General features: G+C 44.6%; 7 protein-coding genes across 7 annotated transcripts in view; 6 read left to right on the top strand and 1 right to left on the bottom strand.

The window, feature by feature from the left end:
• The window catches only part of gramd1bb (GRAM domain containing 1Bb), a gene marked incomplete at its 3' end in the record, with an annotated part of 89,031 nt that extends 83,059 nt beyond the window's left edge, over positions 1-5,972 (top strand). The window contains exons 11-19 of the mRNA XM_080006583.1: positions 600-792; positions 1,516-1,659; positions 2,072-2,190; positions 2,317-2,459; positions 2,561-2,664; positions 3,788-4,094; positions 4,886-4,993; positions 5,400-5,520; positions 5,883-5,972. Of these exons, the coding sequence (XP_079862709.1) occupies positions 600-792; positions 1,516-1,659; positions 2,072-2,190; positions 2,317-2,459; positions 2,561-2,664; positions 3,788-4,094; positions 4,886-4,993; positions 5,400-5,520; positions 5,883-5,972 (1,329 nt within the window). The remainder of the gene's footprint in view (positions 1-599; positions 793-1,515; positions 1,660-2,071; positions 2,191-2,316; positions 2,460-2,560; positions 2,665-3,787; positions 4,095-4,885; positions 4,994-5,399; positions 5,521-5,882) is intronic.
• Positions 5,973-16,093: 10,121 nt separating this feature from the next.
• Positions 16,094-17,345, top strand: LOC307234721 (N-acetyllactosaminide beta-1,3-N-acetylglucosaminyltransferase 3-like; the record flags this gene model as incomplete). The annotated part of the gene is made up of 3 exons (XM_080006582.1): positions 16,094-16,428; positions 16,557-16,744; positions 17,332-17,345. 3 exons carry the CDS (start codon positions 16,094-16,096, stop codon positions 17,343-17,345), a joined length of 537 nt encoding a protein of 178 aa, XP_079862708.1.
• Positions 17,346-22,905: 5,560 nt separating this feature from the next.
• On the top strand, positions 22,906-30,986 carry LOC307234720 (dapper homolog 3-like; the record flags this gene model as incomplete). The annotated part of the gene is made up of 4 exons (XM_080006581.1): positions 22,906-23,139; positions 28,507-28,639; positions 29,100-29,210; positions 29,533-30,986. 4 exons carry the CDS (start codon positions 22,906-22,908, stop codon positions 30,984-30,986), a joined length of 1,932 nt encoding a protein of 643 aa, XP_079862707.1.
• Positions 30,987-31,979: 993 nt separating this feature from the next.
• Positions 31,980-33,978, bottom strand: c5ar1 (complement C5a receptor 1). The gene is made up of 2 exons (XM_080006444.1): positions 33,948-33,978; positions 31,980-33,764 (listed from the first exon to the last, which is right to left on the bottom strand). Exon 2 carries the CDS (start codon positions 33,750-33,752, stop codon positions 32,685-32,687), a length of 1,068 nt encoding a protein of 355 aa, XP_079862570.1. The 5' UTR covers positions 33,753-33,764; positions 33,948-33,978; the 3' UTR covers positions 31,980-32,684.
• Positions 33,979-48,977: 14,999 nt separating this feature from the next.
• Positions 48,978-50,927, top strand: LOC307235126 (complement C1q and tumor necrosis factor-related protein 9A-like). The gene is made up of 3 exons (XM_080007115.1): positions 48,978-49,221; positions 49,346-49,402; positions 50,336-50,927. Exons 1-3 carry the CDS (start codon positions 49,185-49,187, stop codon positions 50,731-50,733), a joined length of 492 nt encoding a protein of 163 aa, XP_079863241.1. The 5' UTR covers positions 48,978-49,184; the 3' UTR covers positions 50,734-50,927.
• Positions 50,928-51,442: 515 nt separating this feature from the next.
• On the top strand, positions 51,443-54,161 carry polr2i (RNA polymerase II subunit I). The gene is made up of 6 exons (XM_080006276.1): positions 51,443-51,584; positions 51,889-51,943; positions 52,049-52,122; positions 52,451-52,525; positions 53,247-53,298; positions 53,803-54,161. The coding sequence occupies exons 1-6, from the start codon at positions 51,523-51,525 to the stop codon at positions 53,863-53,865; spliced, it is 381 nt and encodes a 126-aa protein (XP_079862402.1). The 5' UTR covers positions 51,443-51,522; the 3' UTR covers positions 53,866-54,161.
• A 9,420-nt stretch (positions 54,162-63,581) lies between these two features.
• snrpd2 (small nuclear ribonucleoprotein D2 polypeptide) lies at positions 63,582-65,545 on the top strand. The gene is made up of 3 exons (XM_080006443.1): positions 63,582-63,699; positions 64,815-64,994; positions 65,171-65,545. Coding segments are annotated over exons 1-3 (357 nt in total). The 5' UTR covers positions 63,582-63,697; the 3' UTR covers positions 65,346-65,545.
• The last annotated feature ends 4,806 nt before the right edge of the window (positions 65,546-70,351 follow it).

Raw genomic sequence — 70,351 nt, 5'->3', positions numbered from 1 at the left:
CATTGTTAATCCCGTGCTCCTCGCGTCCGTGCTCTGTGTGTTTATCTGACTGACCTGGTTTAGAAAGCACCCGTGCTTAATATCAGTGCTTCATATTAGGAGGTATTTGATGTGGAGCGGTTTGATGAAGGTCTTGGGCTCTTCCTCTCTGGCGGACTAAATATTTATGCAGAACAACCTCACTTGCATGTGGAAAAAATATGAATCGTATTGACATCAATCTGTGCCTTTCTGTAGACAAATCACACAGAGAGTTGTATGCATAACTCCGCGTTTGAGGGGTTTGGGACCTCAATTCTGTCTCTTAAAGTCAGTTTTCCTCTCACTTGATCCGTCAAAGAATGACGGATTAATTAATCAACAATTTTCCTGTCACACCAATCCAAATGAAATGTGCTTTGAAATGTGGTTTTTTTTTTTTCTTTAAGGCCTGGGTATAAGAGGGAAAACACATTACACCAAACTGGTTATTTTTAATGTGGACGTCTGGTGAAAGCGGGTTCCAATATGGGTCTCTTGTCATTTTTAGCTTTTACACATCCATGTTTGCTGCGAGAGGCCTGCTGCTGTAAGTGACACATTCTCTCCCCCTCGGCCAGTTCGACCTCCCGTCGGACGAATACGCAGACTGTCTGCCAGACGGGGAGCTGCTGGCGGTGCCGCTGGTGGTGGAGGAGAAGATCAGCGAGGTGAGCGGGCCGGGCGGCCCCGTGCCCTCTCCCTCGCTCGACTTCAACGACAACGAGGACATCCCCACGGAGCTCAGCGATTCCTCCGAGACGCACGACGAGGGTACGTCGCGCCGTGTTCGGGGGGGCTCCATTCCGCAATTTCAGCTTGTGAAGCTGTGAACCCCGTGCCTGCTTTTTAAGAGGATGATCATCTGTCCTTATCAGGAAGGAGGTTGTTTCATGTTCTCTGTGCGTGACTCAAAGAGCAATTTCAGTCACTGGCAAACTTTGAAAAATTCCCAATGGCCAAGGAGTGAGCGTCTGAATTCCGAAAAGTTTGAAAATAGGCGTGGTTTCACATTGTTACCTTGGACCTCCTCTCCATCTTTGCTGATATTTGCTTTTTATTTGCTTTTTAATACCCGACGTAGAGCCCCACTAAAGGACAACGCCCTGCATGCTCTGTGGTGATTGCAACCAGTAGATGGCGCTTCTGAGCCACACTTACCATTTGTAATGCCTATTGGATCATATTGTAAAGAAACGGTGTATGTGTGTGTGTATATATGTGTATATATATATATATATATATACACACACACACACACACAGAGTATACCCCTTTTCAGCTTAAAGTACAGGTTGTTGGTTGAAGTACCGCTTTAATAAAGCAGCCCGGCCCGATGAGGCTCTCTTCACACTCTTTAAACGGAATATCACATCCCTACATTTCCTGACAAAATCTGACTTATTCACCGAGTGGTGTACAAAGCACCCGTAGCCTTCATCAAAGCGGCCGTACTAGACGCCTCTGATCTACGATGTACCTGTGTGTGTGGAGCAGGCGAGGTGCAGGCCTTCCACGACGACCTGAACGGCCGACAGTACATCAACGAGGTCTACAAGTTCAGCGTGGACAAGCTGTACGACATCCTCTTCACGGAGTCGCAGTTCATGAGCGACTTCATGGAGCAGCGCCGGTTCTCAGGTCAGATCCTCAGGCTCTTCGGTTTGCGTGGTGGGTTTGTTTTTTTTTTTCTTTTTTAGATTAGATGGATCTGCAAAATTCAAAAGAGATTTATGCATACGTTACTCATCGACAACTAGTGCGGAATAATCAGATGAACTGGTGCAGAATAATCAGATTACACAACAAAAACACATTGGTAGATCATAATGTAGGTCAGCATGTGTTTAAGACAAAGGCTGTGAGGTGTCGTTGGGGAGGGATACGCTATTATTATGCTATTACAAGTGGTCGAAGACGTCATCTTTCAAACCGAAAACCAGAGTTACTGGCCTGAGGCTTGATTCGAGGCCCTGCTGAACGATCGTTGTTTGATTCTTCCATGATGAATACGGTATTTGATTATCACCGGTGGCGTTGATCTCCTTTGCAGACGTGGCGTATCACCCGTGGAAGAAGGAGGACGCCGGGAACCAGACCAGAGAGATCATGTACACCATCTCCCTGTCCAACCCCCTCGCCCCCAAGACCGCCACAGTCACGGAGACGCAGGTCAGCGTCAACACCCCCCCCCCCCCCCCCCCCCAAAAAAAAAGAAAAATAATCAGTGGAGAATTGAATCCCACGTGGGAAAAGGTTTTTTGATGAAACCCGGTCCTCCTCCCGTCTTTCCGCCAGACGCTGTACAAGGCCAGCCAGGAGAGCGAGTGTTACATCATCGACGCCGAGGTCATCACCCACGACGTGCCCTACCACGACTACTTCTACACCATCAACCGCTACATGCTCACCAGGGTGGCCAAGAACAAGTGCCGGCTGAGGTGAGAACCCCCCCCCCACGGGGGATGGAGGGGAGGCCACCTGTGTTCTGTCTGCATCCCATAATGCTCCATTGATCCATCCGTCCATCTGTCTCTCGTAGGCTCTCGACTGAGCTGCGCTACAGGAAGCAGCCGTGGGGTCTAGTGAAAGGTTTCATCGAGAAGAACTTTTGGAGCGGCTTGGACGAGAACTTCCGTCATCTGGGTGAGACCCGTTCTGCCAAACATAAAGCCGTGCATCGACAAAGCAAATCTGTCTAATGTGGGTCTTGGTGATATATCTATATTGTGATCTGAGGCTAGAAAGCACACAATGTTTAAGGCTGCATTCCATTAATGACTGAAGCAACTTTCTCAGCGTGGCAGACTGTTCTAGATGTTCTAATCAACTCCCCTGTCTGCTTGCTCCGCATTTCTAATGATTGTTTCTCAAATATTTATTGTGTGTAAATTCCTTTTGGAATCACCAACAGTCCCGAAAATATCGTCAAATTATCGATATCAAGACATTCATAGCAATCAAAAAAGACTGTGATACTTGATTCTGTCAATATTGGCCAGCCCAGCATAATTCTATTTAATTTTTCTTTGTACCAGTGAGAGGCCATCTTAAGTTTACCTCTATTTCAATACCCTCTATTTATTCATAATGAAAAAAACCCATAACCAAATATTGTTATGTAAAGTACTGCACTGATAATGTAAATGTCACTGGGGCGACGGTGGCGCAGGTAGAGCGGGTCGGAGTGTAATCAGAGGATTCCTGGTTCGATCCCCGGCTCCTGCTGGCAGCACATCAAAGTGTTCTAAATGGGATCATTTACAACTGCATTATTGTTTGTTTATTTTATTTATTTTTTAGTTTTTGGAGTTTTTTTTCCATGGTGAATGTTATCCGCACTCTTCCAAGTAAGGCTTAGAGATAGGGTAATAAACATTTTGGAATCAATCGTTCTCATCATCGTACACTGTTGGACATATTTTCATCTGTTCTTGCAGTTTTTACTATTTTCACTTTATGTTGGATCAACTTTTTTTTCAATTGTTTCAAATTGGTCAAATCTGTATTTCTTAGGTGTTTTCAACTCGAAATTGAGAGATTAAATATCACATATTCAATTGAGAAATGTAAAACTTAAAGAGGTTTAACAATTTAAAGATTTTTTTTTTTTTTTTTTTTTTTTTTTTTTAAGTTGACCCCATCATTCCATCCCTATGATTTTCTTCAGTGCGTCGCTGCGTTAAACCAAGTCATCTTTCCCCTGTGAAACCTCTCATATGGAAATAGTCTCTCTGATTGTGAACACGACATATCTGTGCCCCCTCAGAGATGGAGCTGTCCAAGGTGGAGGAGCTGCTTACGGAGTCGCACCGCCCGTCCCCCAAGGCCAAGGTGGTGAAGAACTCCACGGTGCGGCGGCGGAAGCGGCCGCTGCCGCACCTGCGCAGCCAGCACCTGGACGAGGCCCTCAGCCCCGTCACCACGCCGACGGACGACGAGGTGATCCAGCGCATCAAGCAGGTAGCCGGCTCCACCCAGACCAGACACCAGAGCCCTGAGCACCACCACCACCACCTGCCCAGCGGCCTGGCCCTGTACAGCGTCTCCAAACTGCTGCTCGTCATCAGCTTCGTGTGAGTCGCCGTGACGACCAAACACCACGACACACGACACGCACGCCCGGCAGGAGCAGCGTGTTGAGCCTGAACCACACCAATAAAATGGCTTCGTATGAACACACTTTATTCTGTAAATGAGCTTAAATCTACACACGCAACAGCCCCTTGTCTCCAGAAGTTATTAAACAGACTCAAATATAGAAAAACACACGCAACTATTTTAACCCTAGAAGGCGTGACTGGATGATTGTTTGATTGTTTTCTTGCTATGTGTTTCATCTAAAATTCCTTGAATTTCCTTAAGTGTGATGTTTCTGATTATTTGAACTCGTTGTTTCTCTCACTGTTTAATTAAATATTCATTCATTCAATATTTTTTGTTCAAAATTATACATGAAAACAAAACAATTTTTTTAAGCCAGGTTGTTTTTGACCGGCCATATTCCAGTAAAAACTCCAGTTGCCTGTGCATTCGAGGGTTAAATAGAATGTAATATAATTTGGTGATTTTACCATTTTTCTGTGTGGAATTCCTCTTAATTCCAGTTCAATGTTAGTAAATGTTTTGTTTGTTTTTGGGGTTTTTTTTTTATGTCTTTGTTTTATTTACGCCTCTCCTCTCTCTTCTTTCTTTCATTCATTGCCTTCTGTAGGATCTGTCTCAGGTACATGTCTTTGCTGCATGTTAGCGTTTCCGCGACAGAGGATCTGATCACTCATGTCAGGCATAAGGAATACTGAGTGGTTTCATAACAATATAAAAATAAGCACAATAAGAACAATAAGAACAATTTTTTTTTTTCCAGCTTGGTTCTGCTGGTGTTCCTCAACATGATGCTGTTCTACAAGCTGTGGATGCTGGAGTACTCCGCCCAGTCGCTCACCACCTGGCAGGGTCTGCGGCTCCACGAGAGGTAGCTCCCTCACCCGCAGTCGGGGCTTTTTTGAACGTCCCTCCTATGCTTCCAGAGCCACTTTTATTGTTTTTCCCGCAGCATTCACATTTCCACACACTGATATCGAGAGAACAGAATAAGCTTTTTGCACCACTGGGAATTTCTCTGGAACTTTGATCGGTGAACTGTTGTTTTTCTCTCTCCCCCCCCCCGCATCTACCCCGCTCTGCCACTTATACACGTTTTACACGTGCACACGCAACCCGAACCCACGTGGGTGTGCGGGTGGCAGGAAAACACTGGAGACTCGTCCCTTAAATGTTCAAGGCTTGAAACGTGTGTGTGTGTGTGTGTGTGTGTGTGTGTGTGTGTGTGTGTGTGTGTGTGTGTGTGTGTGTGTGCGTGCGTGTGTGTCCCCGTGCAGTAAGCTGCCTCAGACACAGATGGAGTGGGCTCAGCTCCTGGAGTCGCAGCAGCGTTACCATGACACGGAGATGCAGAAGTGGAGGGAGATCATCAAGTCGTCCGTGGTGCTGCTGGACCAGGTCAGGAAACCAAATGAATCCGCCTTGAAACTTGAAGCCTAAACAAAAAACAATTAGATAAACAGAACCAGGCATCAGAGATAGACTTTGGCATACCTTGTGCTAAAGCTCGTCGTATTTAAAGGACGTTCTGATCGTCTTCCCGTTAAAAAATTTCGGCAGCGGTTGAGAATATACCACATTGCACATTCCTCCTCGGTAGCCATTTTTATAATCATACACCCCGCTCAACACTTCCTCCTATCAAATGAGTGACGTTGCCCCCCCCCCCTTGAGGATCAGACTTGTGTACGGTTGTGCGAGCTCACGTTCCTGGGTTCCTGGCTCACCCCCCCCCCCCCCTCCCCGTCCTCTGCCTCCAGATGAAAGACTCCTTGCTGGACCTCCAGCGGGGCGTCGGCTTGAGGGACTACGGCTCCGAGGCCGAGGAGAAGAGGAGTCGCTACCACTGAAACGCCCACCCCAGGCCACCGGGACGCTCTGTGCAATACGGGACCTGCGACGACGCGGCCGACAGGGACCGCGGAGGAACCGGGAGGCGGGAGGAGCGAGGAGCGAGCGGAGACTCCCCCTCACCCCCCCACCCCACCCACCCCCCCAAACATCCTCCTCCAGGTCGAAGAGGACGCTGACGGGGGGGGGGGGGGGGGCACACTGAGGCATTGTGGGAAGGTGCACAGATCCCGAGAACGGTTTCCTTCTCCCTCCTCTTTCGTTTTGTGTGTCGCTCTGAACATTCTTCTGTAAGCCACGGCTACCAGGGAGAGAGGGAGGGAGGGAGGGGGAGGAGGGGGAGAGAGAGAGAGAGAGAGAGGGGAAAGCCGCCGCATGCGTTTGGTCACCCTAGCTCGCCCTCGGTCAGCGTTAGTGTGGTTGTCGTTCCTACCTGCGTGTCAAAAAGAAAAGAAAAAAGAAGAACAAAGAGCGATTGCTAAAGGGTGGGGATGGGGGTGGGGGTTTCTATTTCTACACTCTCTCGACTGTTCCGAACCAGTCTCGCCCCGAGAGGTCCTCGCTGCAGTGTCCCTTGTTTGTTTGTTTGTTTGTTTTTGTTTTTGTTTTTGTTGTCGTCAATACTCCGCTCAGACTGTGGGGCCGGGATCACTGATGAGCAGGGGGGAGGGGGGAGAGGGAGGGGGGTGGAAACTCATGGGCTCGTCGGCCCCTACTGCCTTGTTCTAGTCGGGGCCCCGGGGCGTCCGGTCGGGGCTGGTTCCCCGACGGAGCCGGGGCTTGCGGGGCCACACGTCTCTACCGACGACTTTCACTTTAGACTGAATGTAAGATGCTGTACACACCTGTTTGCTCAGTTCATCTTGTTTTTGTTGTTCTTGTTGTTCTTGTTGTTTATCCCCCCCCACAGCTGTAGACTGAATGGATCGCTCCAGAATCCTCAAGTCGTTTTAGTTTTTTGGGGTTTTTTTTATTTCACAATCATCGTCCAGGGGATTTTTTTCGGTCGATTCTGCTGCCATTGTGACCGAAATCCCGGGGGCTGACGCTCTGACGTTTTTTCTCCTCGTGCGCGGTCTTCATCACCTTCGTTTTGCACACGTACACATCAGACGGCGGAGGCAGGCGGGCGCGGCTTCAGTCAGACGATCGACCGCAGTCGGGAAGGGAAAGCGCCACGCCGCGTTTGCAATTCTCACTTTTGGAGGCGGTGATCCCCACCATTTATTTAAAGCTAAATTGAGAAATCCAATCGGATACCAAAAGAATATAATGCACATGTTGTGGCATTGTGATGAAATTATATGTTTTGTATTCATATGCCGCTTTAAATTAAACAAGGAAATAAAATAGGAAAACGCTGTCTTTCGAAATCGAGATTGTTTTGCATCCGTTACATTCACTGGTCGCGAATTAAGTAACAGTGCATTCAAAAGTGAAAACACGAAAACGCCGTCGGTTTGAGGTTGCGCTCTCGTCTCCCGACGTGAACTGACGTCGCCCAAACTGCCTCCGCGCCAGACCTCACTTCCAAGAGAAGAGAATGTACCGGGCTGGAGAGAAAAACACCCACATCAGCGTCGTTTTGAAGGGATACTGCAGCCAGACCCGTGTTCTTACATGTTTTATTACTAAACTGTGACTATATCTCAAAAACAAATGTTTTAAATTAGAAAGAATTCTATGACTATATTTGAAATATATGCATATATTTCATTATTTAATATATATATTTCAAAATATATAAACACGACATATATTTATTGTTAACTTATGTACATAGAAAAGTTATCAGAGCTCTAGACCAGTTAAAGAATTTCTAACATACTGTAGAGAGTTTGAGCTGCATGCAGGGTGTGTCTGGGACACATCCGCTGTGCACGTGTGACTGCATTTGTGTGAGTGTGTTTGTGTGTGTGTGTGTGTGTGTGTGTGTGTGTGTGAGTGTGTGTGCGTGTGCGTGTGCGTGTGCGTGCGTGTGTATTGTCATATGTAAAGTGTGACATTTTTACCATTCCACACTTTTTTCTCGATATTTTCCTTTCTGGCACCTGTAGCCAAACTGCCTTTTTTTGATGCCCGTGCGTTTTGGATGCAGCCTTGCGTTAAAGCCCCATCAGGGTACGGTTTACAATGGAAGAGTTTGGTTCCAAATTGCGACATTTACTATGAAGAGAACGTGTACCTTTACAACAGCAATAACCTCGTAAGCGACCCATTTAAAAACAGGGGGGGGGCGCAATTTGTAGTAGTTGAATACGCTGACTAAAAAAAAAAAAAAAAAAAAAAAGCAACAGATGAAAAGTCTTGAAATTTTGATTCATTTAACGTTAACATTGAGGTTTCCTTTTCAGGAAAATAATTACTAAAAAATAATATTATATGTACACAGTATATAGCATTTTGGAAATAAACTCTTCAATCAGCCCACTATGGGCAGCTCTGCCACATGAGTGGTTTGGTATTTCAACCCCCCAAAAAAGACACTTTTCACTTTGAGAGAAACACACAGGCGTATTTTAATGTTACACTTTCCCCATTTCAAACGTCTAGTCTTGGATGCGAAAGCATGAGAATGAACTCCACACGACTACGCGGGAACAAGTTTTTTTTACCTATTTATCGTGTCGTCGATGTTATAAACAATCTTGGTAGCGCACGGGGACCGGGGAAAGGGCCGCGGCCGAGGCAAAGCGCCATCGACCCCCGAAGACAAAATACCCTCCCGCTGCGTGAGGAGTGAGAAAGCGATGCACTTTATGGATCTTTCAGAGAGGAGGCGGAGCAGGGGGAGCGACGGCGTTCTCAAGCGTGCGCCACACACCAAATACGTATCCGCATCCCACGGCGGGGGGGTCCTCTCCCTCCCCTGGTGGCCGTCGGCTTCGCGTCCCCGAATTATGTCGAGGGAAGAGGGGGGAGCTTGTTTTGTTTCTTTCCAGTGCAGCGAGTAGCTTGCTCGGCTGGACATTGACAGTGTTCCACAGAGGAGTTCACAGCTCCCTTTTATATAGTGTTTGCAACGTGCGAAAAAAAAAAAAAAATAAACACACTCACTTATATGGAAAGAGATTTTACTGATCGTTTCCAGTTCCGATAAAAGAGGGGGGAGTGGGGGGGGAGACTTGACAGGCGTCCGGTCGTACTTCCGGGTCCATAGGCATGAACGGAGTTCCGGTTCGTTCGGTCTGAAGGGGAAGAGGGAGGGGACGGAGGGATCGTCTCCTTCTCAAACTTCACGACAATCATCACAATGTCTTTGAATTTCTTTTTTTACATTTATTAAAATGTGGTACTGTTACCCGACCCCCTCGACGATTTCTCCCTTTTTTTTTTTTAATCTCCTCGTTCCCGACACGTCAGGCCGTATTTCACCGCACGTCTCCCCTACGACCCACCGTATATCCTAAACTCCAGAGCGGCCGTCGTTTTTTGGGGAGCACATTTTTTTTGGGGGGGGGGGGGGGGGGGGGGGCAGGGGGAGCGGCAGAGCGTTTGAATCGAATGTGGGAACAGGTGTTTAGTGTCTTGTGCCTGCCACAGAGTGTTAATACTGAATGGATTCTTCTTGGAGCCCGTGGGAATGCATGCTTTGAGGATGGCACCCCCCCCCCCGCTGTGTCCGCGTGTCGATCGCAAATTGAAAAAAATCAAAAAAAAAAACACGACCGCGGCGGAACATCGCTGACTTTTTTCGGGAAAACTCGGCGGGGTGAACCCGAGTGTTTCAGAAATGTTTCTGTTTTATAGAAATTCCACCGGAGGGTTATTAATTCCCGAGGTGAGGTTCCATCCATATGATCGCGCATCATATGTGTGGACACGTGACTGAAAATGCTTTAAGAGTTTGTTTTCACGGTGTAAGAATTTGGTTTTTTTATTATTATTATTACTTTTGCTTGAGTTTTTATCATTTTTTGGGTGAGAAGCTAGAAACATTCCCAGCTATTTTCAGCGAGGTCACGTTGGTTGGTTGGTTCATTTCGGAGGTACATGCTGTCTGTAATTCCACTGGGTTTTCTTCTCAATTTCTAGGTTTATCCAAATGTTTGGGGTTGTTTTTTGGATTTTTATTTATTTTTTATTTTTTTCTCTTTGGCCAACTTGGTTGATTTCAATTTTTTTATTTTTTATTTTTTTTATTTTTTTTTTATATCCTGTTTGACCCTGACTTCATGTATTCATTCGTGACAGAAACTGAGCATTACATTCAACCTGTGACGTTTTTTCGCTGTGACTGCTACGATCAAAATGCAAACCGCGCAGGCCAATCAGAATAGTCTCAATAAGTGTTAATACAGGAAATGTGAATATTCTGTGACCTTAAGGAAAAAAAAAAAAAAACAATCTCCTCCACCTTTTCCTCCAGCGCTCTGTGTTCCTCATTGTAAATGGCACACTGGATAATCCTGTATGGAAAGTAGGATTTCTCACAATCCCGTATATGGAATGATTATCTCTGTTTTGTTTTGTTCTGAAATCTTACATCTCCTTGTTGGTACCACCACGCGTGGCGGCGTGATGGATGCACACCTGCAAATCCACGTCCAACTCCCCGGTCTTGATTTGCACCACTCTGGGACGCCGATGAAAGGCCTCATTTTAGACCCTAATCACACTTTTAATCTGGACTAACCGAAATGGCCTTTCTCAGTCACGATTTTAAAATAGTCTTGACTTTCCCTGGTCTTGGTTTAAAAAAAAAAAAGTCAAATTTCCGGGAGGCAGATTAGAGCTCATTTAGGTGACGGCTCAAACGAAAACCTGGACAGAGGCAGGTTTATTTTTTTGATTAATGGAAGCGGGACGATAGAGGAAATGGATTATCTGGACTAAAACCAGCACCAAGACCAGACAGAAGGAGCTGACACGGCCGTGACCTTAATCTCGGACTTCCTAGTCTGGAACTAAATCATCTTAAATGAAGCGACGTCTCAGGAAGGCATTTTATTTTATTTTTTTTTTTTCATTTCTAGATTGACTCAAGTGGGATTAGTTTGGCCCCCGTCCGCGACGCCGCCCCTCGGTCATTTTAGCAAGTAATCGCCTCCAACCCGAGTAGATCGTAGGATGGCGAGGATAACGCCACCATATTTGGCGCTCGGGCCACACGGCCCCTAACAACCTCGGTCAGACGGGAATCTCGCCTCCCTCCCAAATCGCCAGGACGGATCAAACTCATGGCAAACGCTCTCGGGGCGTCGTTGGGTTCAAACAGAATTCTACTGTGCGACTTTTTTTTTTGTTTGTTTTTTTATTTTTTTATTTTTTTTTTTAGAACCTGTTTTGATCTCTAGAGAGACTTTTAGTGACTTTATACATGATATGTATACTGTGAGTATATGTTGTGTATATATGCAGTGTACACACACACACACACACACACACACACACTGACAGAGGAATCCAGCCTGCGCTGTGCGTGGGCGCCTGACTCGCCGAGGACTTTGCCGACTAGAGACTAAAGAAACAAAGTGGCTTTTGCGATTCATGTGAAGTAGAGATGGGACGAATGAATAAAAACAAAAGCAAAAAAAAAAAAAAAAAGTACTGAAGAAACGTGTCTCTGCAGTTCCTGCGCCGCCGTTGTTCGCCGCGGGGCCGAGCGGCGGGTTTTCTCGGCGCGTCGGAAAGGGCGTTTCGCCGCCGTCGGCGCGGTCTTCCCGACCAGGTACCGTGACGTCAAGCGCGCTCCCGAAAACGCGCGCGGGACGTCTTCAATGACGCCTCCTCCGATCGGCTGACGTCGTCGTGGAGGAGGACGGGACCGCCCGCCGGGCGCTCAACGGGGCGCACGTCGGTAGGAGTTCCGAAGCAGAGGCGGGTGAGTGGGAGCCCTGAGCCCACGATCAAATATTCATCGGCTACTGCACTTTTCCAAAGTGAAAATATCAAGGGATGCTAAAATATTGACGACAATAAATGTTTGAGGCGTTGTTATTTGGGGACTCGTGGCATGCTCTATGTATATAAAGGAGGGGGAGGCGTGTGGACCTGAATGAGGGTGTTTCACGGTCCTGGACGGTGTCTCTGGTTTTATTGGGTTCCATCCACGGTGAACTCCAGGTGAGTGAAAGCCGTTTTTGACGCTTTCTTAAAGAGTTAAATCCATTTCTGCTGCGATTGGGATTTTATTCCGACCTATTTCGGTGTCGAAGTGCAGTTTAAAAGAGATGGCGGATGGTCGTGTTTTGTTCGATCTGATGAGGACCAATTCGAGCTCCTGCCCTTCCAGGGACACCGACTCCTGGTTCGTTTTTTTTTTTTTTGTTTTTTTGTTTTTGAGAACCGATCGTGCGCAGAACCGGTAGGGAAGAGAAACAGAAACAGCAGTTTATGGACAGTCCCTCACCTCCCAGGGGCGGAGCCATTTATACGGCGCGGACACGGCGGTTTTCCACACGCACACGCACAACACACGCACACATACACGCACACACACACACACACACACGCTGCTAATGACGCGCCCCTACGGTCCCACTGGATGAAAACCAGCGGCGGCCCACCCGCGTCAAGCCCTGGATGCTGAGAGCCGCCCCCTACACGTCCTGAAGGACTGAAAACTACGCAAGATTCCTTCATTCATTCGGGAAAAATTGTATTCAGCCGGTTTTCACGTCATAACGTGACTTCATAACGGACGTGCGTCCGCAACTCCCGAGGGAGAGCGGACGGTCTCTTCCCCAGTACGAGGTGCTGCTTCCCGGACAGCAACAGCGCGGAGAGTCGGTCCGATGGTTCGGTTCCATGGCGTATTAGGGACCGTCCACAAGTGACATGACTCAATTTTCAAAGTTCAGTAGCTTTTTTCCTTTTGTCTTGGGAGCACTCAGAGAAGGTCTATATAATCCTAGGATCTAGTCTTTGGCCTTTTGATTTCAAAATGAAGTTCCCATGCACACTGAAAAAGACAGTATAGGTTGAATAATAGGTGTTTCAAAGCTAAAGAGATAAAACTGTCACTTGTGTCCATTATGGACTCCCCCGTTCCCCTTTCCCCCTAGAGCCAGTAAGGAGCCCTAACATTCTTAACCGCTAACCGTTCCACTTTTCTATATTTTGCATCTCCAATTTCATGTCCAACTCCCAGATACGGGGGAAATAAACTAACAATAAATCTGCTGTTCGATTCGTAGATTATTGGTCAGTAAGTCAATGATTCTATTTTTTACACAGCTCTGTGGAATACTCGATTCTGATTGGTCTGTAGCAGCAATAAGCAGTCGATTATGTCGGAATAATGACCGGTCTGCTAATAATGGCCCTTGTCCCCTGTAGAATAGAATAGAATATCTCTTTATTGTCATTGTACAAGTAGCTACAAACAAATATGTTTAATCATATGCACTTGACCCATCCTATACCGAGAAGCAGTGGGCAGCTGCAGTGCCACACCCGGGAACCAACTCCAGATTTTTCTGCCGGTGCCTTGGTCAGGGGCACCGACAGGAGTATCAACCCCCAACACACCTGTCTTTTGATGGTGGGAGGAAACCCACACAAACACAGGGACGACATGCAAGTTCAGGCCTGGGACGGCTAGGATTCGAACGCAGGACCTTCTCGCTGTGCGGCAACAGCGCTGACAACTGAGCCACTCTGAGCTCAAGAGAATGCGGACATATCCAAAATAGGTCAGTCATATTTAGGGCAAAGGTATTTTTGTGCAGCGAATAGTTCACTATGTTGTGCAGTGGTAGCTATGTTGTTGTGGAACTTTTTTTCCTAGCAGAAGCTCATAAGCTAGGTATACTAGTTCATTTCAAAGAAATATTCACTCTCAATGTTAGCCTAGGGTCCTACAAGGCCGCAGGGCAGGCTGCAGCACTGCCCAACAACATCTGCCTGGTGCAGGCCTACCACGCCAGGCTCCTATGGGACCTGGAGGGGAAGGCCACCCCCGAGACTTACGTGGAACTGCGCAAAGCCACCTGTGGCTGAACCCGTCTCAGATATCTGAGAAGGAGAAGACCAGGCTCCTAGATGCTCCGGTCAAGGTGTCGGGCATATTTGGGCCCATTGTGGACTCCAATAACCCTCAAGTTAGAGCGGCAGCAGAAGGAGTCGCTGGCATTATTGAGCTTCATGCCCCGATGGACGCGGTCCCTGCACCACGAAAAAGAACAGAACCCCAGCTCATCACAGGAGCAGTCGGGATCCAAACGGTTGTCTGGATGTCGAGGGCCCAGGGCCAACCGGCTCCGGCCCAGGAGACGTCCCAGCCTCCCCCCACTGACAGGATGAGGGGCTGGAACAGGAATCCCTTCCACCGTCCCCAGCAGCTTCCACGGTTAGGGGCAGGAAGGTGCGCAGAACCTGAGCTGCCATGGAGTACGGATTTGTGCTGCTGGTCTGTCGGCTCGACTTCCAGTTTTGACACGAAAAAGACATTACACTGTATCAAAGCCATGGAGTTAATTTACAGGAAATACACACAGTCTTTATTTCCCGTCCCTCCAGCCAGTGTGTTTTCACAGTGTGTTTATCGGGGCCCCCTGTCCACTCAGAAATAGGAGCGTCATGGCCCGAAATGTAAATTTGAGCCCGAAGCCTCACATCAGGCCCACCACATGATGTCACCAAACACATGAACATGGGTGTGAGCCTCCCTGCCCAGATAATGTGGCGGGAGGCTCAATTTGTGGTTACTGGTGCCATTGCTACCAGTAACCACGGCATGCCTCTCCGCTTGTGTGGGCGTATGGAGACGCGCTTGCGCAGTTTCTCCCTGGCTCGACAGGCGATTTTAAAGGGCTATGCTCTGACAGCCATACATCTACGGGCAATGTTCCGTATTGGCATCATGTGGGAATGGCAGCCGGTGTCGATGTTCCGTAAAAGTCGTTCCCTAAATTTCACCACTCTCAAAGTTGTATCATTTCCGGCATATTTCCTGAACAGCTGTGAATGGAAGTGTGTGGGAATGGAAGCAGTAACATTGCCGTAAAGTAGGAGTGGAGTCCAATCCAAGTAACGCGCAAATAGTGGGTTTTTATCAATATCTATTTCATACAAATATATATTTATTTTATTTTTTTTGTGGAAAAAACTAAATACATTTTGAGTCTGATCCGAACCGTGGCGCTCGGCTGTAAAGACAGGAATCTGAAACACGTCCAGTCTCTACAAAGACTTTTTGATATTCTTACATTTTATTATTTTTCTTCTTAACGGGGAGAGGCAGAGAGTGTGGGACAGGTTGAAAATGATCCCCATGGTTTAATAACATTGGGCTCTTGCGTCCGGGGACGAGGGCTCTGTCCCCGCTCCATCAGCGGAGGGAAGAGTCCAGGGCGCAGGGAGACGGGGAGCAAAGCGCTGGTCCAATTCTATTCTGTTGCCTAGTCTCGTGTGATATAACACACCTTTGCGCGAGCATTACGTCATGTATCCGTAACAGTCGTCTACATGTGGAAACAGACTCCAGACGGAACTTTTCCGTGTAGGAGGCAATGTGGGAATGACTGCCTACTGACTTTTCCGGATATGAATTATCCAGCAATGTTATGCATTCCATGTGGGAAAGGGGCTACTGTGACGTAGGAAGGCGACGCAAATGTGACCAGCTTGTTGACACACATACAACAGACACCTCACAAAAACTGACTGGGTTGTCTTATTTCACAGTTTGGGTGACAGTAGGCCCATCAGAGACCCAAATGTGCTGATATATAATAATTTCATAATAGGTCCTCTTTAACCTTTGTGCCACTTAGACTTTAATAGTAACAGTCAGGAGGAAACTGTGGAGTGATTATCATTTACAGAATGGAACTTGTCTCATACGCAGCGGTGTGTGCAGTGTTAAGCTGTAAAGTGTTAACTCCATCCCAGCTCTCTGGAATGAGAATTGCTGATGTAAAAATTATGATTTTTTTATTTTTCATTGTTTTGTTGTTACAGAGTACAGTATAAATGATGGGAAGCAGGCATTGCCGTCAAATTCGGGAAGCGGAGTTCTTGCCGATGGCTGCTTGGTTCTTAATTGTCATTGAGGACAATTATCTTAAAGAGAACGACATTCCCAACAACGTGTTGCGAATAACAGGCGCTCACAAGAAGACAGCCACCAACAGCGCTTCGTTAGTTTTTCCCCCCCGGCCGCGCTGTAAACACAATGTGTCTGCTGCCAACGTCACAGGCTCCTCCTCTCTCCCCGATCACATTCAGCGCTTCCTGTCGGCACATCCAAATCCTGCTCCATCTTCCCAGCAGATGCGGTGGCGCTGATCGATCCGTCGACGTTTTTCTACCGCCGGTCATTAAGTCCTCCCCTGGGTGGTACGAGCGACGAGAGGTCCTACGGAATACTTGGGCCGAGGAGCGATTATGCAACGGTGTGTGGATTCGCAGGATCTTCATCTCTGGAACGGCGGGCACCATGTTTGAGAAGCAGCGGCTGAACAAGCTCCCGGAGCTGGAGAAACCGCAACTACAACGACGTCCTCTCTAACCCGACCTTGAAGCAGGTGCTCTTCCTGGAGTGGATGGAACTGAACTGTCCCCCGCGCACCGGTTCTGCTTGACGGTGATGACGACGTCGTTGCCAACGGGGACGACGTGGTAGAGTTCCTCCGGAGTCTGGACCACAACGGCAGCAAGCACCTCTTCACTGGACACCTGATCCTGGACAATGGGCCCATTCGAATACTGGGCAACAAGTTCTATGTTGCTGTTCAGGTGCGGGAGTCAGAGACCTACCACCCTTTCTGCGGTGGCGGTGGATTCCTGCTGTCCGATTCCTACCGGCTCAGATATACATTATGTGGCACCAGATACACGACATTAAAATAAAATGTGATGATGTGTAATTAAGAATGAACATGTTTTTTATTGACACAATCTAGAAGAGCCCATGGTAATTGATGAGGGGTTATCAAGTCAATTTTTAAGGTTCTCTGCAGATCTCTTTCATAGGACCAACAGATTATGTCTTCACCACCTCTGGTAGAAGAGCCTTTTGAGGGCTTTGTGATCATAGTGTCCTATGAGGCTTAATAACCCTTAAAATAAAGCACTACGTCAAGTTCCTTATCACAGCGGTTCCTATATAACAATGGCTTTTAAAATCCAGATGTGTTATGAATATAATCTGTAAATCAATATAAATAGATCTTTATTAACAATCCTAAATTGACTTTATTATTATAGGTTCTTATTGACAGTGCCACGAAATATTAGCACTGTGTTTATAGTTATTTATAGCTACATTTCTGCGTCCATATAAACGTGCACTTGGTTGAGTGTCACCCTTTGGCTGTCGCTGGTACTTTGCATCCTGCACTAAACTGGGGTACAAAATTAAAACTGGCTTCTCTCAATTCATTTAATGTGTATCTCTTCGCTCTGCCACAGGACAAGCTACCTGATGATGATGAAGGGGAATAGGACTGACCATAGTATGTGTGTGTGTGTGTGTGTGTGTGTGTGTGTGTGTGTGCAGTGTTAGTGTGGAGGTGTGCGTGTGCAATATCCACAGCAATAATCTTGAGGCTTCTTGCAATAATCGTCCACGGTGACCTCTCTGTAATTCAGAAAGTAAAGATTGAACTTTGATGTTGAGGCTTGTCTTTGTGCATGCTATTGTGGTCGGTAACAGTAAAAATAGATGGACGGACAAGTACTTTATTGATCCCTGCAGGGAAATTGTGTAATGCAGCAGCTCACATTTTTCCGCCTTGTTGCTGGCGGGATCTTTCCACTCCTCTGGTTGGACGACTAACTGGGACCACAACAACATGCTCATTAAGTGACTCCTTCAGTTCATCCAGACAGGTCAGATGCCACTTTCACTTGTTCACTGAATCCTACAGGGGGGGGGGTCCTACACATATTGTTTTAGTTCCGATTTTTATTTATTATTTGATTAGATTCAACTAATTGTCATTGCACAGAGTACAAGTGGTAAGGCAAGGCAATGAATTTCTCTGCATTTTTCCCATCCTAGTAACTGATGTATCTAGGAGCAGTGGGCTGCCATACAGTGGTGCAAGGGGAGCAGTTAGGGTGTGCAGTGTGAGGGGACACTTCAGCACGCTACCGGGAGGAGCCGGGGATCAAACCGTCGATCTTCCGATTACTATACGACCCGCTCCACCTCCTGAGCCCCTGAGCCACTGTCCCCCCATTTTCCACAAACTGTCTGGAACATGACAGCGGCCATACCCGTGGTTGAGGTCATTTTGGAACCGGGACGTCTTGTGGTTCAAGTGATCCACATCGATCTACATTTGGAGCAGGAATTTATGAAAAACTTGCAATTTTTTTTTTTTTTATTAACAAAAAGGACAATATACAAACATTCAGGTAAAATCCGATTGTTTGTATATCTGATCAGCACATAGAGATCAGATTTAAATGACACTAATACATATGATGCACATAAGGTGAAAATAGTGAGACAATTAAATCAAATAAGAAATGCAAAAAGCAGGGGTACACATACATATATATACACAGACAAAGATATTCAGTCAGAGATTTCAGGGGGAAAAGGTTTCATGTTGTTTCAACAGTGTATTACTTTTTTGTTGTTTTTGTTTTAGTGTTCAGTTGAGTGATTTAAGGAGAGAATTCAGTTCTAGGGGAAAAAGTGGGATCTTAGGTAGTAATTTAGAACATTTCTGTTTCTGAATAAAAAACTGTGCACCTAGAATAATGAAATTAATTAATTAATTAATTAAGAACGCCATGATCTGGATTATCATAATAACAAATATATTTAAGATTAAAAGAGTAGACAGAGTTTGCAGCATCAAAAAAGCGAGGCTCTAGATCTGGCCAAATTTTTTGGAATATTTCACAATCAAAAAAATAAGTGAGAAATTGTTTCTATATTATGTTTAAAAACGGTACAACATATATCAATGTGTATAAACTTAGCAATAAGGTCTTAGTTAACAGGGTATATTTTATGTAATATTTTGAAATGGACTTCCTTAGCCTTGTTTGAAATACAGTACTTATAAAGTAAGAGCCACGCCCTTCTCCAGTTCATTGAAAGGTTTGACAAATATGCTTAGTGTTACACTTTATATCTGTTAGTTCAATTCCATCAATCATCAGTAAAGGCTGTGTTATATTATTCCCACCATAACTTAAGTGGATTTTCACAAGTTGAATCAATTAATTTGCAACACCACAAGTTAAGGAATTTAATTCTCTGAAAAGAATTGGAAATCTGTCCTGAGATAAAGCGTTCATAGGACAGAATATTACCAAATTCATCTAAACGCTGGAAAATATGGTTTATATCTCTTTGGACCCATTTAGGAAAGACGAGGGATTTGTTTCTGATAAGTTTGTCGCAGTTGTTCCAGGGGAAAGTTTTGTACGGTGACAAATTGTGGACCAAAGACATGAGCTTCCAAACTAGAAGGGCTTGCTGATGGAATTTTGACAACCTGACTGGCAATCTGTTTGGCAAAAAATTACATGTCGAAAAGAAAAGAAAGACCCCCAATTTTTTTTGAAAATGTGATTTGGAATGAAATACAAATTTAAGTAAAAATTTTAAATTGTTTTCTTTAAGCTAGTTAACCCTACAGGTATAAGATACTATCATTGAAATCCAGGACTTCAAGACCTCCTCCTGCTTTACTATTGGAAAGTACAAATGTCTTAAGCTTATGTGATTTATTCTTCCAAATAAAATGTAGAACAACTGTGTTTACTTCAGTGGCTGTTGAATCATTTACAAATAAAGATAAAGATGGATATGCAAAATGAGATAGGCCCTCCTCTTGAGAGGAGAACTCTACCTAGGATAGACAAATCCCTTAAAACCAAATGATAAAAATAGTCTTGGTCTCTTTTAAGTCCGGTTGAGGAATTGAGATGCTGTCTAGCTACAAGAGTTGAAGTCTTACATATTCCCAAATACTTAACGGAATCTTTAACGGGATATTTTCAATTGCAGAATCATCACAATTGTGCAGAGACAAAATTTCACACTTGGACATATTCAATCTCAGACGTGAAACATTGGAGAATTGGTTAATCAAATTAATTGTTTCTTATCTTTTAGAAAAAGCGTTATATCATCTGCCATTTGGTAAATGTTTAACTCTCCACCAAAAATATGAATGGACTATAATTACTTGACTAAAACAAATAGAAAAGGAGAAATAGGGCAGCCATGAAAGGTATTAAAATTAATTATGACCAAGCTATCGATAACTGTGTAAAACATACTAGCAATGTCAAGAAAGTTATTACCAAAACCAAATGCCTTGAGGGACTGTGATAGAGGTTTGTGCCCGATTGTGTCAAAGGCCTTATAAAAGTCCAAAAACAAAATAAATGCCTCAGAATTAACTGCATCTGCATAATAACAACAAATCTAAGATGAGTCTTATATTACAACTAATAGGTCTTCATAAATCCTGTTTGGGTTATGCTATGATATGATCAAGCCCTTTTTTTAATCTGTTTGCATATACTAAGGCCAAGATTTTATAATCTATTGTTAAAGAGTGATAGGACGCAAATGATCTATTAATAAAGGGTCTTTATCTGTTTTGGAAATGAGAGATACAATGCCTGGTTTCATTGTAGCTGCCATCTCTCCCAGACTGATGCATTCTTTGTACGTACAGATTCATCGATTTTGAATAAGTTCCCAAAAGTGTATATAAAATCCAACAAATAAACCATCGTTTCCTGTAGATTTGCCTTTCTTCATTGAAAAAAATGTATCCTAAATTGTATTAGCTGACAAGTCAAAGTCACACAGAGATATAAATTCTCCATCAATTCAAGAGACATTAGTAGGATTTCTTTTCTTCCAGGAAAATTCCACCATCTTTTGAATTGAATTTGGATTCATATAATTTTCCATAAAATGCAGTTGACAAAATTAGAAATTACTTTTGAATCTTTAGAAGGAGCTCTGTCAATATTAAGGGCAGTTAATGATCGCCTTTTAAAAAGTGTTTTCTCAAGTGGCTTCCTCTAGACATGATAAACCCTCCTTTTGCCCTGTCTAAATAAATGGGGCATAAAAGCGGTTAACTTCTTTCACAAATTGAAAGGTAGTGGAAGGTCGAGTCTTCCATTACGCCAAGTGAATTATTTTGTTCTAGGGTTAAAGAAACGCCACGCATCAGTCAAAGAAAGGGAGCTGAGTAACTCCATTGTGTTTGCATGAATTTTGTATCTGAATCACAAGAATGTGTTTCCCAAAGTAAAATGAAATCAGCCTCAGTTCTCCTGCGAAACAAAAAGCAGAACCACTTTCCTCTTAGTAATATCCCTTATACCCTGACATTGAAAGACTTGACATTAAGAGAATTAAGTAAAAAGTAGAGTAAGTAAAGTAAAATACACAGGGGAAAAAAAATCCAGAAAGGAGGTTTCTCTGTAAACCAAATGAACACTAAACTCTTTAAATGTGCTGAAAGAGTTCCACCAAGATAGAGGTGGTGATTAACGACCTTGTGCACTGGCGTAGCACATAGTTACCATAATATTAACAACCATTTGAACTGGCATCACCCATAGCAACCCTAATATTAACAAATATTTCAACTGCACAACACATAGTATCCCTAATATTACAATTATCTGAACTGGCATACCACATAGTAACCTTAATATGAACAACCATCTGAACTGGCATAACACATAGTAACCTTTATATGAACAACTATCTGAACTGGCATAACACATAGTAACCTTTATATGAACAACTATCTGAACTGGCATAACACATAGTAACCTTTATATTAACCATTACTGTATTTGAATTGGCATAACACAGAGTAACCTAAATATGAACAAGTATTTGAACTGGAATCGCACATAGTAACCTTAATATTAACAACTATTTGAACTGGCTTACCAGCACCATGATGAAACAACGAAAGAGGAATTAATTCCAAAATGTCCACGAAGAAACTGCACATGATGAAATGTAGGTATCGAAAAAAATATTCTGCTGTGTTTCTTTCTAAAAAATAAAAGATTTAAAAAGGATGCGGTAGATGGACTGGAGCCCGCATGCGTAGCCTTTCCAAACAGAACCAATATAAATAGTGTGTTTATATGTTTATATGAATGCTTGATTGGCAATATATTTATATATCGTCTGGGATTTGATCATAATATCATGATATAGTTAAATGTTAAATGTCTTTAAGTCAGCATTGGAGAGGAGAAATGTCATTTTATCAACTTCATAGACTAGTTCTAATGAATGCTTCAACCTGGATAATATCTAAAAAAATATATATTCAAAACATCTATCGCTTCCACATGACTGACGCTTGCTTCTCAACTCTGTGTCGTGCGTGAAGACCCAACTCTTCAAACTCCCCCTGGACCCTCCTGCCATGACCTGTCCACCCGGTCGGGATCTCTTTCCCCTTTACTTTCTCATTGACTTCCTGCCACAAATACAATTCAAACGAAAACTCTCCTCGACGAGTGCTGCTCGTCCGCTGGAGGAGGGTCGAGCCGTGACCCTGACATCGCGGTGGATTCGGGACTGTGACCGAACGCACTTCCGCCGTCATTCGCTTCGGAAACGAAGCGTCCGGTCAGTGACGTCCCCAAAAACGTGGAGCTCCGGCTGCGGCACGTCCCGCTCCCCTCGCGGAGGGCGGAGCTCCGCGGGTTTGACAGCTGATGTGCGGCGCACGGTCCGCGCTGCCGCAGGTCTGCCGCGCAGCAGCAGCAGCAGCAGCAGCGGCAGCAGCGGCAGCAGCGGCAGCAGCAGCAGCAGCAGCAGCAGCAGGAGGGCGGAGTGGGACCGCGGCACGGCCCCTCGCACACCCCACGCACAAAAGACAGAGAGGGAAAAAAAACAACAACAAAAAACAACAACAACAACAACAACAACAACCCCACCGCGGGCTCGCCGGGATGCCGAACACGAGATAGGAGCGATCGCCGGTTTCTCCCGCGGATATTCGCGACGGTGTGCGCGCCATGCACCGCGCGTTCTCCTTCCCAGTGACCGTGGAGCGCGGCCGCACCAAGGAGCGCCTGCAGGCGAGCGTGGCCGGGCTGTGCGAGCTGGAGCTCCGCAAGCAGAGGCAGGAGTGCCTGGTCATCGGGGCCCTGGCCCTGGCGGGCCCCGCGGCGCCCCACGACCCGCCCAGGACCGACGTGGAGTGTTTCAGCAACTGGGGGCAGGAGAACTTGACGTTGAGGCGTCAGCTGGTAATATCGTTTAAGAATCCAACTGTTTCTCTAAAGTTGCGTTCCGCCACGGTCTGTAGAGGACTCGCCCGTGCGTGGAAATAGCAGGCCACAGCTCGGCCGTTAGACCGCCCTTTGTGTGAATGTGACCCCTTAGATGCTCGAAGTGACTCGGGGTGATGAATAGGTGTCTATCTGAAAGGGTGTGATGCTTCAGATTGATGCTCGTGGGCTAACTACACCAGGGGGTGGAGCACCCGCACTTTGAGGCATAACTGCCTCCTTAATGGCCCATTGTTCCCTGATCATGGACTTATACACATTTTACTACTCCCATTGGTGTCCTCGTAAATAAAATGAATTCATTGAATTGAAAAGCTCTGTTCCTTTTGGGGTTATCTTAAAAATAAAATAAAATAAAAAATGTAATGCCACCACAATTACTCCAAACTCTACTGATAACGGGCTGTTGTCATAAAGAGTTCTGCCTGCCTGGCGCCTAAAGTTTGCTGTAAAGTGAATACAGCAAGTTGGTGCTTTCTATTCGTGAGTAGCACACGGACCCACCGGTAATCACATGATTACATCAGTGGAAGAGAATGTAATTACAATTTACTAATGAAATCTCTGTGATGCCCCGAAGAGAGATTCCTTTGAGATTGCCTAAAAACTTTTACACATGGCTGACTGCCAGAATAATGTCACTTCCCTTTCCATATGACTATTATTATTATTATCATCATCATCATCATCATCATCATCATCATCATCATCATCCTCATCATCCTCATCATCTCGTTCTATCTAATTGATTCCTAAATGCGTCGTGTTTGCAGCGCCCTATTGTCCGGCAGAGTTGTTTTGGCACGGTGCGCTGTGGGCCCGTCTCAATATTGCCACGGTGGGAGAGTCCGTATGAAAGAGGGTGAGAAAGAAATTAAATCGGCCGCCCTCCCCTCTCCCTTTCCCCCTTCTCCTCCCTCCCTCCCCCGCGCTCTGCTGGGAGCCTAACAAAAGACGCATATGGAGCGGAATACTAATGACCCTCCGCCGCGGGCCCCCGGGTGATGATGCTCCGCGGCGGGGACCTGGAAGCCTCGCCGCCCGCGAGGAGCTGTCAGCCACTTCAGAGCGGCTCTGACAGTCACAAAAGAGCTCTCTCCAAATACACTTTGACACGTCTGAGGGTTTTCCCGTCACGTCGGCCACGTGCTCCCGTGCGCCCTGCTTTCGATCGGTGACGCCTCTTCAAAGCACGTGAATCGATACCTGGGGGTTGGGGTCAAAGGTTGTTGTGAGGAGATTTGTCTGAGGTGGTTCTAATCGCGGGGTCAACGTATGCACCCCAGCCAAATCCCCGATGTCATCTCTGTGTACTTTATTGTAAAACGGCCCCCCGCCCCCCGGTCTATATGGCGTGTGGTGTCGGAGGTGTTGACGGCCATGGGATGCCAGACAGCAGCTGGGGAACCAGCCGGGCGAGACGGCGTGGGCAAGCTTTTAAAAACACTCACCGTGGGTTGATGGGGTCGTGCTTAACCAGCTGAATGTTATGTAACGTATAGATTCGTGCACCGGCGGGCGGAAGATGTGTGTGTGTGTGTGTGTGTGTGTGTGTGTGTGTGTGCGTGCGTGTGTGTGCGCGCACGCGCGCGTCTGTCTTCATAGCCCCGAGCGTTTGTTCCGCTCCACCTCTCCATTGATTGGTCGGCGGTGTCACGGTGCGTGGCCAGGTGACGATGACGATGTCTTTGTGTGCGTGTTCTCGCATTCACACGGCGGCAGGACATTAGTGAGGGTGGAGCAGGGGGATGGAGGGATGGACGGTCGCCTCCCAGCCGCGCCTCTTTAACTCGTACTCAATGTTTATTTCAGACCAGCATGCTCACTCACGTCCAACGGGTAGTGCGCTGAGGGTGTTTTTGGGACAGCTGTTTGAGACCCGCCAATGCTAATGAACACCATTCACCGCTGTCCACATGAGAGCACGCGCTTTCAGAACCTCTAGATGCCGACGTTCTAGAAACGTACACGTTTGTGGCTTAGTCAAGCGATGCAGTTGGGGGAAGGGTGTGTGTGTCTGCGTGTGTCTGTGTGTGTCTTGGCCTGCCTGTGTGTACGTGTGGCAGTTTCCGGCCTCCCACAGCCCCCGCTCTTCGGGGGCCAGTCACAACACTGCTTTAATTATAGAGGGACCAGCGGTGGGTCTGCCTCGTGACTGGTCTCTCCCATTGCCTCCCATCGTCCACGCTCCACCACTCCGCAGAGCCTGCTGCCTGCCCCCCCCCCCCCCCCCCCAAAAAAAAAGATAAAACCCAAAACCCGCAAAACCCTCTGATTGCCTTGTTCATATTTGTGCATATTGACACTCAACGTGCATGACACTCATGCATGCTCGTTTTTTGTCAAAAGAAGCCAACAAAAAGGTTGTATATTGCGTTCAATTAAGGAGCTATGGATAAGTTGCACCACCTTTGGCCCCTAATCCTGTTTTTTGGGCCTGAAATTGCATCCGTCTTATTTCATAACAAATTTGCGGATTCCCGACACGGCTGGGTTTTTTAGGGAGGGTTAAAAGCCGGTGTGGTTCCCCATGTTTTGTGCTCTGGAGAGAAGCTTTTTCGGCGAAGGTGCTGCTGGCTCCCTAACCCCTCCAGCCCTCGTCCCCCATCCCCCACATGGATGGAGGAGGAGCAGCAGGAGGAAGAGGAGGAGGAGGAGGAGGATGCAGCAGCAAAGCAATAATGATACAGTGCGGGCCGAGTCTCGGGGAATCACGGGGAGACCGTTAATAATAGAGCGGAATCAAAGACCCCGACTGCAGTAGAAGGTTCCCAACCAGCGAGCCGCTCCACGGCCATTACAGCACGCCAGGCTGCTTTGTCCGTCCACAAATGCTTTATTCAATCTGTGGCGTCATCTTTTCATAACCAGCGTTGTAGTGGCTACACTGTGTGTTTTTGTTGTGGGGGGATTGTGTGTGTGTGTGTGTGTGTGTGTGTGTGTGTGTGTGTCTGTGTGTGTCTGTGTCTGTGTGTGTCTGTGTCTGTGTCTGTGTCTGTGTCTGTGTCTGTGTGTGTGTGTGTGTGTGTGTGTCTGTGTGTGTCTGTGTGTCTGTGTGTGTGTCTGTGTCTGTGTCTGTGTCTGTGTCTGTCTGTGTGTGTGTCTGTGTGTGTGTGTGTGTGTGTGTGTCTGTGTGTGTGTGTGTGTGTGTGTGTGGGTGTGTGGGTGTGCGTGTGTGTGTGGTTGTTGGAAAAGGTTTCCCCAGAGGATGCCAGCACAGCAATCAATTTGCGTGAAGCTCCTTCATTGACAAATTGATTTCCAATAGCCTCCCCTTCCCCCAGAAGCTTTTTACTTTAGCTCACATTAGTGCGGCTCGGACAAAGCTTCGCACTCCGCCGCAATCCTGCATTTAATTTGTTAAGTAAGGCAATAATAAACACCCGTTTCCCGGACAAAAGAAAGAGGGTTTTTTTTTTCAAGGGGGTCGTATCAGCAGTGCAGGTTAGCTCCTCTCTCCAAGAGCCACGACACCAACGCCGTCGCCGCTTTTTATTTTTCGAGGCGGCCGTTGAGACAAAGGAATCGCAGCCCGGCGCTGCAGGGACCTTAAGCCTCACCCGAAGGGAAAGCGGAAAGAAAACAAAACGACAAGCTTGATCTTCGTCGGGTTTCTTTCCCCCCCTATTTGTTCACGCTCCTTTTTTTTCATTGTTTTATTTCACACAAACTTTACTACAATCCATCATGAGGGCCGGGGGCACGGGGCAGCCACCACCCGTGGGGAGGGTTCACAACTTTCTGAACGAATGAAGCACTTAACTACTCTACTCTAATTTAAGCGCTTAATTTAAGCACACAATGTATAGAAGCTCAAACGCATCATATTCTGTCTTTTTTTTTTCATTTCTTTTTAAATCAGACCGACCCACCTCGTAGAGAGGGATATATTTGGTACGGTCACCGTAGTGCGTCTCAATGTGAAACCCGAGCGATCAAACACCTTCTACCAACACAATACTGCAATGCTTCTTCTACCATGACGGTGTATCCTCTTTGGTCATTTGTCTTAGAGAATGTATTGTCTATTAAGCACGTTAATGCACATGAGTATAATAATAATGATAATAATGACAATGATAATGACGATAATGATGATAATAATGATAATAATGACAATGATAATGACAATAATAATAATAATAATAATAATAATAATAATAATAATATAATAATAATAATAATAATAATAATAATAATAATAGAAAAACAGCAATAAAAAGTTGCTAATAAAATGCAATTCATGCAGTTGCACGTGCAGCGCTTGTGTGCTGCAGATTAATTGCCACCGTCGCCTGGCAGCCTCTCCATCATGGAGGGCGCATAATGCAGAAGATGTCGCCCTGTTCCAGGGACATACTCCATCTTCTGTTAATGAAGTGCCCTAATGAGCCGCGAACGTCCACTGCTTCCAGTCCCACGAAATCAAACCGTTAGTTTGTGTGTGTGTGTGTGTGTGTGTGTGTGTGTGTGTGTGTGTGTGTGTGTGCAGATGAGCCTGCGTGTCAGAGTGTGCTGATGTAAGTGCATTTGCCAGATGACCTCCGCAAGAGACAGGCGGAAATTGTTTGGCTGACTGAACTAGCGTGTCCAATTCCAGTCTTACTTATCGGTGTATGACAAGTGTGTGTGTGTGTGTGTGTGTGTGTGTGTGTGTGTGTGTGTGTGTGTGTGTGTGAAAAACAAAAACAATTGATGTTACCTACTCCCTATTTTCGGATGTATCTCTATGTATCCAAGCATATTCACCAATCTGTCTTGACGGTGTGCGTGTGTCCACTTTGTAGGCACAGAACTTAATTAGTTATAGCAGGTGCAAACATCTGTATGTGCCTGCGGCATGTGTGTGTGTGTGTGTGTTTGTGTGTGTGTGTGTGTGTGTGTGTGTGTGTGCGTGCGTGTGTTGTGCATGCGTGTGTTTATTTGTGTAAACCTTCCGTGTGTTCATCCACAGTAAGGAACATCAGCACACACTTCCCGGTTCAGTGAATTATTCATGTTTCAGCTGTGCCCTGGCTGCTCAGATGGAGGGTGTGTGCACGTTGATGTGGTGATGTGGTGTGATGGTGGTCTGATCATGCCCCCCACACACACAGATGCACACAAATTGAATTAAATTTTTATTTACTTTCTTGAAAGTCAAGTGCAAGAGGAGTGTTGATGATGTTTAATGCCTTCTTGCCTCATCTTCTGCCTTTGAGAGAGCAAAAAAATCTGTATGTGCCTGTGGCGGGTGTGTGTGTGTGTGGGGGGGTCCGTGCGTTTGTGCATGCGTGTGTGTTATCATTGCCAGAAAAAATCATGTCTGTGTTTCTTTTGCCCCAGAGTGCCCTCCAGAGTTCCCCGTGGGGGTTGATGCAGGCCTTGGAGCAGCAGCTTGGAGAGCTGAGGATAGACCCTGGCAGTGACAGCTACGATGGGGCCCAAGGGGACACGGGAGACAGTCGGCCCAGTTCAGGTAGTCCTTAAGCCCTGAGGTTCATCCCTGCATTACATCGCGGCTCAGATATGTATGTATATGATATGTAATTTGGGGCTTGCGAGATGTGCAGTTTGTAATTCACTTACTTTAAGTAAAGCCACGGAGCCAGTTTTGTGCATGGAAGCCTTCGGTTTTCCTTTACATATAATGTAACCCAGACTTTCCCTTTTGTTGCTTTCAAAATAAGCTTGTAATGAGTTTGGCATTTGATTTGTTTTCGCTCGTAATTTCTCGTGCTCCGGTTGCTTGTGTTTGTGGTTTGAGGTCTGTTTGTGTACTGTGGGGAAACACTCAAAATGAGTTTCCATGACATGTGCCTATTTTTAGAGAATCAGAGAGAGCAGTGACATGTAAAATGCCGGTGAGTTCATCTCTCTCTCCCCTCTCTCTCTCTCTCTCCCTCTCTCTCTCTCTCTCTCTCTTTTGCTGTCCCTAGGATTCTATGAGTCAAGTGAGGGCCATTCTCCAAAAGAAAGGTCTTGTTCTACTGAGCCCATGGAGGCTGTCTCTTCCTGGACCTACACCAATGACAGGCAAAAGTCTGTGGGTAAGTAAAGCTAGCAGATCTAGAAGGAAATAGGAATAACAGTACATGACAGATAGACAGACAGGCAGACAGACAGACAGACAGACAGACAGACAGACACACAGACAGATAGATAGATAGATAGATAGATAGATAGATAGATAGATAGATAGATAGATAGATAGATAGATAGATAGATAGATAGATAGATAGATAGATAGATAGATAGATAGATAGATAGATAGATAGATAGATATTACTGCTGCACCTTGATTAACTACCTGTTTCATTTAATCAGCAGAGCCTCTGACATCAAGCACTGACCACCTCCTGGACTTTCCAGCCCCACGCTCCACTCTTCCCCGCTCCTTCTCCGCTCCCTACCCGCCTCTGGAGGGCATCGTCGAGGAGGCCACAGCGGAGGACTCCTGGCAGTGGGAGCCTAACGGCGGAAGCCAAGCTTGGTATCAGGAGGCCGTGGAGCCTCAGGTCTCAGAGGAAGATTACCAGAGGGCCCTGAGGGTCGAGGGTTACATCCTAGGTCTCATCCAGCGCCATACCCTCTCACCGCGGCCCTGTCAGCCCCGCACCAGCCTGAACCCCGACCTCCCATACTGCGGTGCTCCGGGACTGGGCGGTCTGCACAAGAGAACTCCCTCTCATACCCCAGAGCACCGCCTGCCCGACCCCCACGCTAACCTTTCACCAAACCCTCAGAACCAGGGCTGGGGTTGTGACCTTGTGGAGGAGGAGGCGTGCGGAGGAGAGGCCCCCTTACTGGATGAGGAAAGCTATCTGGTGTTGCCCTGCCCCCACTCCAGGCCACCCTCCCTAGCTGGGGGGCCACCGCCAGCACCACTGCCCTCCTTGAACTTTAGCCATGATGCCGGGCCTTTTCTTCTTTGTTGTGAGCCCCAATCCCCGCGACACTCTCCGCTCCCCAACTCCGCCATTCCACCCACCCAAAACCTAGTCAGTGCTCAGTATATCCCCGGACAGGGCTGCCATGCCCCTCTGCGCTCGCCAAGAGACTACACCCCAGAGCAGCCCAAGGCTAGCCGCGTCATCACATCGCCCGACCAGACGAACTCCAAGTCCAGAGGGTTGAAGAAGAACCACGATGAGCGGCAGGGCTCAAAGAAGTCGACCAGCAAGACCAGTCGATCTCAGTCAGAGAACAGTCTCCTGAGTCAGCGAGTGCTCCCGGAACGCCGATACAGCACCACAGAGAGGCCCCAAGGCAAGAGGAGCCAGGCCCACCACCAGGGCCCGGGCTTTGGGCTGCAGGTGGGCGACGGCGGCAACAACGGACGACGCTGGTGCTCCAACCTGGAGCTCAGCCAGGACGAGGGGGAGATGCAGGCGGCTCAAGGACACAGGCGGCCTCCGAGGAGAGCCCGCACCGGGCACGCCTGCCCCCACAGTCACGCTCGCGGTCACCTCCACCAGCAGCATCCGCACCATCACGGCCAGGCAGAGAGAGCTCCTCTGTGCCGGGGGGAGGAGGGCTACACCGGGGCTGCCGCGGGGGAGTCCGAGTCCAGCATGAGCGAGGTGTACTCGCCGGCCTCCAGCTCCCTGTCCAGCGACTCGGATGAGAGCGGGGGCCTGGTGTGGCCCCAGCAGCTGCCTCCCCGCCTCGCTCCGTCCTCCTCCTCCTCCTCCTCCCCGCCGCAGGCCTCCGGCAACGCCTCCGCCCAGCCCAAGGCCTTCGTCAAGATCAAAGCCTCCCATGCGCTCAAGAAGAAGATCCTGAGATTCCGCTCGGGTTCCCTCAAGGTCATGACCACAGTGTGAGGACACGCTCTGAAGCCATTTTGCATCCATAACTTTTATTGCAAGGTTGTGTTTTTGCAAAGTCAGATGAACAGTGAGGAGACCGCCGTTGATCAGTCTGATGACCTGCAATTACCATTTCCAGTTGCTGTACTCGATCTACCTCTGCTTATTTTCTCAGTGACTTTTCTTTCACAGATGCAACTATGAGCTACTCTATCTTCAGGGCTTCTGTCTACTGGCTACTGTTGAATGGATTCCCCGTGTTCCGACCATCCAGTGATGAACAACTGTTTCCGGTATTACATCACTGCCACGATCAGTCTCAATATTTTCAAGGAAATGGGTACAGTCCTCTAGCGACTGTAACTAGCAGGTCACACAGCATCTGTATCTCTTTGTGTGCGCACCAATCCTGCTCCATGTTCGTTTCCCAATCAACGGCTGCCTCGAGGCGCGCCACCCACCACCTTGTTCCTCCGCTACAGTAGCTGCTGTTTTGCAACTGTGATTGTGGTTTCCCATAAGCTCAATAAATGTTCTTCAGGGCTGGCCCAAGTCAGAGACCGGAGGATGGGTCAAAAATCGGACATGCATGAAATACTGAAACACAGACATGACAGCATACAACATGTACATATATAAACCTTTATCCTGTGGCCTTCTTTGGAATGAATGTAGCTTGTAAAAATAAAGACCATTGCGCTCTGATTTTCTTGGTGTCTTTGTGTGCGTGTGTGTGTGTGTGCGCGCGTGCGCAGCCTAAATTGTTTACATGTTGTCAAAAAGGGATCTTTAGTTCCCCCTTGTGGTGCAAGCGTGGAGCAGGTAGAAGGAAAGTGGTGGCTTCATAGCTTCGCTTTGAGTGAAGATTGTGTAATAACGATATATTTGTGTGTGTGTGTGTGTGTGTTCCTTCGAAGTGAATTAAAATGAGGAACTTAGAACTTTATTGCACAAGTTCAACTCCATCCCACATTATTGCTATTATCAAAATCGTGTTTTATTATTTAGTCACACACATCACTTGACACAGTAGAAGCATTACTTATTAAATCAACATTAACATTAATTAAACATAAACAGACATTGGTGCTGATTTTGGCCACCTGACGTATGGTTTTCCTCTGTACAGTATTAATTTAAAAAAGACACCGCAAGATAGAATGTACAACAAGTACAAGAAGTTCTCTGTGCTGTTTCTTTTTTTGTTCATCCTTCAAAAGTAGCTGTTGCAAGGGGGAAATTACATTAACGCACAGTAAAATGGAAAATAGTCCTATCATATTGTGAGTTATGTCAATTTTGACATTAAACACTAAATGGAAGTCTAAACTAACAAGTCTAAAGATTCTATTGCACAAGACCGGACAGCTCATAGCAAGTTGTTTCCTATTAGACAACAGTTCCTGATCGGTTGTGCAATACTTATACAGATACAGATCACCAAAATACATGCACGAGATGAAAACATTTTTTTTTTTCTTTGAACGAACATGATGAAAGCATTTGCACACTTGCGGTGACTGGCTATGAATCAGAATCGTGTTTTTAACAGAGTAACTCAAACTTTGTCAGCTGGTTTATCATGTAGGCCTATTCTCGGTGCCAATCTCTGAGATCGCCAGTGAGATCGACCACCGCCCTTCTGCCATGCTCCTCCACTCTTACTCTTCTGAGGCAATCCGTGCGGCACCTCACCCCGGCTCTGTATCAGTATTATCTAAACCCCGTCGTCTCCACTCCGTTGGTGGTGGTGGTCCTGCTGGCGTTGACCGTGGTCACCGCCTGGGACTGAGGTTCTTCGGTGATGAAGTGGAGGATGCTGCGCAGGGAGCTTTTCATGCTCTGCTTGAAGCCGCGCCCCAGGCACACGTAGAGCAGCGGGTTGAGGCAGCTGTTGAAGTACGCCAGGCAGAGGGCTAGGACGTCCGCCAGGTAAATTCTGGGCTTGTGCGTGGATTCCCGGGGGGTCAGGATTCCGATGATTTTTATAATGTGCAGCGGCAGCCAGCACAAGAAGAAGCTCATCGCCACGGTGACGATCACCCTGAGCGTGCGTTTGGCGCGGGCTCCGCCGGACGCCCCGCTGGACGACCCGCCGGCGGCCCTCTTGTAGACCACCCAGTGGCTCAGCACAATCGCCATGAAGGGGAGGATGAACCCGGCCAGGAAGCGGAACATGGTGACCACCCAGGCGGTGCGCTCGCTGAACTCTCTCACGCACTCCCTCTTCTCACCCGACTTGATCAGCTTGGTGTAGACGAACTGGGGGATGCTGCCCAGCAGCGCCGTGCACCACACGCCGAGGCACACCCAGGACGCCGAGCGAGGCCGCCTGTGGTTCTGGCACCAAACGGGCCAGCTCACCAGTGCCCAGCGGTCCAGACTGATCACGACCAACTGCAGGATGCTGCAGTACATCACAAGGTAGAACAGGCCCTCGACCAGCGTGCAGGCCAGATGCCCAAAGGGCCAGTGGTCGTCATAGGCCAGCGGAACCATCAGCAGCGGCAGCGAGAGGCAGCACAGCAGGTCGGCCAGGGAGAGGTTGAGAAACCAGGTGGAGGTGACGGAGCGAGGCATGCGGAAGCCCGTCACCCACACCACCAGAGCGTTCCCGGGGACGCCCAGCAGGAACACCAGGGCGTAGCACATCAGGGCCACTACTTGGATGGGCTGAATCGGTACAGGGCCATCGTATATCTCGGGAAAGGTATAATTACTGTCGATTGGGATAGTGAAGTTAAAATCGTCCAAAGAGAAATAGTTTAAAATGTCCTCCATGGTTGGTGTAAACTGTTGAATTGTAAAATAATTCCATTAATACAGAGTCATCACGTCAGAAAAGTATCAATTGTATCTAAAATAACATTTTCTAATTACTTGTAGAACTGCTATTCTGATGAAAACATTTTTTCCCCAAATTGGAATAATGAATGATATAGTCAGTAACAGCTTTAAAAAAAATTTTTTACTTACAGCTGACAGTTGGGTTGGCTTAGTGCTGTACAAGAAGAAACAAGACAACTGTTCTGCCTTCCAGCAAGTTATATTCGACACAGACCCCGACGCACAAATTTCAGACCCACCCACAGGCACACACACACACACACACAAACACACACACACAAACACACACACAACACACACACACACACACACACACACACACACACACACACACACACACAAGCACACGCAATTTCCTTTTTCCATCATTGTCAGCACCCAACAAAAATTGCTGATGGTGGTAGATACAGTAAATCCTAACGATCTTCCTACTCAAATAATTTAAACACAATTTCCAACCACCTATAGTCTCTGAGCATAATGTTAAGTGTCTTAAAATGATGAAATTGACAGCACTTGCTTAGCAAATGCTCAGCCTTTTGGGAGATGAAGGGTTAAATTACAGAAACAAGAAGACGTTGACTAATCGACTGGTGAAAATACTTTATTTTCAATTCTAAACCGTTTTCTTTCAATATACACATCAACACTTTTCAACACATTTCTAAGTTTGTGCAAAAACCCGAATTTTGAAAGAGAAAAAAGCTGATATAATTGGTAAGTCATATGAACACATACACGGCTTAGTGAAATATGAAAGGTATGTGATATATGTGATATATATATATATATATATATACAAACATATATATATATACATATATACAGTATATATATATGTGTGTGTGTATGTGTGTGTGTGTGTGTGTCTATATATATATATATATATATATATATATGTATATATATATATTTGTGTTTGTGTCAGGTAATGCAAAACAACCCCCTTATTACCACAATTGACCCAACAGAACACTCCTATATTTCAACTGTATACATTCATTCAAGTTCGCATTTTCATCGTTCAGACCCTTCGCTCCTTAACTTCTGTGACGACACAAAGCTATTGCAATTGCAACATTGCTATTCCAAGATGAGGGTCATCGCTACTGTAGGCAACATCGCTGAACCCTTGAATTAACCCTTGACATTAGATGACATCACGCGAGCAAAATCCTGCCTAAAAAGTTACATTTTGCAATGTGTGTGTCTGTGTGTGTGTATGTGTGTGTAGTGTGCGTGCGTGTGCATGCGTGCCTGTAGTGTGCGTGCATGTGCATGTGTGTGTGTGTATGTGTGTGTGTCAATGCATGCGTGAATGGTGTGTGTGTGTGTGTGTGTGTGTGTGTGCGTGTGTGTGTGTGTGTGCGTGTGTATGTGTCCATGCATGTGTGAATGGTGTGTGTGTGTGTGTGTGTGTGTGTGTGTGTGTGTGTTAATGCATGCGTGAATGGTGTGTGTGTGTGTGTGTGTGTGTGTGTGTGTGTGTGTGTGCGTGTGTATGTGTCCATGCATGTGTGAATGGTGTGTGTGTGTGTGTGTGTGTGTGTGTGTGTGTGTGTGTGTGTGTGTGTGTGTGTGTGTGTGTGTGTGTGTACCCTCATTATTTCGAACAGGGGTGTGTGCCACTCTGATTGCAAATTGGCAATGAGTCAGTTGAGTTGAATAAGTTGAGTTGAGTAAATTGAGTTGAGTCAGTTGAGTTGAGTCGGTTTAGTCAGTTGAGTCGGTTTAGTCGGTTGAGTCAGTTGAGTTGAGTTGAGTCAGTTGAATCGGTTTAGTCAGTTGAGTCAGTTGAGCTGAGTCAGTTGAGCTGAGTCAGTTGAGCTGAGTCAGTTAAGATGAGTCGGTTTAGTCGGTTTAGTCGGTTTTGTCAGTTGAATTGAGTCAGTTGAGTCGGTTTAGTCAGTTGAGTCAGTTGAGCTGAGTCAGTTGAGTCAGTTGAGCTGAGTCAGTTGAGCTGAGTCAGTTGAGGGCTGGCGCGCTGCTGGGCGGAAGGGTTGGGGTGTCATCTCTAAACGCGTCCGACTGGAGGTCTGGGGAAGAATAAAGGATACAAAAATAAGAAATGACGCATCACCAAAGTCTCCCTTCGCACCTTGTCCGTAACCGCATCTTGTCTTGTTTTACTTTTGCTAATGTCCTGCTTAAAGCTAACTTTAAGCTATAGCAAACATTAGCAAACATGGCAGTGTGACGACTGACCAGCTGATGGAGAGCTTGTTTGCTCAGCTGGATATTTACCATTTGCCATGAATAAGAGTTTAAAACCCCCTCTATATAGTGCTGGGAATTTTAACATAAATACACACAATTAACTCACATAAAAATACATTTATTAATAGAGAATATGGTGACATCCAACGTTAATCAGATTCAGATCAGAATCAGAATTATCTTTATTGCCAAGTGAGTTTACACGTACAAAGAATTTGTCTTGGTGTCGGCTGCATACATGAAGCATAAATGTAAGGTAGAGCAACAGGAAAACAATATTTAGAGTGAGGCTGTTTTTGTTTTTTAAATAAAGCTGTACAGTTTGCGCAGGAATGTGCAAATGTTCAGTATAGAGTGTAACAGCATGTGCAATGTTCACGGATAATAGTCCAGAAGAATGAGGCATGTGCGTTAATGTATTGCACTGACATACCCAGTCAATTTAAGGCGTACAATAACAACAACAATAATAATAATGCAGATAACGTTAATACGTAACATAACGCGATTATTTTATATACATGACTTATACTGTAGAGCTCAACAGTGACCGTTTCCGGAGGTGAATTCCCCATTCTGTCACTCCATTGGTGTTTCAGAATATCCTTATATAAAGAGTTTTAAACCTGGAACCAAGCCAACCAACTACCTGATGAATCGTGACCATAAAACATTTGATTTATAGTGACAATAAACACAACAGAAATTGGGAAAAACTGAAAAAAAAAGCCAAAGGTACAAGTGTGTGTAGATAATTATTGAAGAACAACTCACCCCATAAACCATTGCGAACGACACCTTTCAAATGACCATGGTAACAGCGAGCTCCACCGATCAGAGACGTCGCTGTTAGACTTCAGGATCACTGACGGTCTAGTGCTACTCCACGACATTGCGAATAAAACATGTTTCCCTTAAAACAAGGTTGATATCATTCAGACTTGTGCCTTCTACAGGAGCATATACTATCGTTACACAATCTCGTAGCGCGTGGTAAGTTTACCTCCGGTGGTGACGACATTATGGCTAATAACCAAAGCCTCAATTCAGAACATGAATGAGTTATCACTTATGTAAACTCACTGTTGAGCTGAAAGCAGAATTTCAATAAAAAAAAAAAAAATTGACTGACATAACTTCCGGTCGTAGTGTCGGAACAAGCGGCGGCCATCTTGGTGAGATGCCTTAACGGCTCTCCTATGCATCGCAATCTGTTTGAATGGGAGGGCGGCTAGACGTATTCTGCAGAGCTGAGTTTACGTTTGAAAAAATATTACTGCCGGTCCACGTGTCCTGGAAGATTTCATTATCCCAGACAAATATTATCTGTATTTATTCAGCTTAAAACAATTGATAGGCAGGCTGTATAGAGAATGACATCATCAAGGCATGTAGATGTATAATATTTTTTTATTGAAAATTTAAAATAAATAAATATTTTGCATATTACTACTAGAAAATCAGATGATCATGTTCATGACCAATAAGGAACAAGTGCAGACACTTTGATTAGCATTTCACTTCAATACATTTTTATTAAAATCAAAAACCAAATAAATATAGCAAGTAGGTCTAAGTAAATAATCAAGTTTGTGGTGTTTCCTCTACATATTTTACATAATGAATATTTACCGTCTGCATTGGGCCTGGACTTATAAATATTTTTTAAATATTATTTTTAAAAAAATGCCAAACTATGGATGTATGTTATCAATGTTCATCATCTCTCTGCTTCTCCTCAGAGATCTGGATACTGCTGTGTGTGTGTGTGTGTGTGTGTGTGTGTGTGTGTGTGTGTGTGTGTGTGTATGTGTATGTGTGTGTGTGTGTGTGTGTGTGTGTGCGTGTGTGTGTGTGTGTGTGTGTGTGCGTGTGTGTGTGTGTGTGTGTGTGTGTTTACAAGCGCAACCTGTCCACGAGGGAGGGGGACTTTTGTTGCCACTGCTTTCTTGAGCATCCTTCCAGCTTGTGGGGGACACCGCACAGGGCTTTTTTCGTTTCTTTCAATTAGGAAATGTTGGAAAATAAAATAAAATTAATTCTTCTACAATACAAAACACTGTTTTTATCGGTTTTGTTTGGAGAAACACACAGCCGATTGCACGGTGCTGCCTACAGTCTATCTACCGTATACCTATTTTATATAAAGAAACACACAATTACAGCATACAGCATAATTATGTATAATAATAATTATTATAATTATGCATAATTATACTTCCGTCTGCAGTTTTGTCAGGGAAGATTTGTGCTGGTCTGTGCAGCCAAAAGAGCAGTTCCAATGCTTCGGGGGTCCAGCGGCGTTTGTAGTGTGTGTTAGTGTGTGGGCCCATTAGGGGCCCAGGTGTATGTGCAGAAGCACTGAAAAACAGTTTTTCATATTAGGTCCCCTTTAAAGAGCCGGGGGCCTCAACTTACCGATGAGGGATGCGGTCGGCTGGTGGTTGAGGATGACAGAGGTCTCCTCCTCTTCCTCCTCCTCGTCCTCACCGCCCTCATCCTCATCCTCCTCCTCGTCCCCCCAGTCAGCGATGTTGGCCGGGGGGATGCACTGCTCTAGGAACAGGTCCTCCTCGTCCTCCTCTGGGTCCATGCTCTCCGGCGGCCAGCGCAGCTCGCCGCTCTCCACCTCGCTCACCTCTGTGGGCTCCACCACGATGGAGGGCAGCCGCTCCTTCTCGTGGTCGCTGGCGACACAGTGCAGGGAGCTCTCGGGTCCCAGCACCACCCCCACGGGATCCGGGAAAATCTGAAAAGTGGGCGGAAAGAGGCGAAGGGGCACAGTCCAAGGAAATGCAGTTAAAATTGTAGTAATAATAATAATAATAATAATAATAATAAAAATAATAATAATAATAATAATAATAATAATAAAACTCCTGCAAAACAAATGATCAATGTGAATTCAGCACTTGGTTGAATAAGATTAGAGATTGAAGAGATATGAGATTTTTTTTAAATCCAACGTCACACTGAAACAATGGAAGACATCTACCTGGAATGGCAGCCTGTTGTCCTTCCTCTCCATCTCTTCCAGATTTGGATCTTGAACACCCACCTCATCCATCCCACTGTGGATGAAAAAGAATGATAAAAGTTTAAAAAAAAACAAAAAAACGTAGTGATGCAGTCTGACATGAGACCAGTTGGACCACACTTCAAATAACCTCAATTACAACTGCTTCAAAACGAAGGTACAGTATCTTGGAAAACTTGATCAATAACTCAAATCAGACACACACCAAACAAAAAGATGATTTTGGTGTGAATAACTGTTTTCTAAAAGTGAGTATGTCTGTCTGTCTGTCTGTCTTGTACAACAGATAAAGCTGGTTTCCACAGATTGAAACCCACAGCTACGCATTAATTTGTGTGATCTGGTTTTCTCTGAAATATGCTCCCGTCATGTTTGGTTCCAGTCCTGTTTGCTCATCAGAGGCTGAATTAGTGCCATTGCATGCCAACAGACGGTCCGGCCAGAAACCCAAAACGCTGCGCCCCATTGGCTGACTGACTTCAGGAATTACGTCACTGCTCATGCTGTGCGTGTGTGCGTGTGATGGCCTCAGATTAGAGTAGAATTCAAGTACGTTTTGGTCAAAATGAATTACGGCCTCTTTTAGGTTTTTTGTTTTTCATTTTGTATTCTATGAGGTTGCAGGCTGGTAGCATGAAGAAGGCTTTTCGACTCCACTTCCTCCTGCAGCGCGCTGGGGGTATTTTTGGAGTTGCAGCTGCGGAATTTAATGCTTTCTCTTGTCTCTAAGCCTCAGAATCCTGTGGCCAAACCCTGACTTCCCCAAAGCGCTACCCCCGAAGGTCCTTTTTCTATAGAAAATGTATACTGTTTCCTTTAAAATGTCTGTCTGTCTTTCTCTATCTCTCTCTCTCTGTCTAAAACCCTGACATCCCAATGTTGGAATGGAGAATTGTTTTAAAGTTCTGCTGGCGAGGCAATGGCCTCTTTGCACAACCTCAATCTGCTCACGGTCCCCAGAGAAGCCGTTCAGCAGGATTAAGAATGGCTGAGGATCTGTCATCCCCACCACTCCTTTTCCTCTGCTCTCGCCATCTATCACTACCCACCCAACTTTCAAACCAATCATGGTTTGCTGTCACTCCGAGACCTGGTGCAATTGCCCTTGAGTTCAAAGAAGAGATCATATCTTAATTTGCAAAAAAAGTGTTTTCCAGCACTATTTCTAATCATTGAAATAGTGTCAGCAGAACCTTGAAGGTGTTGGCCAACATGAAACCTCCCACATGTCATCTTTGGCCTTCAAGGTTTCAAGGTTCTACATGGGACCACAACACTCTTCCTCTCCAGCTTGTATGTAGAGATAAGATAATGTGCTGTAGAGAGATGACGAGGTTCCCTTTTCTCTACACAACTTTTTATTTTAAGGTCCATGAGTTTTTGAGTTCTCAGTTCCAGCTCAACTACTCACAGACATTTTTTTCCTGTGCCTCGGTAACAAAGAGACTGTCAGAGACTGCCAGCTACGCATGTCTTCTATCTTGCCATAATCTGCTCATTATCTTTTGAACACATCATGTGTTGTATGAAACTAGGAGCGTCGGCAGTATAACGGCACCCAGATGTCTTTGGGCACACCTTCTGTTCGCCCGATATGTATTTCTGCCAATGCCACATCTCTCGGTAATTCTCCGGTGTTCAAACAGGGTCAACTTCGACAAAGTTCCCAGCTGTTATTACATTTACTTAAAGCTCTAAGAAGTCGTACTCTGAATAATTTCTCTCCGCACTCATCCATCTCAGCCAACGAACCAATAAGCCCTGGAGGAGGCTTAATTTGTGTGTCTAACAATCCTCACACCCTGTATTAAGATAAAAAAAAATAGACTGCTCCTGGCTGCCCCCTGGAGGAAGGACAGGATGGGTCAAAAGCAGAAGAACTCATTTCACGGGCCACCATTCGAAGCATGTGTGTGTGTGTGTGTGTGTGTTTGTCGCCGTCACTGCATGATTGCATGTGTTGTGGTGTGTGTGCCGAATAAAGATTCTTCTTCTTCAAAGAGAAGCGTTTTGAAAGTTTTATTAAGATTTGTTAAGAAAATGTTTTAAATTAATTTTGGACATAGAGACGAAAATATTTACGCTATTTTTTAGTTCAAGTGCTAGTTTGTTTCCCAGAATGTATTTTAAAGATGACCTATTATGCTCCTTTTCACTTCTCTGAGATTCCCAAAACATGTTTTTATCTTTTACTTGTTTTTTGCTGAAAATACCACTCAGATTATGCATTGGAGCCATTCTAACATGTGTCACAATCCACCGTGTCTGAAAACAGGCTGTTTCAGTGGGTGGAGCCACTCTCCCGAGGCCCCTAGTTTTGTGAGCCAAAGGGGTTTGAGCTTTACTCCGGGCTCCTTTTTATTTACTCTGTTAACTTTCACTGATTTCACTTAGTCGCAGGGCTCTTTGGATGACTGAAACTAATCTAAGACACCTGTGATAATTAGTTTGCCAGGTGAGCCCAATTAAAGGAAAACTACTTAAGAAGGACGTTCCACATTATTAAGCAGGCCACAGGTTTCAAGCAATATGGGAAAGAAAAAGGATCTCTCTGCTGCAGAAAGTGTCAAATAGTGCAATGCCTTGGGCAAGGTATGAAAACATTAGATATTTCATGAAAACTTAAGCGTGATCATCGTACTGTGAAGACATTTGTGGCTGATTCAGAGCACTGACGGGTTGGTGCAGATAAAGGCAAAATGAGGAAGCTTTCTGCCAGACAAATTCATGGGATTAAGAGAGCAGCTGCTAAAATGCCATTACAAAGCAGCAAACAGGTATTTGGAGCTGCTGGTGCCTCTGGAGTCCTGCGAACCTCAAGGTGTAGGATCCTCCAGAGGCTTGCAGTTGTGCATAAACCTACTATTGGGTCCCTAAGCAATGCCCACAAGCAGAAACGGTTGCAATGGGCCCAGAAAAACATGAAGACTCATTCTCAAACAGATTTGTTTACTGATGAGTGCCGTGCAACCCTGGATGGTGCAGATGGATGGAGTAGTGGATGGTTGGTGGACGGCCACCATGTCCCAACAAGGCTGCGACGTCAGCAAGGAGGTGGCGGAGTCTTGTTTCGGGCCGGAATCATGGGGAGAGAGCTGGTCGGCCCCTTTAGGGTCCTTGAAGGTGTGAAAATGACCTCGGCAAAGTATATTGAGTTTCTGACTGACCACTTTCTTCCATGGTACATGTTATAGGAATTTTATATGTCTATGTTTTGCTCTAATTTTCACATGAACTTTTTACAAGGTATGTGTACTTTGCTTTTCTTATAAACTTCATGTCTTAAAAAAGACATGAACTAGTCACTTTCTGTGCTATAATGTGAAGCGGAGAAAGGCAACATGTCTTGACCATCAGATAAGGGAACTTCAACAGATTATTTGTCTCTACGAAGTGCACCATCAGCGAAACTGTCTCATCAGCAGGACCCATGCAGAGGCGTCGCGACATCTGCTGACCGACATCTCAACGACTCGTCAGCTTCGCCACTCCTAGAAAAACTCTAACTGTATAAAAACTCAGATGTCAGTGAGAATTGAGCACTTCTTCTGTGGCACTCTGTTGTGTTGTTACACTGACACTGCTCCTCTTGTACAAGATTAAATACTTTATTAACCTAAAGTGTTTGCCTCCAATTTCCTCTGTAACGATTAGTCCGTCCACCAACAAAGTTTATAACAATTTAACTTTTACAGTACAAAAAGAAGAACTGTGCCTTTCGCAGCAATATCATCTTCATGCATGACAATGCACCATCTCATGCCGCAAAAAATACCTCTGTGTCATTGGCTGCTATGAGCATAAAAGGAGAGAAACTCATGGTGCGGCCCCCATCCTCCCCTGACCTCAACCCTATAGAGAAACTTTGGAGCATCCTCAAGCAAAAGATCTATGAGGGTGGGAGGCAGTTTGCATCAAAACAGCAGCTCTGGGAGGCTGTTCTGACATCCTGCAAAGAAATTCACCCAGAAACTCTCCAAAAACTCACAAGTTCAATGGATGCAAGAATTGTGAAGGTGATATCAAAGAAGGGTCCTATGGTAACATGTAACTTGGCCTGTTAAGGTGTTATTGATTGAAATAGCTTTTGATTTCAGTAAATATGCAAATTCAACAAATGACCATTTTCAGTTCTTTACAACCTAAAAAATGTTTTGAAACTCTGTTGTGCATAATAATTTGGAACAGTGCATTTTGAGTTTTTTATTTTTGAAAAAAATACTGTTATCATTGGGAGGTTTGTTCAATAACATTACAATTATACCCTAACGGTTGATGACTTGAAAATTATACTGACTGTCATTTGACAGTTATTTGCATCGACTATTTAGGAAAATCAGAGAAAAATATAATTTGCATAATAATTTGGAACGCAGTGTATGACAGGAAGAGGCCATGTGCCAAATTGTTGTTCCAGTTTTCCTGGACTTAATTCATTCTGTTTTTTCGATACCTGTTGTCGTCTGATGTTTTTATGTTTATGTTTTTCAATGTATATGTTGTTGTTTGGTTCTGCATTTATTTGTCTCACCCGTGGTGATTCTCCCGCTCTTGTAGCAGTGATTAGTTGTTTACAGCCCAAAACATGGTAAGATGGTTCTCCAAAGAGAGGGGTTGGTGGTGGTTCTGCGTAACAAAAAAACTGTGCTCTTGTCATCCTACAGGTCGTCCACAGGACAGAGTTATTGCAGACGTTCTTGATGATTAATGAATAAAGAGTTGCATTGCAGGTTGAGAACTTGAACTCCACTTGCAGACTAACTCTGTCCTAGATGCAATGGAACAAATACTCTGTGTTGTATGTCCAGCATGCTGGCAGCACAGGTTAAATAAATGTAAAAAAAATTCTAATTCTTATGTGTCTTTATGTTAGGTAGTACTGAGACACAAATCAGAATGTCTCGTTTCAGGTCATGTTACATCCAGAAAGAGTTTATATATATATATATATATATATATATATATATATATATATAATTGTCTGGAGAGCCACGCCCACATGCAGTAGGCTGCTAAGTGAACATTGCATTTCCGTTTGAGGTCACAAGAGGCAACTGTCACAAGTGTGAGTTAAACACATGGAACTGGACCTTTGCTTTCTAGAAAAATACACATGTTGACTTCAATTGAATTTGATTTGATTGAAAACATTTGTACGTGTAGTCCACAAGATGTCCGGCTCAGCATTGTCATCCAAAATAAGGAATTAAGAAACACAAAGCCAGTTTTTACGACCACGATGAAACGAGGACATCCTGTTCTCATCTGAATTGAGATCGGCTTTGGCTGGGGGAGCCTTTCAATTCAATTTTTTTGACCCACTTACGAATGTGTGCAATCCGACAATTTCTGTTTACAACATCTGACACTATTCAATTTCCCAATGAGCGGCCCCGCGGACAACCGCATCGAGCTAAGCTGTTTGTGTGCCACCTGTGACGGAAAGTTTCAGCTGGTATTATGATGATCTGGTTAAGCCCGCTGGTAATCTCCCTCATACCATCTCCTCCCCAACACCTGCACACTTCCCCCCGAGCCGCGATCAACCTCCGTTCCTACCAGACACTACAAAACGCCATTTTTCCCCTGTCTTAAAAGGAACCTTAATTAAACAACGAGACAATAAGCGGATACACAAAGGTTGAACACCTGGCTTCACGGCAATGATGCGATATAGAGTTATAGAGCTATACTATATTAGGTCAAAGATAACAAACTAGATAATATACTCTAGCAAACCTTATATAGCAGGGGGCTCAAACTCAGTGCCACTGGCCAGCTTGTCTTCTCCTAGAGCGGCAAGGTTGAACATAAAAAAATGAAAAAAATATATATATATCTTTTTTTTACGCCACAAATTAGTGAATTTACAAATAAGAGGTGTGGTAAAAATAGTTAAATACAAATATCTATTCCATTTTATTGTGTTTTCTGTTCTAAAAACATTGAATAGAATTGCTAAGCATTGTGGTTTTACATTTCATTTGTGAGCCAGATTTAGCGATATATTATAAACATGCAGCGGGTTAGGGTCATGGTTACGCCTCCGGCCCAGGGGCCGGATGTGTCCAGATTGGTGATGCCTCTGTCTGCCACCAACAAAGTGTCCCATACAATGTGGAGTCAGTTTCCTGACAGTACATAGTTCCTATCGAAATAACTCAGTTAATGCATCAACGGCATCATGTTTCCCTATTTTCAGTTATGTCAAATCAAGTTTCCCTCTTCAGTGGCTATTTATACCTTTAGAAACTTAAATAATTCACTAGTGAACCCCTAGAGACCCTTGGTTGAAAATGTAGCATTGTTGAAAACATGATATTTTAGGCTATCATACATCCAGGTTGAGCAAAAAACAAACAAGCACAGATCCCTTTTCGATGCCATTAATATGAGAAGTGATGTTGTGCACAAAGTAACCAGGCGGTGATATTTGCAGCCTCATCTGGCATGCAGCGGAGGACCTGCAATGACCTTTACAGCTCTCCCTCCTCCGGGCACACACTGGAGTACGGACACGTGCATGAGCCGATGCACAGACCAAGCCAACACACTTCACGGACGAGCAGGAGCATAAACACATGTGCAAATCCTAGTTAAACTGGTGGTGGTGTAAACCCGCACATCTTTTCTCAACACAACCCATCCAATTCAGGATTGTCTTTTTAATCAGGTTGAAGCATATGGCATGCAAGGTGGAGTGGAAGAGGACTTTCTCCTCCTGGAAGGGAGCTACTTTAAGTCACGGTCCTTGCTGCTATATTAATACAGCTGCTATCCGTGCACTTGTAAGCATTCTTCTCAGTCTCATGCACGAAAAACGCAGCAGCCTCTTACCCCTCCATGGAGGTCAGGCAGAAGTCCTCTCCATCCTGGCACAGCTCCACGGTGGTGAAGCTGCTTTCCTCTATGGAGGGCACGGCTGGAACAAGAGGGGCCACGGCAGGAGGGGTGCAGGTCCCACAGCACCCTACCTCCGCAGGGCCCCCAGGGGGTCCGCTGGCCTCCAGTGCAATGCCCGGACACAGGGTCCTCAGCCGGGGATCGGGAGGTGGATTGGAAAGCGGCCTGTCCCTAGGGAGAGATCTCTGCTGGGGGCGGGCGCACAGCAGACAGGGATGCTGCCTCCTCCAGTTGACAGCTTGCACACTTTTCCTTGTCTCCGATGCCCAACTTCCTTCCACTCTCTCTCTCTCTCTCTCTCTCTCTCTCCCTGTCACCCCCACCCCCCTCCCGGAGCCAGGCTTTGGGGAGGAGCAGGATTAGTGTCGCTTTCAATTACAGAGGCTGGCCAAGTGACGTCAGCCGTGCCCAACTGCCCCCACTGCCGCTGAGCCGAAGCCTCAGCGGGGAGACGGAGAAGGGGCACGCGGGCGGGCGGGCGGGCGGACCACCAGCCACCAGACAAAACCACTCACACTCACAGTCAAGGACAAGTTTGGCGCTCCTTCAGATTACAGCCTTTCCTCCCTTCAACTGCTCAACTCTCCCTCTCTCTCTCTCTCTCTCTCTCTCTCTCTCTTTACAGCCATTTTTGCTGTTACTCCCATCAGTGGATTTGGATTTGGACGATTCAGGGAATTAGCTCTAGGATCAAGGGCTCAGAGGTGGGGCAGGGGGAGAGAGAGAGAGAGAGAGAGAGAGAGAGAGAGAGAGAGAGAGAGAGAGAGAGAGAGAGAGAGAGAGAGAGAAAGAGAGAGCGAGAGAGAGAGAAAGATCTGTATATATATATATATATATACATATACACACACAACAGACAGTGACCATTGCTAAACAAGAAGAGCACTGGTAACAGAAATGTGGTGCACTATTTATACGGTGCAGCTGTACGGTGCCAGCAGGATATTTAGAATATGGTGTTTCTGCACGATGATGGAATACAAAATACAAACATAGGTTTATGTGACCCACCGCAGATTTTAGGTACTTTTGGTGCCGTGGTTCCCCCCACGTCATTTGAAAGTGGAGAATCAGAGCTTTAAAACAAGCTGCCACGCGAATCAAGCAAATGTTTTTAAAGCTGTGGCTTGTTAATGACGAGGGTGCAGCAAACTGTGTTTCTGAGATAATCACGCTCAAAGTTTTCTGAGGGCTCCGCGTCTTGTGTACTGAAGTGACATCGCCTTCCTTGTTGTTTCACATTATGACTTCACATCACACGGAATATGGAAGAATGATCTTCACCTGGGCGCTCGCTTTAAAGGAAAACGATCGATCGGCGTTCGCGCTGTTCAGCGTGCCCATGTAATCTAACGGGAATATTTAACTAAACTTTAAGAGATAAAAAAAAAAAAAAAAAAGAAAAAAACAAACAAACAAACTAACACGAATCTGTAAAAATCTCATTTTCCTCCTAGAAAGGTTTTTCCCGTGTTGCTCGTTTGCCCCTTTCCTGTAATTGGCCAAAAAAAAAAATGACCCTCAATCTCCTCTCTACAGCAGTGGTGCTCCACTGTTCCCAGATCAGGAGCCTCTGTAACAAAAAATATTTTTGCAAGAGCCAAATTTCTGAAACGTCCCTTTTTTACTCCATCAAACAATTACGCATTTTAAAATAAGGCTGCGTAGTTGCCATGTTCTCTGGAATATAGCACTTCAATAAAGTTAAACGGCTTAAATAAAATGCGTGGATTGATATAAAAGTTGTGTTCCTATATATTAATTGCATGGAGGTCATTGTGGTGCTTGTAGCGTTGGAGCCGATGGAGGATTTGGACACTGTGGTCTCGCGTGGCACAGTTGGTCCGGTGATAAGTTGCGGCTCCAGGTCATATACGGTAATAATGTAATTAAATTTGAATAATGAATAATAAAATTGCCAGTGGAAACCAGGTGATCAGCCACTGATCACTCAGTTAACAGATCACTGATCACTACCAGGAAACAGATCTCGATAGAAGCTCTCTCTCGAAGCCCTCGCAGGTTGATGTGTCTCATGGGAAATTCTGATTTGAATACCGCAGACAATGTCTCCGACGAAATAAATTCAAATAAGGAATTATTCAAGGAATTATTATTCTTTTATTTTTTAAATAACACTTTAAAGAGCCGCAACTAGTCATAAAAGAGCCGCCACGGGTGGACGGATGAAGTCATGTCTGCATTATGTACATATGCAGACTGAACAAAGGGTCCCCAGGGCCCCAGGGGAGATGGGCGGTTTATTATTTTCCCTATTTGAATTGCACAGTCAAGCCCATTGATGGATCAAGTAGCTACAGCCTGAAGCAGGCTGAAGCATATTTTTGTACTCCTCTATCGAAACAATAATTGCATGAGAATCAGGTGTTTACTTTACAGGGAAACACCAAGTTAATGACCAACCAATCGTGTGGCGACACAAAACGTGAAATATTCAATATATAAACCAACATTACAGTTGGCACAGTGCATTTAATAAGACAAATAAAACAACAAAGGAACAGTGCTGTCAGTCGTTGTGGGAGAGGGAGCGGTGCAGCCTGAGCAGAGAACATCTCCTTAACGTGCCTTTGTTAAAAGATGCATCTTTATCGAACGTCCATCTGGTGGCCGTGGAAATGATTGCGTTCACTTCAACCGGAGGCCGTGCATGCAGTGAGGGCAGTTGAACTCTGTGTTGAAAGTTGTGCGCTTGCTGTTGACGTCCCATTCGCTCAAATGTCCCTTTCGTCTTTGGCAGCGGCACTCGGTTAACATAGTCGAGGCTCCACACAGAAACCGCCACCGCGGACGCTGCTCCATGACTGGCATTTAAAAAAAAAAAAAACAGCCAAGCCGCAATAAAAGAAAAAAAACCAAAACTGCCCCGGTGTTATGACTTCATCAATTACCAGGCTTTACACAACCAACCAGAAACACCACCCTGTCTCCGCTTTCATACCTGCGCGTCAGGCAGCGCCCACATTCCCAGCGGAGAAGGGAGCGTCGGGTAAGAAGAAACCCCTCTCCTGGCTACCTGTATCGTTTCTCCGCGAAAGAAAAATCAAAAATAAAACAAGGCGTGTATTCACCAAAAAAAAAAAACAACAAACAAACTAACAAACAAACAAAAAAACAACACCTAACATACGATCCACTGGAGTGAGTGGGACACGCGGGAGGTGCCTCATTATCACAAGACTTCTCTCATGGAGCCTGCTCGCGGAGACGACATTTCCAAACCTGGTAACTATTGAACCACAGCTCTAAATCCAGTCATGGATGAGTTATTCCGCAATTTAAAAAAAAATCACCCAAGGCTGAAAGTAGCTTTACATCTTGTCGCTGATTCAGCTTTATGTTTCAACAGCAGGTCCACCGTCACCGGGTGAAGAGTCTGGTCGTGGAGACGACCGTCCTCAATTCGGTGAAATAGCACTCGCATTGTTACCCACCTGTTATTTTCCCATTTTTTGGGGGGGAGGTTATTTCCACAATACAATCTCAATAAACTCCATTTGTCTTCTGGGTCAAATATCACCACTTAAGGCGTTTTTCTTTTTTTGGGGGGGATAATGTGATCGCATACTGTTTCTCTCACGCTTTCTTTTCACATTTGTATGTCGCTCGTATCACAACGTTTTCATGTCTTATGTCCGACGACGATTGGGTTGTTGTTTTTTTGTTTGTTTTTGTTTTTTTTGGGTGATTACACCCAAGCGTTCCCCGCGGCGTTCACTCTAAACCCGTTTGTTCCAAACGGCTGTGCGGGGACGTTTTTTCAAATTCCACAGACGGTTAATAGTGGAAATGAGCTTTGTGTTGCAAGATCTAAAGGGCGAGGCTGCGCCCATTCGTGTCACGCATGGGTTCCAGCCAGCGCAGCAGCTCCGGCAGTACAAGCTCCACTCTGATAGTGGGGTTTAGTCATGGTGATGAAAGGCTCGACTCCTTTTTTTTCGAGAGGCGCTTCTTGGCGAGTTGACGGATTCGTTTCGACCCTTCGTTCGCTTGATTCAGTTGGCGCAACGCGGAAGCGAGCGGGGGACAGGAGGGGCGGGTTCGGCTCCGAGTTGTGGATGGAATTCCCACAAGTCATTTAATTCCGTCGACATTATTACGTAATTTGTGAGTTTTCGGGACTTGGATTGTCATGAAATCGTCAGCATTTGTTTTCCGTGGGCGAGTCGGACTCACAAGTCGTTTAAAGATGTATTTGTTCACCGCGAACGAATCGTTTATAGTGGTTCGAGCCATTGCGGCGTCGTGCCGCGGTGTTATTTCATTGTAAAATGAAAAATGGTGGCGTGAAAGGAATTAAAGGTTCGTGGAAGTATTTAAAATATTTGACTGGTTTCAGGGAGAGTCGTGGCCTTCACCGCCAAGCTCAGCGTGGAGCACAGCTACCCGCGTCACGCCGGCGTGCTCAGGTTTTCCAGCGTGGTGGCCAATGAGGGCGAAGCCTACGACCCGGGGACGGGCATCTTCACCTGCCCCCGCCGAGGCGTCTACCACTTCGCCGCGCACATGTCCGTGTACGGACGCGCCCAGTGTGCCATCTCGAAGAACGGCGAAGTGCTCGTCACGCTGTACCACACCACTCTGCCGAATAAGTGCAGCCAGGTGGCCAGCGTCGGCAGCGTGGTGCGGCTGGATGAGGGTGACAGGGTCTGGGTTGATCTGTGGGGCGGTGATCGAAATGACTTCTTTGCAACGTGCGATAACGACTGTGCCTTTGTTGGGTTTTACTTAGGGTGAGAGTGTTTCCGCCGTTGCCTTATTTTGCTTCCTTTGGCGGGGCTTTGCCTCTCGGGGCTATTATTGTTATGATTACGTTATAGCCAATTTAAATGAAATGAAAGTGGAATAAATGTATCTAATCTTTGACGTATTGTTTACCTTACCATTCTTTACGATGTCCCTGCATCTTGTATGTCAGAGTACAACGAAATAAAATCGTATGCACCCAAACCGCCTCTTTTTGTTTTTCTTTTCTAGTTTGTGTCTGTGTGTCTGTGTGTCTGTGTGTGTGGGCGCTACCTCCAAATCGTCACACGCAAGCATACGGTGGGGAATACAATTATTTGTTTAAATCACTAGGGGAAGCAGAACACAATAACATTTCATGAGCAGGTTTTCTGGGAAGATCATTGATCATATCATTTATAAATAAATACAAATATTGTCCTTGCTAATTAAAACGAATGTAAACCTAATGTATTTATTTTATGTTAACACACACACACTTATACATATATGTTTATAGTTATATACTTATTTATTTCTTACTTTAATTATGATTCATTATTTTTTTAATTGTGATTAATGATTTTTCCTGCAAAATCTGCTGCGCCACTCTCCAGTCCACTAGATGGCGGTACTGCCACCAAATAGCTGGATTTCCAACCACGGCAAAAGCAGGAAACACATTTAAAAAAAAAGAGAGAACCACGCATGCGCACATGGTCTATTGCTTTTCCCAAACCGAACGCGGCATTTTGGAATAGATTCCGTTTATATTTCTGCTTGAATAAATATCGCCTGTAAATGGATTTGGACAGCGGGACATACGAGCCCGGGTTCGTCGGGATTCGTTTCTGCCAGGAATGGTAAAGTCTCTCGCTCAACCTGTAAGGCTAGCTTAATGTTATGCTAATGCTATCTCAATGCTAGCTTCATGCTCGTGTCAACAGATAGCTCGCGCCGCCCGACGCTTCTCGCATTGAATGAGAAACATGATTTTAAATGTGCTGCGTCTGTGTCTAATAGTGGAGATCGTGTGTGTGTGTGTGTGTCCTATGTTTACATGTGTTTCTATGGCGACTGCATCTCCTCGCCGCAGCCCGTCCTCCCGTAGGTGAAACCTCTATTAACACCGTGAACACAAACATCTCTCCTGTGTGTGTGTTGCAGTAACAACATGTTGTACCCCAAAGAGGACAAGGAGAACCGCATCCTGCTCTACGCAGTAAGTGTTGATCTTCATATACAAGCATATTGGATTTTGTGTAAAGTTCCGCCTACAATAGTTGCGCTATTCTGAGTGTATTGTCTGGTGTCTCCGAACTCCCAGTGCAGGAACTGTGACTACCAACAAGAGGCGGACAACAGCTGCATCTATGTCAACAAGATCACACACGAGGTTGAGTGAGTACAGAGCATGTTCCATGTCCTCCAGTGCTGTTTATTTATGTTTTTTTAATGAACTCCATGGAAACAGTCATGGTATTATTATTATTATTTTTAACTAATTACTGAAAGCATGACTCACCTTTTACCGGCCTCGAACGCAATATTTCACATGTATGTTCCGGTAAAACCCTTCACACTGTGAAAGGTGTTTTACCTTCCGAAACAACAAAACAATGTGTATAACTGTGGCTTGGGCGGGTGCCGTGGCATTTGAAGGCTGAATGTCTGTTCACACGGATTCGTTAAAAGGCTCTGGCTAACGTCTCCTCCCATCTGTGGCCAGTGAACTCACTCAGATCATCGCTGACGTGTCCCAGGATCCAACGCTACCGAGAACGGAGGATCACCCCTGTCCCAAGTACGCTTCCGCGGGGTTCTTACCAGGTCCTTGGGGTGCTTGAAATGCTTGGATTTCGTTCTCCGCAATTTAAGGACTGGGATACCTTAGACATTAGCGCCTTTTCTGCTTTAAAAAAAAAAAATCCTGATCATTACAAATCTGTGATATTCCCCCTGGTGTTGTTATTCAAATCGTAATGGGGAAAATATATATATATATACACACACCTCATTTTCATCTACTATTATAAGCGTATATTTCCAACCATGCTCGATTGAATAAACATTTCTCTGGTTTAGTCTATGTTGTAAAAGCGATCCTGGAAAATGTTTTATTCCATCACTGTGTGTGTGTGTGTGTGTGTGTGTGTGTGTGTGTGTGTGTGTGTGTGTGTGTTAGTTATTCAGTTAATGTCCTTGTTTTGCCTTAAGTCCTTGAAAATGGAAAAAAAAAAGTGCTTAAAAATGTACTTAAGTCCTTGAATTAATTGTTATTAAATTTCCTTGAACTGTGACTTGAACGTTTTAATTTCATGCAATTATTTTTTTAAATATAAAATAGAGTATTGTTTTATATTGAAAACCTCTATAATAACTTGAACAAAATACATTTTTTATTCTTTTTTTTTATTATTATTATTAGGGGTCCAGCCCACACACACACGTTGCTTTTTTTCCTATTTCGACTTTAATAAATTCTATAAACTATCTATCTACAAACTCTCCATTTCTCTTCTCAGATGTGGGCACAAGGAGGCAGTGTTCTTTCAGTCTCACAGTATGAAAGCCGAGGTAATTATTGTTTTGTTTGTTTTGAAGCTCAACATTAAAAACCGCATGAAACTACATGCAAACACACGTGTCCTTCAGTGGACGTGGGATCGTTCGTTTGTGCCGCCCTTTTTTTTTTTTCTGTTTTTACGCTGTCATTTTTTTTGTGCAGCTTGTTTTTGTGCTGCCACAGGAGAAGGCGTTCAATCTGGACGCCGTGCATTTCCCAATTTAAATACAGATAGCAGACTCACCGGGCATGCCTGGTGTACACAGTCCTGCAGGCCCTTTGTTCCCTTATCTTTGTTCATTGTTCTGCACCTTAATTCCCATTAAAATGCTCATCCCAAACCACAACTTCCACTGCAGCGCGAGCAGGCTAAATTAGATGGAGCACGATTCCAAATTTGCCTGAGTATTTATAGCAGTGAGTCTACTATGCATTTTATGTGGTTTCTGAGCAAAAAATAAATAAATAAATAAAGGCTCTTTCAAATTTGACATTTCTTTGTTTGTGTCACCCAGGATGCAATGCGACTGTACTACGTCTGCACCGCCCCTCACTGTGGACACCGGTGGACGGAGTAAAGGTTGTGACAGCCAAGAGGTTGAGCTTCCACATCTACTTTACCCACCGCTGCGTTGTCCTTTCCACCCGTCAGAGATGCGATCAGGCTGGGAACTCGAATTTTAACGCACACGTTTTATTTGTCTTATTTGATAGCGTCGCAAAATGGCTTTGGAGAAGTCAAACCGGTGCTGTGCATTAAGACTGGAGTGAGACCGAACCTTGTAAATGCTATGATTCATACTGTTCAAAATGATGTTGTTCTATTTTTTTTATTGTTAGAGTTGTAATAAAAAAAAATCTATAAAAGAACAGACTTGAGAATGGCAGCTTCCTTTTTAATTTCCAAAATTGGTTTTGAAGTTGTGGTTTCGGGGGTGAAATAAACTAGAGAGTTCTTTATGGTGCATGGTGCATGCATTGTCTACACATTCAAGCTGCCTTTTTGGTGATTGAGTGTGTTATGCAATGATCATTACAATTTGGAAATGTATGATAGTAATGCTTTAATTATATTTAATTATAGTACAAGCGTACTTATGTTAATACTGCTACTAATTCTGTTGGTAGTATTATCGTTCTATTCTTGTTGCTACACCCAACCTGCCTGATCAACTCAGGCAAAACTGAAGCAGGGCTTTGCTGTGAGGTGGCTCTGCAGAATGCAGGCTTTAATTCTAATTAATTCATCAAATATTCCTGTCATGCCGACATGTTTTTTTACATTTTTTATTATGACATTACTTTTTTGTTTTTGCATGGATTTGAAGATGAAGGGAAGCGGTTTGCAGAATGATGTCACCTGTGCATCATTCTGGACAGACTCTCAGCTCATGACCAGCAGAGTAGAGTCACAGAGGCTTAGATGCAAAAATGCTAAAGGAAAAAAAAATTCTCTTGGCTTTTTTTGTTTTACAGGTGAAATAAAAATAGATAAAAATGACCAAAAAATATTGTTTGCATTACTGCATACAAAGTTATTACACAAAAAAAAGGGATAGGAGGGGGGGTTAAGTACACTATGTAGGTACACTAAGACGAGGTTCCCCTTATATTAATTTATAATTGTGGTCTGTTCTTAAAGTGATGATGCTACAATGAATAAGAAAGGAATACATTTTTATAACAATGCTGTTAATAAGGTGGGACGCTACAACAACTGTATTTATACATTTCAACAAGGCAGTCACTGCAATACAAACGTCTGCATTGATGTTCCGTTAAGTTTGCGAATAAGTTATTTTACAGGGAGCTTATTGTTGATCTAATATTTCTAATATCAATTTCTTGATCTACGTGCATTTGTTACACTACTCATCAATATTGTGTGATTGAGTGGTTTTTTTTTGTTTTCTTATTGGGGAAGATAAGTGCGATGGATTGGTACATTTTAGGAGGTCGTGGTTTGGTGTAATAGGTAAAAAAAAATTTAAAAAAAAATATGTATTACTTGAAACTTGGGAGACGCAATGTGGCATAAAATGACACCTAATGAGGACAAAATCAAGGGGCTTCATTTCTTTCCACGCGTTCTTGCTGCTTCGCCGGCAGGGGGCGGTGTCGCGTCTCCGGGGTTGGGGAGGCCGAGCTGCACAGGCCGAGGCGGATAATACGTCGTTTCCACGTCGTTAATTGACTAGTAAAAATATGAAAAGGCGTTATATTACTCTTGTCATTTTACTTTAAAATAATTACATTTTTATGACATTTTAAATTGCATGTATGTAGTGTTATTCAAATACACTCGTCGTCATTTTTATGTTTAGAAGCACGGGCCAAAACATAGGACTACTTTTCTACAAAATATAGACTACATGCTTAAAGCGGGCTACAATCAAATAAAAATAAAAAAAACGAGATTAACGAATGTAAAATTCTAATGGTTTATTTAAACTACACAGACGAATCGTGTTAGTCTTAAAATCATGTATGTGACAGCTATTTCAAATGTGTAACGCGGTATGCGCATGTGTCAAGGCTCACGAGAGCTTACGAATAAAGAATTCCAAAGACATAAATATAATAATATTATTAGTAATAACAATAATAATAAGAACAGCAATGATAATAATAATAATAAAAACAACAACAACAATAATAATAATAATAATAATAATAGTAATAATAATAATAACAATGATGATGATGATGATGATGATAATAATAATAACAAAAGTTACAACCTTTATTAATATAGCACCATACACAACCTACAACCCAAAGTGCTTTACATAATAGAAGGAACTCAAATGACAAACGAAAAAGGGGTGGAAATCAAACTAAATGTCACCAAGAAAAACAAAACATCCTTGGGGTGGGAAATGCAATTGTTTGGAGTTCGAGGGAGAGTTTCTCACATTCCCAACAAGTGTTCACTTGTATCGCAGCATTTAAATCCGAAAGAAAAAAAAAAAAAAAGGTGGAGGGTGAAGGCTTGATATCGTGGGTCTTATGTTACCGCTGGTCCAACAGGCCTAACCCTGGGTTGTCTGTCAGCGGAGGTGCGCGGAGACGCGGCGTGCGCCCCGGGCGGCTCTCCACACACGCGCCGCGCTCCTCTCAAGATCTCCGCTGTTGGTTCCCGTGTCCCGTCGCTTCCTATTTGCTCTATGAATAGTTGCGTTTACGCCTGAAACAACGAATCATTATTCCAACTAAGGAGGGGTTGTTGTTTTTTTTTTTTTTTTTTTTTTCCTACAAAGGGTACGAGGGAGGCAGAGAGGCGGACCCGGGGGCCAGGCGCAGGTGGAGAGGCTTGAGTTTCAGGAGGAAGTTTGTCTGAGAGTTCACCGATCAGTCAAGACCGGAGGAAGCTCCGGGGACAAACTTTACGCCGATCTGGAGGGTGGGGGGGGGGGAAGGCGGGGGTTGTTGAAGGTGAGGGAGCCGCCGCCCACACCTCTCCCGCCGTGTGTGGAAGGAGATCATGCTGAAGATGGAGGAGCTGCGGAGCCCCGTGCGACTTCTCCACAAGTCCCCGTTCAGCATCAGCAGCCTGCTGCTGAGACGTGAGGGGGCGGTGAGGGACAAGGCGGCGGGGGCCCGGGGCGCCCCGCAGCCAGAGTCCCGCAAGCACCGCCCCGGCGGGTGCGCCGCGGACGAGGCGGGGAAGCCGATTCTCGCCGACGGCGGCGGCGGCGGCGGCAGCGGCGGCGAGGGAAGTCAACGGGAAGCGGAGGAGGTCGGGGGGGCAGAGGAAGGTCCGAAACCTCACAAACCGCCCTTCAGCTACAACGCGCTCATCATGATGGCCATCCGCCAGAGCCCGGACCGACGGCTCACCCTGAACGCCATCTACGAGTTCATCATGGGGAACTTCCCGTACTACCGGGAGAACAGGCAGGGCTGGCAGAACTCCATCCGCCACAACCTCAGCTTGAACAAGTGCTTCGTCAAGGTACCGCGCGGCTACGACGACCCCGGCAAGGGCAACTACTGGATGCTGGACCCCTCCAGCGAGGACGTCTTCATCGGCGGGACGTCGGGGAAGCTGAGGAGGAGAGCCGCGGCGGCCGGCTGCCGGTCCAGGCTGGCCCTGAAGAGGGGACCTCACCTGGCGCTGCAGGCGCCCTCCTACGCGGCGGCGGCGGCGGCGGCGGCGGCGGCGGCGGCCTCGCTGTACTGGCCCGTCCCGGCGGCGCTCCTCGCGCGGCCCCCACAGCTGCAGGGCCCCGGGTCCCTCCTCGGACCCCACCACCATTACCACCACCACTCGGACTACGTGTCGGCGCGGCGTCACGTCGGCGCGACGGGTTTCAACGACGCCGGGCGATTGTTGCGCGCGAACCACGAGGCGTCTTATTTCGGGATCAGTTACGCGCGATCCGGCCACCACGTCAGCGCGGCCGCCGCCTTCTCCGCCTCCTCCGTCCCGCTGTCGGAGTCGCGGCCCTTCGACCTGCTCCACGGGGGGCGGGCCAGGTGCTTCCACGCGCACCCGGTGGCCCACTGCAGCGCCGCGGTGCTCGGCCCGGGCCAGGAGGAGCGCCTGGCCGCGACGCCACCTCCTCTGCCAGCGCGCCCGCTCGGACCGTCAGAATTTGGGCGTTGCCGTCACTACGAGTTCCCAAACGGTTATCCCCAGTTCAACCCCAGCCCCCTCTGGGGCGCGGAGAAATAAACGGCGCGATGGAAACACATTGTGGAGGCCCGCTGGTGTTTTAAAAGCGGGATGTAGTTATGGACCGTGGAGGGTCGCTCAAGTCACAATTATTTTCGTGTAAATGGTGTCAAACACATAAGAGAACTGCAGGATGGAAAAAAATACAAGAAAAAAAACCCATCCCTCCCACAACGTAAAGATACCGGCATCAGCAAAACGAAGAAATCAACAAAAAAAAGTTGTTGTTTTTTCCTCTGAAATAATATATATTTAAATGTATATTTAAATTGCAAACATCAAAGTGCGTTCACTGTTTTACCTGTGTAAATATTAATCGGTTTATTGAGCCCGAAGCCTCTTCCTTGCCAGGAAACTCAGGCTTCCGGAATTATATTGATACACATAATTTCAATGCAAATATTTTTTCTTCAATCCATCTCTGAAAACACTGTTGCCTTTGTCTGGACCGTGAGAGGAATTTAAGTGCTGTATAACCTAATACTGTACATAACAGTTTAAACACTCACCCATTTAAAGTTATAACAACAACAATAATAGTAATAAAATACTTTTTTATTAACAATAGTAATAACATTGTTGTTTTTGGCCTGCCTGTTTGGCAACATGGTGTTTAGGATTGAGGCATAGTCCACAATATGTTTATGACAGTTATCATCTGTTATCGGCTCTGATTTGACATGTTGAAGGGCGTTTCAAAACGAATCAAAAGAATCAGAACAGGAATGGTCATCTTTTCTGTACTTTTAGATCCCACTCATATACTGTACGTGCGGTCGATTATACATTACTGACAATGCCACAAAAAAGCAAATTACTAAATTAATCTTTCGATTATTATATAAATTATTATTAAATTAATTACATTATTTAAAAGTATAAATTATTATAAATTATGATATTATCATTTTAAAAAAGGGATTGAAAGGTAGCTTTCTATCCTGTATCAATAATTATCTAACTGGAATTGCAATGAGCGTCCCTGTGGGAAATTATTAACCATGAAATAGGATGATCAAAAGGCATATAAACATTTATTTATATTACATTTAACCTAGATCAGGAAATAATGGCGTCACAAACACAAGTGAAACAGAGGGTGGAGACATAGAGACAGCCTATCAGAGCGACCAGAGTGGCGCAAGACCAGTAAACAAGGGTGTATAGAAAATGTGTAAAAAAAAAAAAGGGAGATATGAGCAACGTGGATTTAAAAACAATATGATGAGTAATGGTTGCGCAGAAGCAGGGGAGCTGCTGTTTAACACCAAGCATAACACTGTACTATGCCAGCTCACTTTAATGTACTTTGTTGTATTACTCCAGTAAATGTTCTATCCTTTTGAAATCTGGGCAAATTGAGTGTGCTTATTTTGAACTACGGCGTGTGTGAAGAGACCCCAACGACATCTGGCCCATCAGAGGGGTTGAAATCTAAAAGTCTATACTTGTGTTGGTGGGTCTTTTTCTGATTCTGTCACGTCAAAATGTGTACGGTAACAAATCAATGTACTGGTACTGACGGCATTTTAAGTTGGAAAGTAATGGAAATTGTGGATGAAAGGCTATATTAATTTTCCAGACACATTTGTGCACATTAAAGATGTGTTCTTGACTTTCCTGGAATGGCTAGGGTTGTGTTTAGGTGTTCGGGCTGTGTCAAATAGATCATCCGCGGATCCAATACGCGACTCAAGTTTTGCCAAGACACATCCATCCAAGATAGCTGTAACAAAAAGCAGACAGACTGAGGTGTAACATACAGGCAGGTAGAAGTGACATTCCGGTCGGTGCAATCTTACTGATCTACCGTCTTGTGTTACACCAAGGACATGACATCACTGACTGCTGAACTTTCCCTCACCTCTGGGTTGCTTCAAATTAATGAAATGACAATGTATGGGGGGGCGGGGTGCAGATTAGAAAAGCGGTCTGGAAGGGTGCCTCCGCGAAACAAAAGAGTCTTTTTATGAAAATGCCACAGCCTGCCAGCCCGGCCCAGCCACCTCCTCCAGCCCTGCGCTCGCATTCACAACTCGGCAGGATCAGGTAACCCTAAACAGCTGCAGTGTTGGCAAACTCACGGTCTAGATACAAAGATGACGGTAATATTTTCCTCACTTGCATGGGTTACATGTGGCTGTGGCACTCAGAGCTGTGAATCAACAGGTCTGGAGCAAACTATAGCGCTGTGTGCCCTGAGGTGGGTGTAATGAGATACTGTTTGCTGCGAGCATAATGAATAACTGCCTTCCTTGGAAAAACACAAGACTAATATCCCCACAGCTCTAAATCAGCCCCATCTCACGGATATTACAAAGCCACAGGCTATACAGGGAGTAAATCAACATATATGGACAATTTTCATTAAGTGTCTCTCACGCAAGACACTAGGACCAGGGTAGTTGTGAATGTATGGGCACAAGGTAAGAAACAGAAAAATCACAGGTGACTGGCACAGCGCTGGTCCATGGCCTGCTGCAGATATAACCATTTGCCCGAGTTGTGCAATGCAATTACTTAAAGGAAAGGATTTCTTCATTTATAGCTGTTTTCATTTATCCAAAATGGAAGAAAAGAAAGGTTTAAACGAGGATTAATAAAAGGTACACAAAAAGACACCTTCTCCAATGACTCCAACGACCACAACCGAAAATAATTACATTTTCAGTCAGAGAACACATCAAAACAGCTTTTACTTCCATTATCTATGTTAGAGGACGACTTAAGGAGACCTTATTAAACTGAGGGTTCGAAGTGTTGCCGACGTGTTTTAAAGAAGTTGCTAAAACTGCAATTCAGTTGATGACCTCTAGATAATGGCTCCACAAAACCCCAGATTGAACAGAAGTCAATGGAGAAAGAAACTTCTCACTAGAAATATAGTCAATAAATGTTTTCTTCTACTGAAGGGTCTCAATATCTAAGTTTACTTCTTCTTAGGGTTATCTTGGTTACGATTTTGAAAATCATTGTTCAAAATTAAGTATTTATAAAGGCTTGAAAATGTTTATATCCGGTCTGGTCTGGGTAACTCTATGTACGTTTATTTCTGCCTCATACAGTAAAAGGTAATTTCCAGTCCGGCATAGCCAGACCAATTCCCAAATGTGTATTATTCTGGAATCTCAGTTGATTTTCAATTTCCAAGGGGAGTTACCAACGGGTGCCGACCAAAATGACTCTGGACACAATTGGATATACCTACAACCAATCAGAGCAGCGAAACGTGTGACGTAGCGCTGAGCGAGTGAGTTGGTAAATTCAACTCCCACTTTCACCAACTTTCATCATGTCTTTTTTTTATGTGAAAACACATATTTTTCTATCAACAAAAAACGTTTTAGAGAAAATATACCGACCAGTTCGTTTAATACTGTCATGATAACGATTTCAACAGAGCGCACCACGTCAGCGGCAGCCATCTCGTTAAGGTGCAACAGTGCTCCTCTGCATCATCATAGTATCAAACCCGCCTCATAAACCTTTGTGATCGGCCCGACCCTGGCAGGGTCGGTGGAGATCTGTTTGAATGGGAGGGCGGCCAGACGTATTCTGAAGAGCAAAAAAAAAATGCGCTGCAGATTTGTCTGGATCCCAGAATAAGTCATTTCAGGTCGTCTGACTGTGTTTCATAGTTTGTTGATCTGGTCAATTATGTTACAATCATCCTATAGACTTATCCTATAGACTATAGACAATCATTACTGCACACATTTTGTAATCTTGCATTTTAATGTCTGGGGTTCTAATCATTTAGCCTTGTCTGAATTACTTTATTTTTTAGTATAATAAAGTATGTTATTTATCTGAATGTTTTGGGGTTTTTTTGCGTTCTACATAACAGCAATGTGCCACAAGATTTTGCTCAGAGTAAATGCCTGCACACACACATTGCAGGCACTCATGCATGTACCACACCAGGACATTGTAATCTAGATACAAACCTGGTTAAATAACATGACTGGGAAGATCATTTTACCAGCTGCTCTGGGCTTCAGCAGAAGAATGCACCAGAGGCCTACAGCAGGTTATCCCGTTGAACATGTGAAGCAGGGGGATAAGTGCTCCAGTTCAGCAGGGTGTTCTTCATAACGATCGCCAAGCCCTGGAAATCAATCCCGCTGTTCTCGCAGCAGCACACAGGGCCCAATTATCCTCCAGCAATTGGGTTCCACAGGTAGATTTGCAGGGTGGCTTGGGCACCCCTAGGCGTCTGTCTGTCTCTTGCCAGAAAGCCAATCCCCCAATATCTCATTGCTGCTGAGGAGGAGAAAATGTGGTGTGCGTGCCATGTTTGTGTCACCAAAGAGCAAAACAAAGGCTTGTTAGAGGAACATGTTCACTGTCTGTTCTTCAGCATTTCCCCTGAAACGGTTCCCGATTGCCTTTTTGAATAAGTAGTTAATTGCGATTAAAATCTGATTTCCTGTTGTTGTTTTTATTTTGGAAGTCAGACCGCTATTTGAGTCTAATTCAAAATAATTAGGATATTAAGGGGTCCAGCCCTATTGATAATATTGTTCCAGGAAAATTCTCTGAATTTTAAAATCTAAAACTATTTGATACAGGAGAACGGCAGAAGCTATAAACAAGGTTTGAGTCTTGTTTGAACCGGTACGTGACAAGGAACTCGTGGTTTAAGTTTCATCCAAATCAATCCCCATAAGGAGCAGATATGTGTGAAAAAAAAAACCAACTTTGACCCCCAAGGATTCATCTGGTCGTGCTTGACTGACATGCCACTGTTTGTAAACAAAAAGAATGAGATGAGATTTAGAGCAAGACGCTTTATGACATCATCATACTATTTACCATAAATGTGGATGTTCTGATTCAGAATGTCCATTTGGACCGTGTCCAGTGTGCAGCGTAAACGCCATCGCGCTGTAGTGGGTCGACGTTACAAACTATGCATTTACGTGTGTATTTATGTACTTTCTTACCTGGTAGATAGCTATAGATCTGTTCAATTTATATTTTATCCCTTTGGTCCCCATTACTTTGCCGGATTCATGAATAATCTGAAAAACAGTAGTGCACAAAAACCGGTAACCACGTCGAGTCGAATAGACTCAAATGAGCTCAAGATCCAGCGAGCCGTCGGAAAAATGGGAGCTGTGAAATGGTTAATTAATCACAGAAAAACGACAACGTTTTTTGTATTTCATGGAAACGTAACTTATTGAAAATGTAACCCAAGGAGAAAAGTCACCACTAAAATTGTGCACAAGATGTAAGTCCACGATGTTCGATGTTTGTAAGTTTAGCAAATTGTTATGCATTTCACAGAAACCAAATACTGTAACACGTACCCAACAGGAAACAACTGGACCCCGTGCTGAGCTGCCTGCAGATATATTTTTCTTTTCCGATTCTTTGAAATTGCAACCTACTACATCGTAGCACCCATTAATTTAATTTAATTTAATTTAATTTAATTTAATTTAATTTAATTTAATTTTATTTTATTTTATTTTATTTTATTTTATTTTATTTTATTTTATTTTATTTTATTTTATTTTATTTTATTTTATTTTATTTTATTTTATTTTATCGGGACTTCTGGTGACCCGGAAGCTCATCCTGCATTTCAGGCGCTCGTAGACCCGGAAGTGCGGTTTGAAACACGAGTTCGTTGTGCAGTCGAAAGCAGCCGGTGATAAGGAGTAAACCCCTTTTTTTTTTTCACCCCAGATTTGTGTTATAGTTTCTGTTTTGCGAACAAGAAAATGTAAGTACGATCGATCAAATCATCTCTTTTTTTTTCCACCGATAATTTCATGCAGTGAATGTCCCGAGTCCACCCACGGAGAGCGGCGATAGTGCGCTGTAGCATTGAGCTAGCCGGCTAGCCTAGCATCAGTGCAGAGTGGATGTGTTTTGATCGCACGTTGAGTACAAACCGCAGCTCCAGCTCCAGCTCCAGCTCCATCATTGGAGTCACCGTTTCCAGGGGCGTTGTAGTTTATTCAGCTTGATTTGTGATATTTTTCATGTAGCGGCTGGTTTCATGTCGATCTGTGATCTATGCTGCTGGCGAATAATGCCGGATATAGATTAGCGCTACATACGATTTAGATATGGATTCGGTATAGATATGTACATATTGCTGCAGTATTCACAACGATAATTTAAAGTTTCTTGCTTTCTCTGTTCCCTACGACATACCCCGTATGCATTAGATGTAATATGACGTTACAAGCATCCAGAAATAGGCATTATAATATAAAAAATACATATGATATAAACGAAATGTTACATATAATTATATATAATATAACATATATATAATTATAATATGGAGGATTCTTGACCAGCAGTAAAATTACTGTATATCTCTCAAGTTAGTTCGTTTGATTCATATGAAAACAGTGAGCAGTGGTGCAAAAAGATGTCGCTAGATGGATACTTTATTCATCCCGAGGGGAAATTGCTCTTTCCCAGCAGCTCACATCAACAAAATACTAATAATAAAGCAATACAATAAAAATAAAAAAAAAATGAAAATGCAAAATATAGGACAAACCTATCCGTTATCTAACTGAAAAATAACCCTGACATTAAATATAGCCCTGAAACAATTAACCAACTTTTGGCAATGAGCCTATACACCGAAATGCCTGTACCAGTGGTGTCACAGTAACAGTGTACTATCATTTTCAGTGTCTTTAAGTAGTGTAGTATATCTGGTGTACATTTGTAGATTTAATTTCACCTGTAATACTTACTCAGTACCGGACCAACATCTGAAAGGTGTGTTGCGCATTACATTCAAACCCTTTTCAGGCATGTGTGTGATTTTTATTGATGATGATGATGATGATGATGTTGGATTTCACTTCTCAGGAGTCTGTTAACCAAGCCCAAGTCTGAGATGACCCCCGAGGAGCTCCAAAAGCGGGAAGAGGAGGAGTTCAATACCGGCCCTCTGTCCGTGCTCACCCAGTCGGTGAAGAACAACACACAGGTCCTCATCAACTGCCGCAACAACAAGAAGCTGCTCGGAAGAGTCAAAGCCTTCGACAGGTAGTGAACGTCTGGACGCTCACCGGGAATGATTGAATCAAAGTGTCTCGTCATTCCTCAGATTTAAGAAGGCTTTGCTTAGGTTAGGTTACACGGGGTGTTGCTAGACATTAAGTTACAGACAAGTAATATTTCTGAGCTTTATTTCAGTCTGCCATGTTTTGTTTTTCCACCAGACATTGCAATATGGTCCTGGAGAATGTGAAGGAGATGTGGACTGAAGTGCCCAAGAGTGGGAAGGGAAAGAAGAAATCCAAGCCGGTGAACAAGGACCGATATATCTCCAAGATGTTCCTTAGAGGAGACTCGGTCATTGTTGTACTGAGAAACCCCCTTATTACAGGGAAATAAACATGTATTTCTTTTTGTATTTTTTTTTTTTTTTGTTTGTATTTTTTTCTCGGCCATGTTTGTATAAAACTATAATGCAGGGAATTCCCAACACATCACAGTACAGATTCACTTCATGACGGCCTCGGCTGTGTTGTTTTATGGAGAACCTTTGTCTTTTTTGTTCTTTTTAATAAAAATTAAAAAATGGAACCAGTGGACATGTGCTTGTTGAGGTATTTCCTGTTTTAGCTTCATATCTTTGGTCTGGTTTGCATATACCTGATAATTTGCTTTCAACGGGGAAAAAATAATATTTATTTACGAGATCCGTATGATCTTCTCAGCCCTCTCTGAGAAGTCAGGTGTACTCAGGTTGGTGTTTCCTCATTCCTGTCGACTAGATGTCAAAGTAAGCTCATATTTTAGTTGAAACTTGTATGGTTCTAGTAATCTCAAATTCGGCGTATTGGCCCAAATTAAAATACCATGCTCCTTTAGTATCCTTGTCGAGACTCATCCGAACCACCCCAATCTTTTCGCTCTCCCTGGATGCAACTTGGGTGTCAGGGTTGATTTCAGTCAGTAGCGCTCAATATGTGACAAAGTGCCGTTTAAAGGCCTTGTGCATTATTGATGAGACCAGATGTGCTGACTGTCACTTCACACCCGGCTCTCACCGTTTCAGGCTGTTCCTCTCTGCGGTTCATCCCCTCCTGGCCACTTTGTTAATTGTTCTGATGGCCTAATTGCCGCTCTCAACTTACTTCTCTTGATCAGTTGGCACCTAATGTTTACTTGACAACTCTCAAAATGTATAGACAAATGAAGGCACTACATGGTTATTTTAGTCAAACATCCAATTTTTACAAGAGCAACAAAAGAAGCTGATCGGCGTCGGAGGACAGGTTATTTTAACAGTTCAATGCGTGACAGGTTGGGAATTGGAAATCCACTTGCAGATTAACTTGTTTTTTTGCAATTGCATAAAGATCCTTCCAGTTGTATGACCCACCTGCCAAAGAACGGACAGATTATTTTTTCAAAGGTGTTTAAATTATCCTCAGGATTTCCAGCCCAAATCCCATACATGGCCATCCTTGCGTGGCTAAAGCACCTCTCGTTCCTATCAAACACACCCCGAAAAGTTTCCCTCTTTCACCAGCCACAGGCAGACGCGCATGCAGGTCTTCACTCCCGCCCAGGACTACACCAACACGTTCAGTGTGGGAGGGAAAGGTCGAGCGGCCGTGACATCAACTGGTCAAGATTCAAGAGATTTATTCGTCACATACATCTACATACTTTCATACATATATGCAGTGAAATGTAATGCAACGCACCCGGTGATTACACCCAATATGTCCTAGGATATATATAGAATAAAATAAAATAAAATAAAATGGAATAGATAAAGGGAATAGGCTTACGTATATGGGATAGACAAGTTAGTTGATTAGACAAGTCGGTGTAGTTATTGGTACGGACAGAAATCTGTCCTTCTCATAAAGTATACTGAACATACGTTCTGAACATGTGTTCGGTTCAATCCTTCCTGGTACGCCGAAACAGGGTTCACAGACTCCCTCTTGCACCTCTTGGGCGTAGCACATGCGATAGATCAGCGTGTGGGCAACAAAACACCTCAGTGATTTACAGCTTCGAGGTGGACCCACCTTGGATCATGTACTGGATTTGTGACTGCAGATACACCTCCCAGAGAACTAGGTGACCTGTAATTGTTCTTAGTACTGCTGCAGGCGATTCCTGATTGGTCGTTGACGTTTACAATGAAGAAGTAGTTGCCCAAAGGGCAAAACTTGACAACGTTCGTCATGGTGTTATATTGTGACAGCCAGTATCTACGGTGGAGGCCTGTGGCAAGTTTGTGCACCGCCGGTAACCGCTGCATTAGGTTTGGGCTTACCTCTCGGAACGGAAAAATCACGACAAAGTTAAGTGTTTTAAGTCTTTAGTCGCCTATACACACACAGATAGAAACATGGAAGTGCACCTAAAGGAACTTCAGTGGCCTCTCGAGGGCCACCGCAGCGGTGGGTCTGTGAGGGTGTCGTGCACGTTTCTCGGGTTTCTTCCCTCATTGAGTAGACACTTTGAAAAAGTCCCATTTCCCTCCAGATTTGAGAGTGATCCGAGGCAGGGGAAGGAGATGTTTTATTCAGCAGGCCGGTGTGGCAGAAGGCGATAAGAGGGGAAGTGTGATTATGATAGCGATCGGCCCCGCACCCGCCATCGATCGCGCCCGGTAACCGGAGCTGCAGTGGTTTGTTTGTCGAGCAGCAGGCCCAGAGTCAGAGCTGTGAGGCGGGGAGAGCTGGGTCGCAGGTACACACACACACACACACACACACACAGACACACACACACACACACACACACACTCCCAGTCATCTGCTTGATCGTGGGCTGCAAAGTGCTCTACTTAAAGTTCAGTGACAGCCGAGCCCAAACAGGATGGAGTCAAGCAAACACCTGGGTCTGTTTACAAACAACGGATCCACAAATGCACTGTAACAGGGAAGACACAAACATGCACATGGACACTGCGCCGTGCTGAAATAATGGAAAAAACTTGGAAGTGCTCGTTTTACCTGGAGGCCTATTTTCGTCATCTGTGCCGTTTAAAACGCTTTGAAACAAATCAATTAACTATTTATGCCAAGGGGAAACTGGGCCTTGTTTTATAAAAAGCACTTTATAAATAGATCAGGGGTCTCTCAATGACCCAAGGGCCACTGCCAGGTTGTTGTTTTTTAACATAAGGGAAAAACAAAGTGTTCTGCATATTTTACTGATTATTATAAGTGAATTCCCTAATAATATGTCTGTTAAAAATAGACACGTACATTGTTATATCATATTCTCTTTTATAGTAAGAAAACATTGAGTGAACCTGTGAGGGTTAATTAAGGAAAATGTATTTGCGGGCCAGACAATTAACAGTATATTATTAACATCTAGGAGGCTGCATTCAACTGTCTCGCCGGACGGATGTGGCCCCGGGGCCTGTGGCTTGAGGCCCCTGACTGTTAGACTGATTTCATAGCGTCATCAAGCGGACGTCGGCAGTACTGCAGGAGCGTGTCTTCCCAGTGGACGGTCATTTTAATCACATTTTGATATTTAAATGATCATCGTGACACTATTGCTTGTTGTTTATTGTTTGCTTATTCTACGGACGGGTCATTTATTAGCGTAGGAGTGGCGAGGGTGACAGTTCACATGATCACAGACAGATTAAACATAATGTCTGAACAATATTTGTCGTGGTTCCCAGGAGCAGCCGCGTCCCCTAGCGGCCATTCAGCGAATGGCCACGAATGGATGACGCTTGAGAAAACGCGTCAAGAAGACGGAGGCAGTGTGAACCGCTTCAGACGCTTGGTGCGCAACGTTCGGTGTGTTCCGTCACTTGGATGGAAATAAACTGCTAAGCAGCATAAATAAATGTATTTGGAATATTTAAACAATTGTATCGTTATATAATTATTATGCTTTATTGGCCATAAATGCGTTCATTGTTTACATTTTAGAAATGAAGCATGATAAATATAAAACAGTTAAGTCTTCACACACGTCACACACTTGTAATATAGCTTTCAATGATTCTTTTGAATCATTTCGTCAATATTTGAAAAGTTTGAATATCCACGGGACATACTTATTACTACAGACGGTACACATTGATTAAATTAAATATTTATGAGGGGTAAAAAAACAAATCTTAAATGAACACGTTCCGTTTTCAAGTGGCAGTATTTCAGATTTAATGTTCTGGTCGTCTCAAAGTTGGGCAAAGGACTCGCAGAAAATCATGAAAATAAAATTGTATGTAATTGTACATTGACTAGACATGCGCTGTTCTCAGGATTAGGGAAAAAGAGAAACATTTTTCAACCAGTTTAGGCCCATTTCCTAATGAACTGCCATGTGTGTGTGTGTGTGTGTGTGTGTGTATATATATATATATATATATATGTATGTATGAATGAATGAATGTATGTATGTATGTATGTATGTATGTATGTATGTATGTATGTACGTATGTACGTAAGTACGTATGTATGTATGTATGTTTGTATGTATGTATGAATATATGTGTGTGTGTGTGTGTGTGTGTATATGTATATGTGATATATATATATATATACAGTATATATCAGAAAATATTTAAAGAAAATAACACTGAACGTTGAACACATTTTACATAGAGTCCATCTTATTTATGAGTTTTATTGGGGTAAATCATCTATTATGATTATTATTATTCTAGACAAGTGCAGCCAAAATGATTGTTCATTGTGGGTATTGTGTCCCCTAAATTAATCCACAACGTCTTGTTCTAATCCCTTTAAAGACTGAGGTTTATGGCGCCAAGCTCCACCTCCAATCTATCTGTCTGTCTATGTATCTTTATCTGTCTGTGTGTCTGTGTGTGTGTCTGTGTGTCTGTCTATCTATCTATCTATCTATCTATCTATCTATCTATCTATCTATCTGTCTGTCTGTCTGTCTAGTCTTATCAATGGGCAATCCTTATTGAATCTCTATCTTTATTTCTATATAATAACCACTTTCCTCTCAGTCATATGAGTAGTAACTGCTCTTCAACAGGTCTGCCGACTTGGAAGGCAGTTGTCTGATGTCACACTATCAAAATAAAGGCTCGGTTACAGGGAAGAGATGTAGACAACAAGCCTAAAATGACGTCGCTACAGTATGATGCTCTACTCTCTGGAAGCAGCCCGGACTCTGTTGCTTGGTATGCAAACATTTGGACAATGTCATCCAATTAAATCAAGGTTTCGGTGTCAGATGCACGGACGCAGTGGACTCGAGCAGAGAGAAGGAGTTTCTGGAAATGAAATATGCACCTTCCTGGGGTCCTCAACGCTGGGACCGAAAAGCAGCACAAACAGCACAAGTACATTACAGTTTAGTTATTCATTTTAATCGTGCATGCTAATTAAACAAAGTTAATATCAGTGTAAAGTTAAAAAGAGTAT

The sequence above is a fragment of the Zeus faber genome (assembly GCF_960531495.2).
Source record: "Zeus faber genome assembly, chromosome: 9".
Lineage (NCBI taxonomy): Eukaryota > Metazoa > Chordata > Actinopteri > Zeiformes > Zeidae > Zeus > Zeus faber.
This window is presented reverse-complemented; position numbering and strand designations above follow the sequence as displayed.

What these genes read in the sequence shown, in the direction of transcription:
- c5ar1 (XM_080006444.1), bottom strand. Translation starts at nt 33,752, where the DNA reads ATGGAGGACATTTTAAACTATTTCTCTTTGGACGATTTTAACTTCACT.
- LOC307235126 (XM_080007115.1), top strand. Translation starts at nt 49,185, where the DNA reads ATGGAGCCTGCTCGCGGAGACGACATTTCCAAACCTG. An exon ending in AGACGACATTTCCAAACCTG is followed by an intron (nt 49,222 to 49,345) that starts GTAACTATTGAA and finishes ATGTTTCAACAG; the next exon opens with CAGGTCCACCGTCACCGGGT. An exon ending in AGACGACCGTCCTCAATTCG is followed by an intron (nt 49,403 to 50,335) that starts GTGAAATAGCAC and finishes GACTGGTTTCAG; the next exon opens with GGAGAGTCGTGGCCTTCACC.
- polr2i (XM_080006276.1), top strand. Translation starts at nt 51,523, where the DNA reads ATGGATTTGGACAGCGGGACATACGAGCCCGGGTTCGTCGGGATTCGT. An exon ending in ACCGCATCCTGCTCTACGCA is followed by an intron (nt 51,944 to 52,048) that starts GTAAGTGTTGAT and finishes CCGAACTCCCAG; the next exon opens with TGCAGGAACTGTGACTACCA. An exon ending in CTCACAGTATGAAAGCCGAG is followed by an intron (nt 53,299 to 53,802) that starts GTAATTATTGTT and finishes TGTGTCACCCAG; the next exon opens with GATGCAATGCGACTGTACTA.
- snrpd2 (XM_080006443.1), top strand. An exon ending in AGAGTCAAAGCCTTCGACAG is followed by an intron (nt 64,995 to 65,170) that starts GTAGTGAACGTC and finishes TTTTTCCACCAG; the next exon opens with ACATTGCAATATGGTCCTGG.